Here is a 71,665-nt window from a genome sequence, read left to right on the forward strand (position 1 = left end):
ATTTAGAGAAAAATATTTAAAATGGTATGAAAGAAAGCTATGCATTTTACAGAGCGTGGAAAGGAGTAGTCCCCGTGGTACTTTTAGGGATCTTTATATTCACATGTATATAAAATAGTTTGCATATACAAATTATAATATAATCAATTTGAATTATTCTCAGATGGGGAGGGTGTAAAATATAACTTATGAAAATATTATTCACAAAAATAAAGCCCCACAGCCCTCACTACATAAATGAATTTTTTGTCATACACATGAGAAATGTCTTACTTAGTGGCTGTGAAAAATGGTTGCAATTTATCTCCATAATGTTAGATCACCACTCTTTAACTGCTTAGCATTAAATACAACTTTGATCAATATGTTTTCCATTTGGTTTTTCTTCTAGTTTCTTTTTATGAACCTCTTTGTAGAAATAATATTTCAGAGAATGTAAGTGTGCTAATCACTCCTATCAGTCTGAGTAAGATTTGCAATCCATGTAGTGAAGTCTGTGTTATATATGTACATCATGTGTATTTTTGAGGGGTGTGTGCAAAACATCTCCGATTCAAAACGGTTCTTCTGGCTACTCCACAAGGGATACAAGCTTGGAAGGTAGGTTCAACCTTCACAGCAGCATATATAAATACAGGTAGTCCTCAACTTGTGACCACAATTTATTATGAACAGAGTTTCTGTTGCTAAGTGAAACATTTGTCAAGGGAGTTTTGCCCCATTTTACGGCTTTTCTTCACACAGTTAAGTGAATCACTGCAGTTGGTAAACTAGTGCTATGGTGGTTAAGTGAGTCTGGCTTCCCCATTGACTTCACTTATCAGTGGGTCACCAAAGGTGATCACATGACCACCAGCACCACCACCCTGGACACTGCAGCCATCATAAATATGAACCACTTGCCAAGCATCTGAATTTTGATCATATCACCCTAGGAATGCTACAGTGGTCGTAAGTGTGAAAAACAAGTCACTTTTTCCCGGTGCTGTTATAACTTTGAATGGTCCCTAAATGAACTGTTGTAAGTTGAGGACTACCTATAACATAAAAATGATGCTGATTCATGCAGTTTTTGGAGAAGGAGCTATGTTTAGTAGGAGCATTGTTGGAAGGAATGAAAAGCAGACAAAGCACATCTTAAAGGTAATGGGATAAAGGGAGCATATGAAGGAATTTGACTGGCATATGTTGGACAAAGCTATTCAGATTTGTTTTCAGTTAGATCCCATCTCATGGCACGTCTGAAGGAGATGCCTAAGGAGGAGTCTTGCTCCATAAAGATAAAGGTTTCCCTCACACATATGTGCTAGTCATTCCAAACTCTAGGGGGCAATGCTCACCTCCGTTTCAAAGCTGAAGAGCCAGCGCTGTCTGGAGACGTCTCCATGGTCATGTGGCCAGCATGACTAAACTCCGAAGGCGCACAGAATGCTGTTACCTTCCCACCAAAGGTGGTTCCTATTTTTTCTACTTGCATTTTTTATGTGCTTTCGAACTGCTAGGTTGGCAAAAGTTGGGATAAGTAATGGGAGCTCACTCCATTACGTGACGCTAGGGATTCGAACTGCTGACCTTTCTGATCAACAAGCTCAGCATCTTAGCCACTGAGCCACTTTGCCCCATACCTGGGAACAATTTGAACCTGTTGGGCCTGAGGAAATGGACAGAGGCCTTAGTGCCGTGAGCTCAGTTCGATAAAGTTTTTTTTTTTGGGGGGGGTTCACAGGAAAAACTAACTTTTATCTAAATTATGACTATTTTGTAATGACAGGGATTTTAATCCTTACAACCTTCAAGGTTGGCATTTGAAAAAAAAAATACTTTTGCAATGGAATGCAAGCTATCAGGTTTTTGGTTAACAAACACTGGCCACAGTTAGAAAGTCACTGATTATTTTGGCATCATATTAGTGGCTTGGCCCAATTTCAGCCATTGTGTTGTATTTTCTGTACTAGAGCCTATCCGGCATTTAGATGGCATTGAGAAAGAAGAATACCTTCAACGTTTATTCACTTGTCATGCTTGCATTCTAGGTCCATCCCGATTTGAAAACGGGGTAATATTTCTGTGTCAAACTTTTGATGGACTCTGTCACTGATTGTGCTGTCAAGTGGTTGCCAGTTCCTAGGAATTACATGGATCTCCCCCCCCCCCATTCTCTAGCCCCAATCTGGTCTTCCATTGATGCACCAGAAGGCAGGACAAGAAACAATGGATAGAAAGTAAGCAACCTGGAATTAAGCAGAAATTTCCTAATGGTGGGAATAGTTAATCAGTGGAACAACTTGCCTTCAGACATTGTGGGTGCCTCATCGCTGGAGGTTTTTAAGAAGAGGCTGGACATTTGTCTGAAATGGCATAAGGTCTCCTTGAACAGGGGGTTAGACTAGAAGACCTTCAAGGTCCCTTCCAAATCTTATTCTGTGTTCTATGACCTCAGATCATTACTAATTTGCAACAACAACACCTCCTCTGTCATCGTCCTCCTCTTGTGCCCCAATATTTGAGGGGCTGCCACAGAGGGGAGGAGGTCAACCTATTTTCCAAAGCACCCCAAGGCCAGACAAGGAACAATGGATGGAAACTGACCAAGGAGAGATTCAACCTGGAAATAAGGAGAAAATTTCTGACATTGAGAACAATCAACCCATGGAATAGAAGTTGACTTCGTAAGTTGTGGGAGCTTCCTCACTTGAGACTTTCATGAAGAGTCTGGACTGTCACTTGTCAGAAATGGTAGATAGGGTCTCCTGCTTGGGCGGGTGGTGGGGTTGGACTAGATGACCTACAAGGTCCCTTCCAACCCTGTTCAATGGCATAGGGTCTCCTGCTTGGGGAAGGGGGAGGGTTGGACTAGATGACCTACAAGATCCCTTCAACCCTGTTCAATGGCATAGGGTCTCCTGCTTGGGGAAGTGGGGGGGTTGGACTAGATGACCTACAAGGTCCCTTCCAACCCTGTTCAATGGCATAGGGTCTCCTGCTTGGGGAAGGGGGAGGGTTGGACTAGATGACCTACAAGGTCCCTTCCAACCCTGTTCAATGGCATAGGATCTGCTTGGGGAAGGGGGAGGGTTGGACTAGATGACCTACAAGGTCCCTTCCAACCCTGTTCAATGGCATAGGATCTGCTTGGGGAAGGGGGGTTGGACTAGATGACCTACAAGGTCCCTTCCAACCCTGTTCAATGGCATAGGATCTCCTGCTTGGGGAAGGGGGAGGGTTGGACTAGATGACCTACAAGGTCCCTTCCAACCCTGCGAAGCTGTTAACATCCCCGCGCGCCTCCGGTTCTAATAACGGAGCGGCTGGTGGCGGAGCGAAGGAACGGAGCGCGCAACAGCCTCCCGCCGCTGAATGAATGGGCGCTGGAACGACCCGCCCCTAACGGCGAAGGGGAGAGTCCCCCTCCCCACCTCCAGCATCGCTCCCCGCCCCACATACACAAACACACACCCGCGCCGACAACGGGGAAGCCGCGCTCCGGGGCAGCGATGACGCCTCCAGTCCCAAGTTGTCCTCTTGGCTCTTGCGGCTGCCAAGGGAGACGCGGCCGGGATCCTCTGTCCTTGCGCTTCGCTGCGGGGCGATCGGGGCCGGCTGGGGAGATCCCCGAGCGAGTCTTCGCCTTCAAAAAATCCCGAGTTTGACGTTTCCTTTTACACCCGGTTTACGAGACTTCCTGGAAGGGGGCCCGAGCAGGAAGAGACAAAATTGACACGTGGACCTTTTTTTTTTCTTTCTTTCTTTCTTTCTTCCCCCCCTCCTTCCTTCCCCTCTTGGTCTCCCCCCCCCCTTTCCAATCCCAGGACTGACGGACGGCGGCGAAGAGATGCTGGACTGATTTTTTTTTTTGTCTCCGGGGCGAACCTGGGGTTAGGCGTCGTAGGGTCCCCCCCCTCTCCTTTTCCCAAATCAACCGACGCCCCCTGCCCCTCCGGTTGCTGCTTTTCAACCCCTACCAGCTTTGAAGTCCGGAGTAGCTGGCAAAGACTTTTAGAAAACTTTAAAAAAGTTTAGAAAACGTTTTCTCCTCCTGGCTGTTTTGGAAAAGTCTGCCACCTTCTCAACTTTCTCCCCCACCCCTTCCCCGGTAGATGGGACTTTTTGACTCTCTTGTTTGGCTTGGTGCTTTGTTCATTTGTGGATTTACACACACACACACAGAGAGACACCTTGTTAACTCAGCCGTTTGATGGCCTTGAACATCGGCAACAATGGAGCGCAGGATTTGGGGGCCAACCTGCTGGCATCCCAACCCCCCAAAGAGCATCAGCTGCCAGCCGCCAGATGCCCCCAGCAGGACGCCCTGAAAAAAGACGGAAGAATCGGGAATGTCTTTTGGTCCAGGTGAGAATCGGTGGTCCTCTTAAGCTTCCTTGGGAAGCTTTTCCCAGCCCCCAAACACTGTTGGCCGTCTGCCTGTTCATTCCAATAGGGGAAAACCTTGGTTGGGTTTGAAAGGCTGGTTCAGAGGCTGCCACAAAGAAGAGGGGGTCAAGCTATTCTCCAAGGCACCCGAGGGTAGAACAAGAAGCAATGGGTGGAAACTAATGAAGGAGAGAAGCAACCTGGAATTAAGGATAAATTCCCTGGCAGTTAGAAGAATTAATCAGTGGAACAAGTTGCCTCCAGAAGTTGTGAATGCTTCAACACTGGAGGTTTTTAAGATGATGTTGGATAGCCATTTGTCTGAAGTGGTGTAGGGTTTCCTGTCTAAGCAGGGGGTTGGACTAGAAGACCTCCAAGGTCCCTTCCAACTCTGTTGTTCTATTCTATTCTATTCCATTCCATTCCAATCCATTCTTTATTCCTTATTCTATTCTATTCTATTCTATTCTATTCTATTCTATTCTATTCTATTCTATTCTATTCTTTATTCTTTATTCTATTCCTTATTCCTTATTCCTTATTCCTTATTCTATTCTATTCCATTCCATTCTTTATTCCTTGTTCCTTATTCTATTCTATTCCATTCCATTCCTTATTCTTTATTCCTTATCCTATCCTATCCTATCCTAACCTATCCTATCCTATCCTATCCTATCCTATCCTATCCTATTCCATTCCATTCTTTATTCCTTATTCTATTCTATTCTATTCTATTCTATTCTGAAAGCAACTGCCTGTGTAAGAGGGGTCATCCTAGCTGAGCTGATGTAGAAAATGTAAGCACGGCTCAAACTGATTACAGATAGTGCTTACAACAATTTGTTTACTGACTATTCGAAATTACAATGGCAAATGTGACATGACAATTTTTCACTTTTACGACCTTTGTAGCATCTCTTGGACAAAATTGGCAACTGGTTCATATGTATGACCCTTGCAGTGTCCTCTGTGTGTGAGAGAGAGGGGGGGGAGGGAGGGAGAGAGAGAGAGAGAGAGAATCCAAATAATATTTTGGAAAAAGGCAGCAGCAAATAACTTACAGACAAGTAGTCCTCGACTTAACAACCTTCATTTAATAATCATTCAAAATTACAATGGCACTGAAAAAAAGTGATTTATGACCAGTTCTCATACTTAGGACCATTGTAGCATCCCCCAGAAAGATAACCCAAAGTTGCTTTTTTTCAAAAGGCAACTGGACTTTGTTTTTTCTTTGAAGAGGTTTCACTTCTCATCCAAGAAGCTTCTTCAGTTCTGAAGAAGAAGCTGTACTGAAGGAGAACTGAAGAAGCTTCTTGGATGAGAAGTGGAAAGTCTTCAAAGAAAGTCCAGTTGCCTCTTGAAAAAAAAAAAAAAACACCTTGCGGACAGCCGTGACCTGGGTGACCGAGACTCTCCATAGACACCCATAGTCACTTGATCAAACTTTGAACACTTGCCAATCTTTGTGCCTTTACAATGGTTTCAGCGTCCCAGGCTCACAGTGAAAGCCAACTCCAAAAGTTTCCCATGGTTACCATGTAATTAAAAAAGTTTCCCTCCCCAGGTGTCACAGGTCACATTGTCCAAACAAAGCTGTTGGCCACCTCCCACTATCACTTCTGCTCCTCCTTCTACTGCCACCTGTTGGGGTGACCTTGGTTCCCATCGGAGAGCTCTTTATTTTGTCTATTTCCCCCTCCTCCTTCCCCCACCCCCCTAAGTGCGTGGCAACTGTGAAAGAGCCCAAGATGGCTTCAGCCAGGTTTGATTCGGAGTTGACAACCTCCATGGGAAAAAAAAAAATCAGACGTGTAGCTAAATGTCAGGTTTTAGACCAGGAGTCCACAACCCCCGGTCCGTGGACTGGCAATGGGCTACGGCATGGCAGAAACCGGGCCATGTAAACAAATGAAGCCTCATCTGTGGGATGCAAGCAGGATACGAAAACACGCCCCTAGCACCACGTAATGGAATGAGCTGCCGTAGCTTGATTTCAATGGAGTTTCCATGTAGTTTTGTTAGTAATAATATGGAAAATCTTCTTAACTTCCTAATGTAACAATGTGGCCTGGGGGTTTCCTCCAAATAGATCTGAACTTCCTTAGCTTTTCAAAACAGCCCAAATTTACCAGATGCCACCCAGCTGTCACTAGCATGCCCAGACAGAGAAGAGCTACAAAGATAATTAGGGGACTGGAGGCTAAAACATATAAAGAACAGTTGCGAGGAACTGGGTATGTCTAGTTGAATGAAAAGAAGGACTAGGGGTGACATGATAGCAGTCCTTCGATATTTGAGGAGCTGCCACAAAGAACAGAACAGAACAGAACAGAACAACAGAGTCGGAAGGGATCTTGGAGGTCTTCTAGTCCAACCCCCGGCTCAGGCAGGAAAGCTTATACCATTTCAGACAAATGGTTGCCCCATCTCAACCTCAAAAATTGATTGAGGACTCCAAAAGCTTTGGTTGATGTGACCTCTGTCTATCCATCTATACCACTGGTGGTGAACCTTTTTCTTTTCGTGTGCCACAATTATGTAGGTGCGTGCCAGGGGTGGGTTCCTGACAGTTCTAAGCTCTTCTATAGAAGAGGTTCCAGAAATCTACCATGCCGTTTAGAACCGGTTCCAGCTCCCTCCCCCCACCTGTCCGCACATCAAGATGAAGAGCGAGAGGAGGAATTCTGGGAGTTGAAGTCCACAAGTCTTAAAGCTGTCAAGTTTGAACACCCCTGGGTTTCTTTTTCTAAAGGGTTAGGGATGCGAGGGTCTTGTAACTTGACAGCTTTAAGACTTGCACGCTTCAAATGCCAGAGTTTCTGAGCCAACATTTTGGTTGCTAAGCAAGAGCGTTGTTAAGTGAGATTCACCACATTTTACAAGTTGGCCACGCCCATCCAGTTCACATGGCTGGCAAGCCACTCCTACCAGGTCACATGCCCGGCACCCACTCCCACCAGGTCACATGGCTGGCAAGCCACTCCCACAAAGCAGGCCACACCTACAGAAGAGGTTCTAAAAAAATTTGAAACCCACCACTGGTGCGTGCTATTATGCCCACACCAATTCAATCCTCCCTGCCCATCTACGCATGCGTGCACGACCCCTCCCCAAGCTCTGGAGGCTGTCCTGAAGCCTAGAGAGGGAAAAATGGCCTCCCCCAGCCGCCGCCCCCCCCCCCCCGGAAGCATGAAACGAATTGTTTCCAAACTTCCAGTTGGCCCATTAGCGCCATTTTTGTCCTCTCCAGCCTCCAGAGGCTTTTGCTGAAGCCTGGGGAGGGCGAAAACGGCCTCCTCCGGCCCTCCAGAGAACTGAAAATCAGCTGGCAGGTGCGTGCATGTGCGGCAGAGCTAACGGCTGGCATGCCAGCAAATATGGCTCCGTGTGCCACCTGTGACACGCGTCTCATCGGTTCGCCATCACGGATCTATACTGTATCAGAAATGAAAACTAGGACATTTAAAAACACTTATTTATTTAACTTCAAGGACCACGCTTTGAGAACTGATGCCCTATAACTCAAGAGAGTGCAAATGCCCGTTGAAACCGAAACCTCTGCTGGCTGAGGAATTCTGGGAATTGAAGTCCACATAACTGAAAAGTTCTCTAGCTTGAGAAAATGCTGGACTTAGTCAAAGAACTGCATCAGATTGTATCCATGGGAAAATTTGCGTTGGAATAAAGCCTTCTTGAACCCAGTACAGCTAAGGATCCCTTCTGGAGGCTGGCTAGCCAAATCAGAAAACGGCAACATCATAAGATTGTGGGGGCATGTTGGGGCCACATGGGAAGTCTCTAAATAAAACTTCCAAGAGAAAACAATTAACTCAGTTGACAAACTGTAAACCCCTAGTGTTAATGGAACCACAATGGCCCTTAATTAGCCCTGCATGAGTGAATGACAGCCGATTATCTTCAAGTTTATTTCCTACCTTACTAAAGCAATTGGGCAGGTGTTTCTTAGCCTCAGCCGTGAACTCTTGCTTGAGCAGCTGGAAAATGTGAGCATTTGTTGGTTCATCCATTTCCCAACTGTTTTGTGGACATTCAATAAAAGCAGTTCATTGACACGTAGAGTGAGGTGGATTTTGCAATGATGAATCCAAATCAAAGACAGAGGGAGGAAATTTTCTGGATGGTTTTCTCTCTCTCTCTCTCTCTCTCTCCCCCCTCTTTTACACACACACACACACACACACCATATACACAAAATCACAGAGTTTGATAAGAGTTCTCGTGCCCCTAATTTTGCCTGTCTCCAAGGCAGCAGGGATAAAATCAGAATTTAACCTGGGTGTATGATTTTGGCTAGTCATTTCCCCCTCTCCCAATGCAATTTTCTACTGCTTAGTTAAAGATTATAGCGTGTTTGCTTTGAAGGCAGCAAGACAAACAAGAAAAGGTGCTTTTGTTCTAGAAGGAGTAGGAAGATGCAGGAATTTATACAGGTAGTTTTCCCTCATTTGTTTTAAAAAATGAACTTGTCTATGTGCGTTGATCTGTTTAAAAAACCAACAACAACAGAAGCGTACTTTGCAGCCACAAGGAAACATGGTGGTTTTTTTTTAGCAGTCATGCTGATCACATTTATGCGATAGTTTAAATCATGTTAAGGGTGGCTCAGTCACTAAGACCCTGAGCTTGTCAATCAGAAAGGTCAGCAGTTCAGCGGTTCGAATCCCTAGCGCCGCGTAACGGAATGAGCTCCCGTTAGTCGTCCCAGCTTCTGCCAACCTAGCAGTTCGAAAGCATGTACAAAATGCAAGTAGAAAAAATAGGGACCACCTTTGGTGGGAAGGGAACAGCATTCCGTGCGCCTTCGGCATTTAGTCATGCCAGCCACATGACCACGGAGACGTCTTCGGACAGCCCTGGCTCTTCGGCTTTGAAACGGAGATAAGCACTACCCCTAGAGTCAGGAATGACTAGCATATATGTGCAAGGGGAACCTTTACCTAAATCATGTTGTCAGCTGAGCATGGCTCAGATGAAGTCAAAGTCTGTTCCTGGTTCAGAATTGGCAGCTGTAGAGCATGCCTTTCTGGTGCAGCTTTCTACTGCATCCCAAAGGTGCTTTTTCAAAAATTGGACTTTATGTGGGTTGTGTTTTTTTTTTTTCCCCATTTCAATACGTTTCATTTCTCATCCAAGAAGCATCTTCAGTTTTTACTGAAGCTGCTTCTTCGGATGAGAAGCGAAACGTCTTCCAGAGGAAAAAACAAAGGAAGTCCAGTTGCCTCCTGAAAAAGCACCTTTGGGGACATCCATGAACTTGGATGACGGAGAATCTCTCTAGATGTTCAGCCTGATGGCTGTTGTTTTGATGAGGAGGGCAGTGTGCGATAGTGACTCCTTTGTTAATACTACAAAGAGTGGATAGGAATCACTACTTGGATTCCCTCAGATGAATTTAGGCCCTTCTCTCTCTCTCTCTCTTTCAGCCCAACCCACCTCATAAGAATTGTTGTTGTGGGCAGGGAAGTTAAACTAAGGAGAGTCCGGATTGAAAGTGCAATCAATAACACATTGATTAGTCCTCCAGGAAAATGACACCAGGAGGAATGGCCAGCAACTATTCTCCTGAGATGGTATCACTGCTTTCCTTCCTTCCTTCCCTCCTTCCTTCCATCCTTGTTACTTGCTTACTTCCTCTTTCCTTTCCTCTCCTCTCCCTTCCCTTCCCTTCCCTTCCCCTTTCCTTACTATATCTTACCTTGCCTTGCCTTATGTCTCCTTCCTTCCTTCCTTCCTTCCTTCCTTCCTTCCTTCCTTCCTTCCTTCCTTCCTTCCTTCCTTCCTTCCTTCCTTGTTCCTTGCTTACTTCCTCTTTCCTTTCTTTTCCCTTTCCTTAGTGTATCTTACCTTGCCTTGCCTTATGTCTCCTTCCTTTCTTCCTTCCTTCCTTGTTACTTGATTATTTCCTCTTTCCTTTCCTTTCCTTTCCTTTCCTTTCCTTTCCTTTCCTTTCCTTTCCTTTCCTTTCCTTTCCTTTCCTTTCCTTTCCTTTCCTTTCCTTTCCTTTCCTTTCCTTTCCTTTCCTTTCCATTCCTCTCCTCTCCTCTCCCTTCCCCTTCCCCTTCCCCTTCCCCTTCCCCTTTCCTTACTGTATCTTACCTTGCTTTGCCTTATGTCTCCTTCCTCCCTCCCTCCCAGTCTGGAAGGAGCAATGGATGGCCTCTCCTTCTTTCTCGGGTGCAATTCCTGCGCTTCACCCTCACTGGGTCACCCCAAGGCATTTGAATTCCATTTTTGCCTGTCTTGCAACCAACTGTCCTCCCGGCAAGGAGCAGGAATAACCAGCTGCCCCAAAGGATGCTGGGATAACGGACAGACTGACGGACACCCACACACCAAAGAAACTGCAGCCAGCCATGACTTGCCGTGTTAGCTGGTGTCTCTTTTCTTGGTTAGTGGTTTGATTCTGTTTAACCCAGAGAGGGGAGCTACGTGGGTTGTGCCAACATGGCTGCTATTCATAGCAGACAAATATCACTTTTGCTTTAAGGTTTTTTCTTTGTTTTTTGTTTTGTTTTTTGGAGGAGAGGCCTAATCTAAGTAGATCAGCCAGCCTTTCCTGGCCAGGTTGCTTTCTAGCAGTGTGGACTTCAAGTCCCAGAATACTTAGCGTCATCCAGGAGGGCTGGGGAATTCTGGGAGCTAAGACCACCCATGTGCCCAAGTTGGGGGAAGAATGAGTGGAACTTGGAGGGTTTGAGAGGCGCATCAAAACTGCACCAAATGGCGAATTGTTTTTGGAATCCTTAGCCTGGATGTTTCTAAGCCAGGGGTGTCCAAACTTGGGAACTTTAAGACTTGTGGACTTCAACTCCCAGAATTCCCCAGGACACCCCTGTTCTAAGCAAAAGAGGTGGTGGGAAGAGGAATAAAAGTGGATGTGTTGTTAACTTTGTAAGGTTGTGAAAGGCGATTGCAGGCAGGTTTGGTCTTTTTAGGACTATCTAGGCCTTCCCAGCTGTGCTTCCCAGCTGTTTTGTTCTAAATCTCCCAGAATTACTTGCTTGCACGGCGGCAGCCATGTTGGCTTGGAATGCCAAAAGGGCTGGAAGGCATCAGCTTGAGGAAATCTGCAATCCTTTTTTTTTTCAGACTAGGAATGGGACAGAATGGGAGCCTCTGGACTCCAGATCCCATCTTCCTTAGTTAGGGTCAGTGGTGCTGGATGATGAGAGTTATACAATACAATGGTAGAGTTGGAAGGGACCTTGGAGGTCTTCTAGTCCAACCCCCTGCCTAGGCAGGAAACCCTATACCGTTTCAGACAAATGGCTATCCATCATCTTCTTAAAGACTTCCAGTGTTGGGGCATTCACAACTTCTGGAGGCAATTTCTGTTCCACTGATTAATTGTTCTAACTGTCAGGAAGTTTCTCCTCAGTTCTAAGTTGCTTCTCTCCTTGATTAGTTTCCACCCATTGCTTCTTGTTCTACCCTCAGGTGCTTTGGAGAATAGTTTGACTCCCTCTTCTTTGTGGCAACCCCTAAGATATTGGAACAATGCTATCATGTCTCCCCTAGTCCTTCTTTCTCTTAAGCTAAACATACCCAGTTCCTGCAACCGTTCTTCATATGTTTCAGTCTCCAGTCCCCTAATCCTCTTTGTTGCTCTTCTCTGCACTCTTTCTAGAGTCTCCACATCTTTTTTACATCGTGGCGACCAGAACTGAATGCAGTATTCCAAGTGTGGCCTTACCAAGGCATTATAAAGTGGTATTGTAAAGTGGTATAAAGTTGTATCATAACGACCTCTAGTCCAGGAATCACCAACCTTTCGGACCTCAGGGACCACTAAATTCATAATTTTAAATCCCGCGGACCACTAATACAACCTGCCTAATGAATGGCTGGGTGGGCGTGGCTAGGTGGTCATGTGACTGGGTGGGCATGGCCAACTCAATGCCACTCATGTCGAGGGCCCCAGCCTCTAATCGCCAATGCTCGCCTGCCCGCCCGGGCATCCTTAGGGCCCCAACAGAAAGCAGTTGCTGGAGCTAGGCAGCCACCATGAGAAAGAGTTGGAAAAACAGCTCAGTTCAAATTGGATCTGACCGAAAAGGAGGCTCAGCAAAAGCACCTCACTGAGGACTACGAGCATGGGCTTTCCAAGCAGAGGGAAGACCTGTGGGAGTGCAAGGCCAGGGACCGGCGCCTGGAGGCTCAGTGGGCTGAGATGGTCAGCCAGTTGCAGGCCATGATGCAGTCCCACTGGAACGAGGCCCTCCGGCTCTTCACCTCCAGCGGCACTTCCCTCCAGCCTTCGCCCAAAGCCCCCAACCAGGAGGCTGAAGCAGACCCCAAGTCGGAATTCCTGCCCTCCTCTGACCCACACAAAAAGACCCCGAAGGGGGAGACTCTCTGCAGCAACACAAGCGTTCATTGCACGTATCCATCCCAGGGGCCATTGTTTGAGGACTCCTGATTAAGTGCAATATAAAAAAATGCAAATAATTTTTCTGTGGATCACCAACATTTTCTCACGGACCACCAGTTGGTGACCGCTGATCTAGACTGCCCTAGGTTACGGCTGGGGAATTCCGGGAGTTGAAGTCCACACAGTTTTAAATTGCCACGGTTGTGAAACGCTCTTGTGTGATGGATTACGCATTCTTTCAACAGTGCAAAGGAGGAAGCTAATATTTGAATTGCAATCAGGTTAAATCCTATAAAACGTATTTGCCAAGTTGATAAAACGGTATTTGCCAAGGGGAAAAAAACGTGGGGCAGTACGTTTTATTTAAGAGCTGGAATTTAGAGTAGAGTTGAATCAAAGACTTTCCTGTTAGGTTAGTCCTCGGCTTACGACCACAATTGAGCCCAAAATGTCTGTGGTTAAGTGAGACAGTCATTAAGTGAGTTTTGCCTCATTTTACAACCTTTCTTGCCACAGTGGTTAAGTGAATTGGTGCAGTTGTTATACTAGTTACCTGGTGGCTAAGTGAATCTGGCAAAAGGGGATCTTGTGACCCCTGGACACTGCGACCGTCACAAATATGAAATCAGTTGCCAAGCACCTGAATTTGGTTCATGTGGCCATGGAGATGCTGCAATGTCATAAGTGTGAAAAAAGGTCATAAGTCACATTTTTTTCAGTGCCATTGTAACTTTGATCACCAAAAGATCCGTTGTAAGTCAAGGACTACCTGTAGTATTAGCGGCATCTGGAGTGCCCTAAGTTGCAGGAACGTTTGCAGGAACTGGGCATGGCTAGTCTAGTGAAGAGAAGGACCAGGGGAGACAGGAGAGCAGTCTTCCAATATTTGAGTGGCTGCCACAGAGAGGAGGGGGTCAAGTTATTTTCCAAAGCACCTGAAGGCCAGACAAGGAATAATGGATGGAAACTGACCAAGGAGAGATTCAACCTTGAAATAAAGAGGAATTTTCTGACAGTGAGAATGATCAACCAAGGGAACAGAAGTTGCCTTCAGATGTTGTGTGAGCTTCATCACTGGAGGCTTTGAAGAAGAGACTGTCAGAAATGGTGCAAGGTTTCCTGCTTGAGCAGGGGGTTCAGGGGTGGGTTCCTGCCAGTTCTAACCTCTTCTATAGAAGAGGTTCCACAAATCTACCCTGCCGTTTAGAACCGGTTCCAGCTCCCTCGCCCTGCCCGTCCGCACCACGCTTACCCCGCCTGCCACTCACTGATTGGCTGGCTCACCAATCGCCCCGCCCGCCTCTAAGAGTCCTATCTAAATCTTAAAGTCTTAAAGCTGTCAAGTTTGAACATCCCGGGGGGGGCTGTTCTAAAAGGTCAGGGGTGCAAGGGTCTTGTAACTTGACAGCTTTAGGACTTGCACACTTCAATGCCAACATGACTGGAGGAGGAATTCTGGAGGAGGACTGGAGGAGGAATTCTGGGAGTTGAAGTCCACAAGTCTTAAAGTTGTCAACTTTGAACTCCCCTGGTTTTTTTTTTCTAAAGGGTTAGGGGTGCAAGGGTCTTGTAACTTAACAGCTTTAGGACTTGCACACTTCAATGCCACAGTTACTGAGCCAACATGACTGGAGGAGGAATTGTGGGAGTTGAAGTCCACAAGTCTTAAAGCTGTCAAATTTGAACTCCCCTGGGGGGTTTTTCCTAAAGGGTTAGGGGTGCAAGGGTCTTGTAATTTGACAGCTTTAAGACTTGCACACTTCAATGCCAGAGTTCCTGAGCCAACATGACTTGAGGAGGAATTCTGGGAGTTGAAGTCCACAAGTCTTAAAGCTGTCAAGTTTGAACTCCCCTGGGGTTTTTTTCCTAAAGGGTTAGGGGTGCAAGGGTCTTGTAACTTGACAGCTTTAAGACAACAAGAGCATTGTTAAGTGAGTTTCACCACATTTTGCAAGTTGGCCACGCCCACCCAGTCACATGACTGCCAAGCCACTCCCACCCAGTCACATGGTGGGCAAGCCACTCCCACAAAGCAGGCCACACCCACAGAAGAGGTTCTAAAAAGTTTTGAAACCCACCACTGAGGGGGTTCGACTAGAAGACTTCCAAGGTACCTTCTACTTCTATTATTCTATGTCAGTGATGGCTAATCTTTTTGCCATCATGTGCCAAAAGTGGGGGAACGCAGGGGGGCTGTGTGTCATGCGTGTGCATGCTCACACCCATAATTCTATGCGCCCTCCCACCCGCGCATGCGTGCATAATCCCGCTGCAGTCCCACCGCTTTTGGCACGTGATGGCACCGGGGACCTGTTTTTTACCCTCCCCAGGCTCCAAAGCCTTTCTAGGAGCCTGGGGAGAGCAAAAATGGCCTCCCCATCCCCTTCAGGCCTTCCATAGGCCGAAAACGGCCTGTTTGCCGAAAAAAATATGGGGCAGGGCCTTTATTACAGATAGTCCTCAACTTACAACAGTTCGTTTAATGACCATTCACATTTACAATGTAACTGAAAAAAAGTGTCTTATGAACTTTTTTTCACACTTAACAACCGTTGTAGCATTCCCATGATCACCTGATCAAAATTCCGATGCTGGGCAAGCAATTCATATTTATGACGGTTGCAGTGTCCCACGGCATGTGATCACCTTTGGCGTCTTTCTGATGTGCCAAGTCAGTGGAAGCCAGACTCACTTAGCAACCGTGACTCACTTAACCACTGAAGTGTTTCACTTAATAATCCTCACAAGAAAGGTGGTAAAATTTGGCAAAACTCACTTAACAAATGTCTCAGCTCTTATATTGGGCTGAACTGTGGTTCTAAGACGAGGAGTTCCTGTTCTTAAGAGTTGGAATTTAGAGTAGAATTGGAACAAAATCTTTCCTGTATTGTTAGATAGCGGAGTACCCTTTTGGTCTGTTGGGAGAAGATCTGAAGTGGAAAATAGTTGTGTGATTGTGATGAAAATAAATTTAATAAACAATAAAAGAAATAAAAAGATGAGTTCTGAAGCCAAGGCACTACAAATTTAGGTTGTTTCTCTGCCCATCAGCTTTTCAGGTCAGGCCTTACGGTTCCCGATGTTGACACTAACTGAATTATATGAAGAATAGTGACAATAACTAACATATGAAGAACGGTTGCAGGAACTGGGTATGTCTAGTTTAATGAAAAGAAGGACCAGAGGAGACATGATAGCAGTCTTCCAATATCTCAGGGGTTGCCACAAAGAAGAGGGAGTCAAACTATTCTCCAAGGCACCTGAGGGCAGGACAAGAAGCAATGGGTGGAAACTAATCAAGGAGAGAAGCAACTTAGAACTGAGGGGAAAGTTTCTGAGAATGAGAAAAATTAATCAGTGGAACAGCTTGCCTCCAGAAGCTGTGAATGCTCCAACACTAGAAGTCTTTAAGAAGATGTTGGATAGCCATTTGTCTGAAGCGGTGTAGAGTTTCCTGCCTAGGCAGGGGGTTGGACTAGAAGACCTCCAAGGTCCCTTCCAACTCTGTTATTCTATTCTAATGATAGATTGGTAATTAAGTGCAATTTACTAAGTGGGTCTACTTAGAAGGAAGTTGGAGTTCAGGAGTGCTTAAAGAGAGGATTTGGATTGTAAAATGAGTCACTTGTTCGCAAACAGCTCAAACCCTTCTGAACTCTTTATTGTCTTATTAAATGTGATTTACAGGTTGGGTCACAGCTCCCTCTAATCCAGGGATGGGCAGCCTTTCTGTATTCATCATTTTTTTTTTATTCTGATTGATTTTAGAAAAAGAAAGATTTTACACACACAAACACAAACTTATTTTTTTTTAAAAAAAGTATCCTAAGTCTATTTTACCACTTGTGGCAAAGTTTTCTAGTTTTCTCTTTAAAATGGAAGATAGCCGTGTCAGTGGTTTTTGGAAGCGATGTTCAGAGAGAGTTGGTGGCCGCTAAAGAAGATTTTTGTTGTTGTTGTTAGTTGTGAAGTCGTGTCTGACCCATAGCGACTCCATGGACAACGTTCCTCCAGGCCTTCCTCTCCTCTACCATCCTCTGGAGTCCTTTTATAGCTCATGCTACTTGCTCATGCTACTTGCTAGGTAAAATCATGTTTTGTTTTTAACCACAGTTTGTGAAAAGCTATGAATTCAGTAAATGAGTCTTTATTATTTTGTTTCTTTCCTTCTCGTTCTGTGTTAGAATTTGATAATTTCTGCAAATAGCTTGCAGGTAGTCCTTGACTCACAGCCATCCATTTAGCGGCCATTTGAAGTTACAGCAGCACTGAAAAAGGTGATTTATGACCAGTCCTCACATTTACGACCATTGCAGCGTCGTCCGAGTCAGCTCATCAAAATTTGGGTGCTTGGCAACAGCGTTCCAAGATTATGTGATTGCTGTTTCTGGTCTTCCCAGCTAGTTTCCGACATTTGCAGGGATTGGCAAAAAGGATCATAAAATCGGATTTAACGCCCTTAAAAGCTGCCTTGCTTAGCAATGAAAATTCTAGACTCACTTGTGGTCGCAGCTTTTCAGTGAATCACATGGTTGTTAAGCAGATCATGCTTTTCACGTTGATTTTGCTTGCTGGAAGCTGGCTGGGAAGGTTTGCAAATGGGGATCGGATGACCCTGGGATGCTGCAGCTGTTGTAAACAGCTACTGGCAATTGGCAAGTGCCTGAATGTTGAACATATGACCGTAGGAATGTTGCAATGGTCATAAGTGTGAGGAATTGTCATAAGTCACTTTTTTTTCAGTGCCATTGTAACTTTGAATAGTCAAGGACTACCTGTAGTTATTTAAGCTCATTCTGGAAAAGAGATTCCCCAGTGTTGGAAGAAATATCCAGGTCCAGTTCCAAGCTGGGAGAAAGGCACTGGAGACAAAATGGAGGCTGAAGGCTGATTGGAGAGAGGGCCCATTATTGATGAAGCAGAACCACCAAGCACGTGTCATTCTGGTGCAGCTGACCACATGGAGTTGAGAGAGAGGGGTATTTATACCTTATCTTGGGCTTTGCACTTGAGCCTCCTGTTCCTGTGCAAGGACATGTATTGTATTGGCTGTTATAGGAGTCATAGCTGGCTCTGTAGGTTGTCTGAGCTAAGTTTGGTTGAAGTTTGGAGGGTGATGCAATGTCCTTAGGAGATTGTGCAACGGGGCGAGTTCTGCTGCCTGATGGTAGTGGGTTAATCCTATTATGTCCTGAAAGATCATGTCTTAATCCCATCACCCTGGAGCTGAAGGTCTTTTGTTTTGTAGAAAGTCTTTCTTAATGACCACATAACTGCTGGGGGCTATTAAGAAAGGTGGGGGCTGCTTTCCAAGAGCATGTTTCTTTGTTCCTCCTTTAGGGAAATATCATATTCTGCCTTTTTAGTATTTCCTAAAATATTTCATTCTTCTAGGAGACAGGTGGATGCTAGCTTTCTACCCCAGTAAAAAGGATTATGAGATAATCTTAACCATAAAAAATGATCTCATTCATCTCAGGATATCAGGCATGAAAAAATCAGGACCTCACATTAAGTTGTAGGTAATATAATGTATAATGTTAATATAATCACTTGTGGGAACATAACGATTCTAAGGCAATTCCTCTCTTGACTCCACCCCAAATTCCGCCCCTTGCCTGTCCTTGTAAAGCAGGGGCGTCAAACTCGATTTCATTGAGGGCTGCATCAGGGTTGTGTTGGACCTCAGGGAGTTGGGGTGGGCGTGGCCAGGGTGGGCGTGGCTTAATGTCACTCGTGTCTGAGGCGTCTCTGGTGGCCCGAGCTCTCTGCCAGTGAAAACAGCCTCCTGAGCTCCATTTTCAGCCGCGGCGGCCTCCTGCTGCACCCCTGACCTCCGTTTTCACCGGCAGAGGGCGGCAGGAGGCTGTCGCAGCTGAAAAGGGGGCCTGGGAGGCAGAGGTGGCATTCAGCAGGTTCTGACCAGTTCTGGAGAACCGATAGCGGAAATGTTGAGTAGTTCGGAGAACCGGTAAATATCACCTCTGGCTGGCCCCGTCCCCATCTATTCACTGTCTCCTGAGTCCCAGCTGATCCGGAGGAAATGGGGATTTTGTAGTAACCTTCCCCTGGAGTGGGGAGGGAATGGAGATTTTACAGTATCCTTCCCCTGCCACGCCCACCAAGTCACACCCACGGAACTGGTGGTAAAATTTTTGAATCCCACCAATGTTGGGAGGGCCGCGTGCAACCCTCCCGAGCTCTGTTTTCACTAACAGCAGCACTGCGAGCCAGTGCTTTGCTATTTCTAGGGAAGCCCCCCCGGGTCAGAACTAAGCCTTGAGTTTGACATCTCTGTCCTACAGGATGGAGGTTTTTTTTTTTAGGACTGGACTATTTGACCGAGGTACCTAACTACATAACATGCTAATATTCTCTGTCTTCTGATATTAACAGGCCTGAATCACGATTATGGACCACGATGCTCCTGCTGGGAACCTGCCTGCTTTACTGCGCAAGGGTCCTAATGCCCATCTGCATGGTCACCATGAGCTCTCGCTTTGACTGGGACAAGAAACAATCTGGAATTGTGTTGAGCAGCTTCTTTTGGGGTTACTGCCTGACCCAAGTCGTTGGAGGACACTTGAGTGACCGGTATGGACAATATTGCATTAAATCAGGGGTGTCAAACGCGATTTCATTGAGGGCCGCATCAGGTTTGTGTCTGTTCTCCAGGAGGCACGGGGGCGTGGGGTGGCCAGAGGGCATGGCCAGCTCGACATCACTCGTGTTGAGGGCGCCTGTGGTGGCCCCAGGGCTTTGCCTGCGAAAATGGGCTCCCAAGTAACAGCTAAGGTGAAGTGTGTCAGGGAAAGTTCCACCCTGAATTAATGAGATGTGGACCATCGGCTTTCCAAGCAGCATATTTCCAATAAGCAGAAAATAAAACCCGAAAACATATTCTAATGAACAACTTTAATATAAAATAAAATAAAATACAAATCTTACTATCTAAATCTTATATTTTGGCAAGAGCTATGTTGCCCACCTCCTTCGGCAGGCGAATGGAAGATCAGAAGGGAAGTAAAGAATGTGTGACGTATTATGAGACATGCGCATTAATCATTGTCAGATAAGAAACAATTCAGTCTACTGTATAACTCAGAATATAAGCACAAGTTGGCAAACCAATTAACGCAGTGACAAAGTGCCCATTGATGTGAGTGATGTTGAGTTGGCCACGCCCACCCAGTCACATGACCACCGAGCCCCACCTACCTAGGTGGTCATTAGGGCAGAGAACTGGTTGTTAAATTATTTGAATCCCACCACTGACACACACACACACACTGAGGGGTGTTAAGGGGGACATCCCCAGAGTATTTGTTTCCAGAGAGTAAGTCACCTGTGTACCAAGTTTGGTTGAAATTGCTTGAGGCGTTCCAGAGTTATGCTGCAACACACACACACACACACACACACACACACACACACAAACAAACAACCGTTTTTATATATAGATAGATAATATCCATGCATGATGAAGAGATAAACCTGGTTTCTTAACAATAACCCTGGAGTGGGTGGGCAGATAAAATAATGCAAGCAAAATTTCTTTTTGGAGGGATTAATCCCATGCTTAAATCACGGGACGCATAGGACACATTGATTCCTTCTGAGAGGATTTTGATGCGTGCACCTTTTCTATGGAGATTCTCAGTCATCCAGGTCACGGTTGTCCCAAAGGTGCTTTTTTTTTCAAGAGGCAACGGGACTTTCTGGTTTTTCTTTGAAGACGTTTTGCTTCTCATCCAAGAAGCTTCTTCAGCCCTGCGCGCACCTTGCGTCGTGCCCAGTCGCTGTTTTTAACCTCGACACTAAACCAGGGGTCTCCCAACCTGACAACTGTGAGACTTCTAGACTTCAACTCCCAGAATTCCCTAGCCAGCCATCATGGAATTCTGGGAGTTGAAGTCCAGAAGTCTTCAAGCAGCCATGTTTGGGAGACTCCTGTCCTCAAGGAAGGGTCAACAACAGAGGTGGTATTCAGATGGTTCGGACCGGTTCCAGCGAACCGGTAGCGGGAATTTTGAGTAGTTTGAAGAACTGGCAAACACCACCTCTGGCTGGCCCTTCCCTCCCGCTCCCGCCGTTCCCTGTCCTATATTCCCTTGTTTTTTTAGCTCAGCTGATTCATGCGCCAGAGCGGATGGCTGCGCCTCAGCTGAGCTAAATAACAGCTCTGCTCACCAGCGCTGACACTGAGGGCCGTCTTTCAATGCTGTGGACACGCACTAAGCCCGCTCTCATAGACCTGGTAGGAAATGATTTGGAATCCCACTACTGGTCAACAAGCAATTTGGGTGTGCAGACAACGCTCTTGTTGACCAACATCCTAACTGTCTTTCAGGATAGGAGGGGAGAAAGTCCTTCTCCTCTCCGCCTCGGCCTGGGGAACCATCACCGCCATCACGCCCCTGCTCATTGCCTCAAGCTCCGCCCACCTGACCCTGATGACACTCACGCGCTTCCTGATGGGACTATTGCAAGGTGAGACAATCTGTTTCCAAACGCTTGACTCACCGGAGGAATTGGAACAACGGGGACTGTTATTATGAGGAGTGGTTAGAAGGCAGGATTGCAGGCTAACTCTGCCCATTGTCGGGAGTTCGATCCTGACTGGCTCAAGGTTGACTCAGCCTTCCATCCTTCCGAGGTGGGCAAAAGGAGAGCCCAGATTGTCGGGGAAAATAGGCTGTCTCTATAAACCGCTTAGAGAGGGATGGAAAGCACCGTGAAGCGGTATATAAGTCTAAGGGCTATTGCTATTTCACGCTCATAGGAATAACGCAACATTTTAAATCCACTGCATTGGCTACGGTAGAAGTTTGTTGCCACAGGAAAAGGATACAGGTAGTCCTTGACTTACGACCACAACTGAGCCCCAAATTTCCGTGGCTAAGCGAGACAGTTGTTAAGTGGGGTTTGTCCCATTTTACGACCTTTCTTGATGTAGTTGTTAAGTGAATCACCGCGCTTGCTAAGCTATTAAGCGACTCTGACTTCCCCATTGACTTTGCTTGTCAGAAGGTCGCAAAAAGTGATAGCCACAGCAATAGCACTTAAAATAATTAGTTAAAATAGGTCTCTTATTATTTCAGTTCCTTTCATTTCAGAACAAAAATAGCAATAACACTTAGACTTATATACCGCTTCATAGTGCTTTTACAGCCCTCACTAAGAGGTTTACAGAATCAGCCTATTTCCACCGACAATCCGGGTTCTCATTTTACCCATGAGATGGAAGGATGGAAGGCTGAGTCAACCTTGAGCCTGTTGAGATTCGAACTGCCAAATTGCAGTCAGCCGGCAGTCAGCAGAAGTAGCCTGCAGTACTGCACTTTGACCACTGCACCACCGTGGCTCATGAATTGTGCAAGTTGAGGAATACCTGTAATGGGATTTCTTTCTGTTTCCTGTTCCTCTGTCCACTTTATTAGGAGTTTATTTTCCCGCCTTGGCTAGTCTGCTTTCCCAGAAAGTACAAGAGAGTGAACGAGCATTGACCTACAGCACAGTTGGAACTGGATCTCAGTTTGGGTGAGTTTCTCACACACTATAAAAAGGATGCTGAGACTCTAGAAAAGAGTGCAGAGAAGAGCAACAAAGATGATTAGGGGACTGGAGGCTAAAACATATGAAGAACGGTTGCAGGAACTGGGTATGTCTAGTTTAATGAAAAGGAGGACTAGGGGAGACATGATAGCAGTCTTCCAATATCTCAGGGGTTACCACAAAGAAGAGGGAGTCAAACTATTCTCCAAAGCACTTTAAGGCCAGACAGGGAATAATGGATGGAAACTGATCAAGGAGAAATTCAACCTAGAAATTAGGAGAAATTTTCTGACAGTGAGAACAATCAACAGCTTGCCTTCAGAAGTTTTGGGAGCTTCATCACTGGAGGCTTTCAAGAAGAGACTGAACTCCCTCTTCTTATATACCTTACACCTATACTTATATATGGCTTCACAGTACTTCACAGCCCTCTGTAAGCGGTTTACAGAGTCAGCCTATTGCCCCCAACCATCTGGCTCCTCATTTTACCAATCTCAGAAGGAGGGAAGGCTGAGTCAACTTTGAGCCGGTCAGGATCGAACTGCTGAAGTGCAGGCAGCTGGCAGTCAGCAGAAGTAGCTTGCAGTAGTAGCGCATACTAACCACTGCGCCATCACGGCTCTTGATAATAGTCAAAACAAATTGGCGGCAGATAAGAGTCATTGAAATTCAAGGTGGGCAGGACTTAGATCTCTTGTGGGCATGAAGGGAGATACGAGACTCATAGTGCGTTTGACCCCTCCCTTGGGCTCAGCCTGGCCACTTGCCACATAGATTCTGGTCTGCCAATTCTGTGTGCCGTCCTAATTCTCTCTCTCCCTTTTAGGACATTGGTGATGGGGGCGGCTGGCTCCCTCCTGCTTGACTGGTATGGATGGGAAAGCGTCTTCTATCTTTCAGGCCTGCTTACCTTGCTCTGGGTCTACTGCATGTGTAAATTCATCCTGCCACAAAAGGGTAAGTATTTTTCCCCCCTATCTATAGGACAGCACTCAATCCAGAATAGCTGGAAGGGACTTTGGAGGTCTTCTAATCCAGCCCCCTGCTCAAGCAGGAGATCCTATACCAGTGATGGCGAACCTATGGCACGCGTGACGCTGCCCTGTCAGCTGGCCAGTGCACATGCTCGCGCTGGCCAGCTGAGTTCACCCTTTTTTAAAGCCATTTTTTGCCCTCCCCAGGCTCCAGAGGCTTTAAAGGAGCCCGGGGAGGGCGAAAAGAGCCTTCCCCCCCCCCTGGACGCCCTCCGAAGGAGTTAGGGAAGCCTCCGGACAGCCCCTGAAGCCTTCGGAGCGCTCAAAACGATCCTCCGAGCAAACCGCTCGGAGGGTCGTTTTGAGCGCTCCGAAGGCGTTTTGAGCGCTCTGAAGGCTTCAGGGGCTGTCCGGAAGCTTCCCTGACACCTCCAGAGGGCTTCCGGGGGGGCGGGGGAGGCTGTTTGTGAGTGTCTGACGGAGATGGAGCGCACCCTGGCTCTCCTTGCTTTTGATAATCCAGAGGAATCCCCTTTTGGAGATTTGCTCAACATGATGCAGCGACAGAAAGTAATTACTAGTTATGGAACTAAAATTAAAAGATTGCAGGACTCTTAACTGCTGGTGCATTTACACTGATCTCCTAGTGTGTTGTAGGAAATCGGTGGCTTTATGTCTTTTTCATAGTCAGTTAAGGCTTTATTTTAAGTTGCTTGCTCAACCAGCTAAATTGCTTAGTTATGTTGGAAGAAAGGCCCATCTGGGTTCAGTTCCAAGTGGGGAGAAAGACCCTGGAAATATGGCAGTTGTTTGGAAAGATGGTTTTTAATGGTGGACAGGATGACATGGTTTGAGGTCTTGGCGGAAAGGGGATCACATGCCTTGAAGATCTTGAAGAAAAATGGGCAGAGTGCCTGAGTTTCATACCCTCTCTTAGGCCCCGCCTTAGAGCTTCCTGTTCCTGTGTAAGAAATGTATTCTGATTGGTGGTCAGACTCCCAAGGGGCGGGGGTCTTAGCTAACTTTGTAGGCTGTCTGTCTTTTGAGTCCCAAGCTTGGTTGAGCTGTTGCTGGGTGATGATATAATGAAAGGGTTTTGGGCAATTCCTGTTATGGCTCTGCCTGAAGGAGGTAGATCTTTGTTATATAGAATAGACTGGCTCAAGCCTTAATGGCCCATTGACAAAGGCGGGGGGGGGGGTCAGTTTCTGCCTCCCTTTTAGGGGGAAATTTCTGTCCTTTTAATATTTCCTAAAATATTTCATTTTTCTAGTTGAGGGGTGGATGCTAACTTCCTATAACAGGATGTGCAAAAATCTCTCCTCCCAAATTCCTGGGTTTTGTACTTTCCTACGGTATTTATAACCACATACTTGTTTATATTTTGCAGAAATAATAGTCTCACTACACGACTTGGCAAAGGGTCTTTCCTTATCCCCCAAACCCACCAAAGTGTCTTGGAGGAAAATATTTAGAAAGCCTCCCGTTTGGTAAGTTTCTGTCCTGTTAGCATTTCCAACTTGTTCAACTGTCACAGTTCAGGGATTTTATAATCAGATTCCTTAAACTGCTTTGTCTCCCTTGAAAATGAAGAAATCCCTAATGGAAATTTTGAGTCCCCTCTTTTGGATGGCTGTGGTGATATCAGAATGAGGTCTTGATGGCTGTATTCCCCTGCTTATTCGTCCCTTCTGGAGAAGAGAGGAAGGAAGGAGATAGGAGAAAGGAAGGAAGGAGGAAGGAAGGAAGGAAGGAAGGAAGGAAGGAAGGAAGGAAGGAAGGAAGGAAGGAAGGAAGGAAGGAAGGAAAGAGAGAGATAGGAAAAGGGAAGAAGACAAAAGGAAGAAAGGAAGGGAGGGAGGAAGGAGGGAGATAGGAAAAGGGAGAAAGATGAAAGAAAGCAAGGAAAGGAGGAAGAAAAGAAGGAAGGAGGGAGGAAGGGAAGAAGGAAGGAAGGAGGGAGATAGGAAAAGGGAGAAAGATGAAAGAAAGCAAGGAAGGGAGGAAGAAAAGAAGGAAGGGGTAGGAAGGAAGGAGGGAGGAAGAACAGATGGGTGTGAGGGAGGAAGGAAGGGAAGAAGGAAGGAAGGAAGGAAGGAAGGAAGGAAGGAAGGAAGGAGGGAGGGAGATAGGAAAAGGGAGAAAGATGAAAGGAAACAAGGAAGGAGGAAGGGAGGGAGGAGGGAGATAGGAAAAAGGGGGAAGACAAAAGAAAGGAAGGAAGGAAGGAGGGAGGAAGGACAGAAGAAAGTGAGGGAGGAAGGAAGGGAAGAAGGAAGGAAGGAGGGAAAAAGGAAAGAAGATGGAAAGAAGCAAGAAAGGAGGGAGGGAGGAAAGAAGGATGGAAGTAAGCGGATAGGAAAAAAAGAAGGAGTACAAAGGAAAGCAAGGAAGGAGGGTGGAAGGGAGGGAACATCACATACAGGTAGTCCTTCACTTACAACCATTCATGGAGCAGCTGTTCGAAGCTACAACACTGCTATACAAAGGGACTCCCAAGCTCTCCTCATGCTTACAGCCATTACAGCAGGGGTGTCCAAACTTGGCAACTTTAAGACTTGTGGACTTCAACTTTCAGAATTCCCCAGCCAGCTCTGCTGGCTGGGGAATTCTGGGAGTTGAAGTCCACAAGTCTTAAAGTTGCCAAGTTTGGACACCCCTGCATTACAGCAACGACTGCACGGTCCACTTAATTGATGCCGCAATTTGCGTAAAAGCGACCGGCAGGAAAGACCATAAAATTCAGCACCTCTCGCTTACACGCCTCATGAGCAAGAGGCATTTGGGGCCCAGTCATGGTTATGAATCGAGGGCCACCTCTATGCTCTCCCTGGGCCTTTCACAGCGCTTGAGAAAATGTTGCCCCGTCCTCCTCTGAACCTGCTGATGGATTTCCACAGGGCGGTGATCGTGGCGCAGTTGTGTGCAGCGAGCACTTTCTTCACTCTGCTCTCCTGGCTACCCACCTACTTCAGTGAAAACTTTCCCGATTCCAAGGTAAGCGCATCTCCTTCATGAGACACGGGGAAAGAGGGTTTCCTCGACACCCCCTCCCCGGAGTCAACCTTGCCTTCTTCAAGAGAATCAATCAATCAGGATAGAGCTGGAAGGAACCTTGGAGATCTTCTAGTCCAACCTCCTGCAAAAAAATGGGCAGGAAATGGACCGTTTTTCACAAAAACAGAGGCATTTTTGCCTTCCCCAGCCCCCAGGAGCACTCTGCAGGCTTCAGCAGGGCTGGGGGAGGGCAAAAATGCCTCTGTTTGTGTGAAAAACGGCCCATTTTCTGCCTTTTTTTTTTTTTTTTTGCAAAAGTGGGGCCGTTTTCGGCTTCCCCCGGCCCTCCTGAAACCTGCAGAGTGCTCCTGGGGGCAGACAAAACCTTTTCTTCTTTTTCTTTTTTCTTTTTGTAAAAAGGTTTTTTTATTTTTCCTTCCAAATTCATTCTTAAAGATACATTCTTATCATTGCTATTTAACATTTGTCAATTCGTGTCATTTTTCCGCTTCTATGTTTACATTTTCATATTTTCTTATTTCCCCTCCCCCTGATTTAATAATGTGTCATCCGAGTTATTTGTTTTATACTTTATTCCTTTCTCTTTCTCTTTGTATTTTTTTTCAAGCCAATCATAAAATCGCCCCCCCCCCATCTCCTGTGGTACACTGATTTCTCTTTGTCCTTTATTCTCAATGTCAACCTGTTCATTTCTGCCCAATTTTCTTTTTTTTAATAAAAGTTTTTTTTATTTTTAATTTTCAAAACAAAGACAACAGATCCTTCTTTACATACTGTAGAAAAAGTGTATCAGTTGGTTACAAAAAGGCTTTCGTGCATCTCTTCCACAGTCAACAAACATAATTCATATGAACTCAAGTATTTTAACTCAGATATTTATACATGTTACGATCATCATAGCTCCATTTTCATTTGACGATAATTGTTTAAAAGTCCTTCATCACAAAATATACCAAGATTTAATACATAACCACATACTGGCATTTCATTTACTATTTCTAAAACCCTCCAATAACACTGAATCCTTATGTCCTATTCTAGCTAAACATCCATAATATTTAATAACAAAGTTTTCTAATCCTTCTTTCTAAATCACTGTTTACAATTTAATCCCATTTCCTTATGTTGTACCCATACATATATATATATATATATATATACGTTATTATCATTATCCTTCCTTTATTTAACTATATCCTGTATCATAACATTTCCCCCCTAATATTCAAGACTTAACTGTATCCAATTTAGTTCTTTTTTATTAACCTTTATATATAATCCAAAAGGATTTCTAATCTTCCTTTCATGGGTACCATTCAATATTCATACCCAATTATTACTTATCAAAACACTACACATTGTATACATTATTATCATTGCCCAATCGTCTTTATTACCTCCCCTTCCGATGGGATTTTGTCTGCTTTCCAATTTTGTGCAAATTCAGTTCTAGCTGCTGTTATGATTTGTACAATCAAATATGAATGTTCTTTGCTATATTTCTCTGGTAGAATCCCCAATAAGAATACCTCTGGCTTAAACTCTAAGGGCTGATGTATCATTTTGTTTAACCATATTTGTATTTTAACCCAATAGCTTTTTGCTTCCCTACACGTCCACCACATATGATAATATATTCCTGGCAAAAAATTCTTACTGGGTAGTTTGCAGTCGCTCCCTTAGCTTAGGCCCTGTCAAAACCTTTCACCACCGTTTGGGTGGGCATGGCTTGATGAGGGGGTCATGTGACTGAGTGTGCATGAGTGATATCAAGTTAGCCACACCCACTCAGTCCCATGCGCCCATCTAGCCACGCCCACCAAACAGGTAGTAAAAAAATTTGAAACCCACCCCTGAGTGAGGGCAATTAACCAGTGGAACAGCTTGCCTTCAGAAGTTGTAGCCTCTTCATCACTGGAGGTTTTTAAAGGAAAAACTGGACAGTCACTTGTTGAAATGGTAGAGTCTCCTGCTTGAGCAAGGGGCTGGACTAGAAGACCTCCAAGGTCCCTTCCAGCTTTATTCCGATCGATTAAAAGCATCTTGTGTTCAGAGTTGCCTTCCTTTTTATGGCACCCTGGGCACCCTGACATAAATGTCAGTGGTGAAAACTGGGCAAATGATTTTCAGGAGTTTGCCTCTACTTTGCCTCTACTTAAGATTAGTAAAGCATGAAGACACTGTAAATTGAAATTTGGATAGCAAGCCTTGTTGTGGTGGAGTAGCACCCCCTAGTGGTCAGACTGGCAAATGACATGACCTTTTTTGTCATACGGTATGAATACATGTGCCACTTTTCAGCAATTCAGGTTCTTCTAGATTAGAATAATGACTTTTAGCGCTCCTGGTCAAAAAAAGCTATCACAATTTGCCCTCTGTCACTGATTTGTGCATGTATTTTAATTATTTCATTTACAAGCCCTTGACTTACCAACAGTTCATTAAGGGACCAAAATTACAAGGGCACTGGAAAAAAGTGACTTATGACCATTTTTCACACTTACGACCATTGCAGCATTCTCCCATGGCCGTGTGATGAAAATTGGGGCACTTGGCAACTGACTCCTCTTTAGGATGGCTGCAATGTCCCTGGCTGATGTGATTTCCCTTTTGCGACCATCTCACAAGCAAAGTCAAGGGGGAAGCCAGATTCACTTAACAACCGCAAAGGAATGGATCAGTGGTGAGTTCCGGATCCTGTTCCAACCAGTACGGTTGGAACGGACCTGGCGGTATCGAAGTAGACGTGAGCAACACGCACAGGCGTCTTAGCGCCTCTGTGGGCCTCTGCGATGCTCCAGCTGCTCCGCAGAGCGTCGCACAGGTGCTGTATGTGCCATGCACATGCGCGGAAGCGCAGAAGCCTTAAAAGATAGGTATGGAGCTCTGCCGGGCGGGCAGGGTCTCTGGAGCACCGTGCCGGAATGGTATCCAGTGCTCCACGCAAGCTCCAGTATGCCCATACCACGGCGTACCACCTGCAACCCACCGCTGTAATGGATACAATAATACAATAGCAGAGTTGGAAAGGACCTTGGAGGTCTTCTAGTCCAACCCCCTGCCTAGGCAGGAAACCCTATACCATTTCAGACAAATGGCTATCCAACATCATCTTAAAGTCTTCCAGTGTTGGGGCATTCACAACTTCTGGAGGCAACTTCTGTTCCACTGATTAATTGTTCTCACTGTCAGGAAATTCTTCGTTAATTCTAAGTTGCTTCTCTCCTTGATTAGTTTCCACCCATTGCTTCTTGTTCTACCCTCAACGAATAAATCAACAGAATTCATAATTGAGGCACAAATGACCAAAATCAAATTGTCCTACCGGTACTTTGGCCCAAGGGTGGGTTGCTGCCGGTTTTACTAACGGCTTGCAACCCCTGCGTTCGTGCGCTGTTCAATGTAAATTGTTCTTCATGCATGCGTAGAACAATTTACAGTAAACTGTGCACGTGCAGTTACTAGAAAACAAAATGGCGGCGAGAGAACGGGTTCGGGGGCATGGCAGGCCTGGGTTGCTGCCGGTTCTGCGACCCAATTCCACTACCGGTTCGGCTGAACCGGGAGCAACCCACTTCTGCTTTGGACACATTATGTAAAGACCCGACTCTCTGGAGGAAGTTCTGATGTTGAGAAAAGTGGAAGAGAAGAGAAGAGGACAAACCAACAGCAAAGTGAATGGACTCCATTAGAGGAGCGATGAGTGTGTTGGAAGAAATGTCCTTCTGGGTTCGGCTCCAAGTGGGGAAAAAGACACTGGAGACATGGAGGCTGCTTGGAAAGATGGTTTTAATGGTGGACAGGACCGCATGGCTTGAGTCCTGAACAGAAAAGGTGATCACATGCTTCAATGTTGGTGGAGAAGAAGAGAAGGAAGGGCTGAGATGCTGAGTCCCTGGTTTTATGCCCTCTCTGGCCTTTGATCTTGAGCTTGTCTTCTAATTGGTTGTCAGACTCCCATGGGACCATGCAGGGGCAATTCTCTAGGCTGCGTTTTGAATCCTGGTTTGGTTGAGTTCTCAGATGCCATGTGGTGAGTTGGGTAAAGGGCCAATATTATCATGCCTTAATCCCATCCCCCTGGAGCTGAAGGGGAAAACTCTTTATTATGTAAAGTGAACTAGCTCAGGCTTTAATGGCTCATTGACAAAGGGGGATGGACAGGAAGCAACAGGGAGCTATTCTGTCTTTATAATATGTTTCTTCCTTTTTTACATCCAGAGAAATTTTCTGCCTTTTCAGTATTTCCTAGGATATATATAAATCTACGAAAACAAATATATATATATATATATATATATATATATATATATATATATATATATATATATATATATATATATATATATATATATATATATATATATATATATATATTATGTGTGTGTTTGTGTGTGTGTGTGTGTGTTGTATTTGTACTGATAAATAAATAAAGGGAGACTAGTATAGATCTATTTCGAGCTAATTAGCTCTCATCAGCTAGCCATACCCTTACTGGGATTTGTAATTTATTTATTTATTTATTTATGGGAGAGGGCTGGGTGATAACTGCCTACAAGTGCACCATTAGAAGACCTTAACCAGGTTAAGGGATAGGGGCTCAGGAAGAAAATCCACGATCCATAGGAATTAGAAACGATTTGGTGTTACTTTATATCAACCCAGTTAATGCTTTAAAGGAGGAGTGTCCAACCTTGGCAACTGTAAGATTTGCGGACTTCAATTCCCAGAATTGGGAATTGAGACAGCCACAAGTCTTAAAAGTTGCCAAGGTTGGACATCCCTGACACTGGTAGGATGTTTAACAAGTGGTTCGGTGAGTGCACCCTTTGCGCGCACCTGTGCCTAAAGCCATTGCCTGCAGGGCTGAAAATGGAGAATTTGGAAGCTCAGCTGCTTAACTTCCAAGTCAGCAACGTTAAGTAGAACAGTGAGGTGGGGGGGGGGGGCATCAGCTGAGCCGCATGATTGAGATGAGCTAGAAAGCAGGAAATGATTAGGGGACTGATGATTAGGGGACTGGAGACTAAAATATATGAAGAACGGTTGCAGGAACTGGGTATGTTTAGCTTAAGAGAAAGAAGGACTAGGGGAGACATGATTGCAGTGTTCCAATATCTCAGGGGTTGCCACAAAGAAGAGGGAGTCAAACTATTCTCCAAGGCACCTGAGGACAGAACAAGAAGCAATGGGTGGAAACTAATCAAGGAGAGAAGCAACTTAGAACTTAGGAGAAATTTCCTGACATTTAGAACAATGAATCAGTGGAACAGAAATTGCCTCCAGAAGTCGTGAATGCCCCAACACTGGAAGTCTTTAAGAAGATGTTGGATAGCCATCTGTCTGAAACGGTATAGGGTTTCCTGCCTAGGCAGGGGGTTGGACTAGAAGACCTCCAAGGTCCCTTCCAACTCTACTATTGTATTATTGTATAAATAAAGGACAGGATAGGGCGGATACGGGTGGGAGGGGCCAACCGATTGCCAGAGCTACCGGTTCGCCCAAACTTGTCCAAATCAGCTGAATACCATCTCTGACCCCTGCTTTAAACCCTTATAGCTGATTCTTTTCTTAGCATGCACCTCTACAGATACTTATTTCTGTGGTATCTTTTTTTTTCCAGGGCTGGATTTTTAATGTAATTCCTTGGCTGGTGGCAATTCCAACCAGTTTGTTTGCTGGATTCCTCTCCGATCAATGTATCAGTCAAGGTATTTTATCCTTGGTTCCTTTAATTCTGTGTTGTCCAATTCACGACACAACAGCGACATGCTGTTCCTGTTCAGGGTTGGGGGAAAATATGGTTGGTTTGCGGTGGTTTAAGGTTTCTCTCCTTAATATTTACTTTTTGGGTGCTTCAAAGTGTGCCAAGTGTTGCTTCTTACTGGGGTGAGGAAGGGTAGATTCAAGGTAGGATATGACATATACTAAAGGCAAAGGAGAATTAGACATGGGTTTCACTAAAGCTTTGCAACACTTCCCATGCAGTTCCACAATTGCTCCATCAAAATATGCAGCGGGTATAAATCTGGCAAAGCTCAAGAGTTCTTTAAGCAACCACATCTCTAAAAAGGATACACAGCCCTAGTTATTGCACCTGCCAGAATTATTTTCCTTTTTTGTTTTTAAATCAATCCGGAGAGAAAGTCTATCTATATGGTAGCTAAGAATCAACACGGATTTAGCGGCACATGATCAATCCATTGGTTTCCCCCCCCCCCCCAAAAAAAACGGAATAGAAATACTGAAGTTTTTATGTTTTTAACCCAACTTTAAACATAGGTGCTTTATTTCTTTTTTTAAAAAAGCCGGTTGCAAATTGTGTGGCCAACCAAAATTGCTGGCAATCTATCCTCCTCCCTCTAGTAAAGAAAAATGGGTCTGTCCTGATTGGCTGATGGTTTCTCTTTCTGTTTTCAGGATGCAAACCGATCATTGCTCGCAAATGTATGCAGGTAAGGGGGAGAAAATATTTCAATATTGTTACAGAGAACGAATGAAAGGCCTACATCTCCATGGGTGCCAATGATACGGAGCCCTTGGGATATTTTGGTATTCTTAGTTATTTAACTCATAGGGCATTCTTGGGTCAGGAAAGGTTGTAAAATGGGGCAAATGCACTTAACAACTGTCCCACTTTGCAGCAGAAATTTTGGGCTCAAGCTACCTGTTTTAATCTCTTCTGCATTATACTGTGCTGGATGCTTTGGTGCTTGGGAAGTTATTTACCGGTATTAGATTGTTAGATTTAACTTATGTTCAGTCTTTAAGATTATTCCTATTTGTGTTGTATTTGTGCTGATAAATAAATAAAGGGAGACTAGTATAGATCTATTTCAAGCTATTTAGCTCTCATCAGCTAGCCATACCCTTACTGGGATTTGAAGCTGATGAGAGCTAAATAGCTTGAAATAGATCTATACTAGTCTTCCTTTATTTATTTATCAGCACAAATACAACACAAATATAAAAAGGCAACATTAAAAATAAAAATATGGTTTTCTGCCTGGATGGTCCTCTGTAATGAGCCGAAGGACAGAAAGGGGGAGTAGTGAGCTCCCTCCCATATTTGGGCATACCAGGGGTTGTAACACAAATACATACCTATTTCCCTGGCCTAGCTGATAAGGAAGAGAGCCTGTGGCTTAGTGGCAATTACATTGGCCTAATATGCAATACAGCCCTGGTTCGATTCCCAGTAAGGGTATGGCTAGCTGATGAGACCTAAATAGGTTGAAATAGATCTATACTCTCTCTACATATATATAGTAAGTAATAACCTGTATATTAACCAAAATTCTGTCTTTTGATTTCCTTTGAGGTCATCGGATCCGGGGTATCCAGTCTTTTCGCCTTAGGGATAGGTTACTCCACCACCTTTTGCCAAGCAGTAGCCTTCGCCTCAGCCAGCATTGGACTTCAGACTTTCAACCACAGGTAAACACCACAACTTCTAAATCTAAAGCATGTTTGCTGGGGAATTCTGGGAGTTGAAGTCCATGCGTGTTAAAATTTCCAAGTTTGAAAAACATAGGTATATTGTTGTGGCCAGTGTTGGGATTCAAATTTTTCACTACCAGTTCTGTGGGTGTGGCTTGGTAGGCGTGGCAGGGGAAGGTTACTGCAAAATCCCCATTTCCTCCCGATCAGCTGGGTCTCGGGAGGAAGAGAATAGATGGGAGTAGGGCCAGCCAGAGGTGGTATTTGCTGATTCTTCAAACTACTCAAAATTTCCACTAGTGGTTCGTGAGAACCGGTCAGAACTGGCTGAATACTACTGTCCCAGATGTATTATCAGCACTTCTGCATCAGTGGTAGAAATCAAATTTTTTTACTACCAGTTCTGTGGGCGTGGCTTGGTGGGCGTGGCAGGGGAAGGATACTGTAAAATCCCAATTTCCTCCCCACTCCAGGGGAAGGTTACTGCAAAATCCCCATTTCCTCCCGATCTGCTGGGACTCGGGAGGAAGAGAATAGATGGGGGCAGGGACAGCCAGAGGTAGTATTTACCGGTTCTCCGAACTACTAAAATTTCCATTACTGGTTCTCCAGAACTGGTCAGAACCTGCTGAATACCACCTCTGGTTGTAGCCTGTTGACCACCGCCCCCTCCAGCAGCTGAATCAGAGGAGGGGGCAGTGTGGGAATCAGGGTCAGCATCAAGGTAATTTGAGAGGTCTGCGGGGAAGAGGGAATGGAACTGGCAGAGAGAGGGGGGGGGGAAGAGCAGAGCCTTGGTCATCCGTCAGCCCTCAGATGGAGAGTCAACAGCCTCCAGGTCTGGAGGTGGCTGTTGAGGAAGAGGAACTGAGTCCAGTGCCTGATGTGTGGATGTGCATAAGGCAGAGGAAAGGAGAGCAGTGGAAATCCATGGGCCGGTCCTTGGGACAGAAGAGCCACCACTGCTAGTGAAGCTAGTGAGATGAATAGATGTGTCAGACAACTATTCATCTCCCTGACTTGTTGGGACATCATTTCAGAGATATATCCTTACCTTAAACCGAAGATCTTTCTGATCTTGAACGGACATAAAAGCATTGGCAGCAGGAGCGAGCTCCGACTTCCTGCTGGCTTCCCCATTGTGTTTCTTTGTGGAAAGCCAGCAGGAAGTGGCACAAATCACGACCACATGACTGCAGCTGACTGCAACTTTGCTGCATTGGCTACAATGTTCTCAATACAAGTGGTCTGGAGATCCTTGAAAATCCCAAGGGAGCAATGGATTTTGGATCCTTTAAAGTAGCCCATTTGAGATACTTTGATTCAAAAATTGTTGGCCTATCATGCATCATTTCACCCAATTGAAGGTGACAAAGAGAGAAACAAGAGGCGTATTAGTAGTATAAATTATCAGTGATAATTAGAAATAGCAAAAGGTCTCAGGGCCATTGGTAGCACGATAATTAAGATTAAACTTCTTTTGAGTTAAGGAAAGCTACATACTTCCTGCTACAAAGGTACTCAACCCAGAGGCCTACAAACACAACAATCAAATGTTTAAACTCATTCCAAAATGCTGCCAATTTAACCGCTAATTGAGTTTTGGTTGTAAAACATCTTTATTTATTTTTTTCTGCAGTGGCATCTCAGTCAATATTCAGGATCTGGCTCCTTCGTGTGCGGGTTTATTGTTCGGTGAGCAAAAATTATATATTTCAAGTCAAGGAGGGGACTCTGAGGACTTTACGGTTGTGTCCATATAGTTTTCCTGGCCACAATTATGGAATTGGCTTTCCGTTTTCGGCATGTTTTTTCCAATTTCCCAGTAAAGATTATGCCTTGGGATTCCTGATTAGGCTCCCATCCAGGAGTGGATTTCTTCCGGGCATTATTTCCAGTTTGGTGTGTGTGCAATTTTGCCTATAAATAGGTCTGCGCATGTGCAGAACATTTATTTTTTTATTTATTTTATTTTTTTAATATACATTTATATCGTCTTTGCAACACTTCTACATCTTTTAAATATCCATTATGTTTCTTTTATCTATACATATATACCTTATACCTCTATATCTATCTACCGTATTTTTCAGAGTATAAGATGCACCGGAGGATAAGATGCACCAAGGTTTTGAAGAGGCAAATTAAGAAAAAAAAGTTTTTGCACTCTGCAAACTTTCCAAAAAGGGCCAGTTTTTCATGAAAACGGGCCGATTTTTTTTTTAAAAAAAGGGCATGAATAGCCTTTAGGAGGCTTGTAGAGTGCTCCTGAGGGGGTGGGCGTGGGGCCAAAAACGAGCAAGAAATGGCCCGTTTTTTGCAAAAATGGGCCCGTTTTTTTGTCAAAAAAAAGGGTATGGATAGCTTTTGGAGGCTTTCAGAGTGCTCTTGGGCATCGGTGGGGGAAAATGTGAGCAAAAAACAGGTTGTTTTTCGCTCATTTCTGTCCTCCTCAGCCTCCAGGAGCACTCTGAAAACACCTAAAAGCTCTGCATGGCCATTTTGGTGAAGGAAGCAGGGTTTTGGGAGGCAAAAAATGCTGTATTCGGTGTATAAGACACACCCAGATTTTCAGCCTATTTTTTGAGGGAAAAAGGTGTGTCTTATACTCTGAAAAATACTGTATCTGTCTATATATTTACATATCTTTTATCTCTACTGGTTCCTTACAATACAAGTGGTATTAACACTTTATAATGCCTTGGAATACTGCATTCAGTTTTGGTCACTATGATGTAGAAAAGATGTGGAGACTCTAGAAAGAGTGCAGAGAAGAGCAACAAAGAGATTAGGGGACTGGAGACTAAAACATACGAGGAACGGTTGCAGGAACTGGGTAGGTCTAGTTTAATGAAAAGAAGGACTAGGGGAGACATGATAGCAGTGTTCCAATATCTCAGGGGTTGCAACAAAGAAGAGGGAGTCAAACTATTCTCCAAGGCACCTGAGGGTAGAACAAGAAGCAATGGGTGGAAACTAATCAAAGAGAGAAGCAATTTAGAACTGAGGAGAAATTTCCTGACAGAACAATTAATCAGTGGAACAACTTGCGTCCAGAAGTTGTGAAAGCCCCAACACTGGAAGTCTTTAAGAAGATGTTGGATGGCCATTTGTCTGAAGTGGTGTAGGGTTTCCTGCCTAGGCAGGGGGTTGGACTAGAAGACCTCCAAGGTCCCTTACAACTCTGCTATTGTATTGTATTGTATTCCGTTAGCTGTTTCTGAGATCCTTGGTTTGGACCCAGTCAGGAAAAATCACCATAATGATATCACCACAAAACACCATCTGAAGGCAAAATTGCCAGAAAGGGATCATCATTTAGCCTTGAAACCATTTTTTTTTTGTAATTGCAAAGGTTATGACTTTCTTTGAAAATCCGGATTAGCACAGATTATTGGAACCATTAAAACAATCCTTTAGACATCTTGGTCGGTAATTATCATGGGCCGAGAATAATTAGGGGGCATGAATAAGTTAACTACTCTGTGTGAAGCCACAAAAGGAATACACACCTGCCTTCCTTATATTATGCCTTAAGATCTGAATGACACACATTTTCCTTCAGAGTGTGAATGAACGAATGAATGAATGGAAACAATGAAACAATGAGCCAGAGATCACTGTAACAGCATTGCCAAAAAGGCATTAAGAGTTGTTAACCTAATCTTGTGAAGCTTCTTCTCCAGTAATATTGTACTGCAAATTAGGGCATACAAAACCTTTGCTAGACCAATTCTCGAATACAGCTCTTCTGTCTGGAATCCGCACTGTATATCGGACATTAACACAAGTCCAGGGGTATTTCACAAGAAGAGTCCTCCACTCCTCTGCTCATCACAGAATACCTTAGGTCACCAGGCTCTAAATTTTAGGCTTGGACAACCTAGAACTACGCCGCCTATGGTCTGACCTAAGCGTAGTACACAAAATTATCTGCTACAATGTCCTACCTGTCAGTGACTACTTCAGCTTCAACTGCAATAATACACAGGCCAACAATAGATATAAACTCAAGGTAAATCGCTCCAAACTCGATTGCAGAAAATGAAAAGAGTAAGGTTCTACATTTAGGGAACAAAAAGCAAAATGCACAGGTACAGTATAGGTGGTACCTTGCTCAACAGTAGTAACCGTGAAAGGGATCTTGGAGTCTGAGTGGACAACCATTTAAATAGGAGCCAACTGTGTGCAGCAGCTGCCAAAAAAGCCAACACAGTTCTAGGCTACATCAACAGAGGGATAGAATCAAGATCACGTGAAGTGTTAATGTCACTTTATAATGCCTTGGTAAGGCCACACTTGGAATACGGCATCCAGTTTTGGTCACCATGTAGAAAAGATGTAGAAAAGTTGTGGAGACTCTAGAAAGAGTGCAGAGTAGAGCAACAAAGAGGATTAGGGAACTGGAGGCTAAAACAAATGAAGAACGGTTGCAGGAAGTTTAATGAAAAGAAGGACTAGGGGAGACATGATAGCAGTCTTCCAATATCTCAGGGGTTGCCACAAAGAAGAGGGAGTCAAGCTCTTCTCCAAAGCACCTGAAGATGCAATGGGTGGAAACTAATCAAGGAGAGAAGCAACTTAGAACTGAGGAGAAATTTCCTGACAGAACAATTAATCAGTGGAACAGCTTGCCTCCAGAAGTTGTGAATGCCCCAACACTGGAAGTCTTTAAGAAGATGTTGGATAGCCATTTGTCTGAAACGGAATAGGGTTTCCTGCCTAGGAAGGGGGTTGGACTAGAAGACCTCCAAGGTCCCTTCCAACTCTGCTATTGTATTAAATACGACTTCAGCAGCTGAGTGGTCAATGCCTGGAATGCGCTACCTGACTCCATTGTTACATCCTCAAACCCCCACAGCTTCAATCTCAAACTGTCTCCTGTTGACCTTACCCCTTTCCTAAGAGGTCAATAGGGGTGTGCGTAAGCGCTTCAGCGTGTCTAATGTCCCTGTCCTACTGTCCCCATTTATTTGTACCCATTTCCTGTGTTCTTATTTATGTTTATTCTTATTTCCGTTATCTTGTACATGAGTGGCAAACTAAATAAAGGAATAAACTAAATAAATAAATACATCATAGAGAAACATCCTTTCTCATCTGATGATTTTAATCAGAGGGATTTGAGTGAAAAGAGCTGGCGAAACACAATTCTTTTTGTGTTGGCCAAACAATGGATTCAAAAATTGCTGCTCTTGTGATACACCTTATCCCTCAATTGAAGGTCACAAGCAGACAAGAGAGTTTTAACAGTGTATAGATTACCAGGGATGGCTTGAGGGCAGCAAAAAAGATTCAGGACTATTTGTAGGGCCAAAAGGAGAGGAATTATAACCATTCGAGGAAACGCCCTGATAAAAAAGGGGAAGAGAAGTAATTCCCAGAAGAAGTAGAAGGATAAATTTTCCTTTTGATTGAGAGGAAGAAACTATTCAAAGTCTCAGGGAGATGGCGGTGTCCTTGATGGAGGCAGAGATGAGAGAAAAGATATGAGTGGAAGGACATCAAATACTTTTTGAATTTACACATCACCTTCTTTCTTCATCTTTCCTTAGGTGTGGCAAACACAGGTGGAGCTTTACTGGGTATGTTATGGTGTTTCAGGCAATTCATCATTCCCCTAATGGCTTCTCAGCTATATTTGTATCCTTAGGACCAACTGGATGGACTATGGAATTAGTTTAGGAAATAACAAGCTGACTACTAAGGGAATCCCCCCCCCCAAGTGTAGGTATATCAGGGGTGTCAAACTCAAATTCATTAAGGGCCACATCGGGGCTATGGTTGACCTCGGGGGGCTGAGTGGGTGTAGCTGACTGGGAGGGCGTGGCCATCTTGACATCACGCACTGAACATGGCCAGCTGGGTGGGCGTGGTCAGCTGGGTGGGCATGGCCAGCTTGCTCCCCAAACTGCTAGCATGTTTCCTCTTCTCATTGGGCAGCTGGGCCGAAGATTCGCTGGTCCGATGTTTCCTCTTCGCATTGGGTAGACATGGGTAGACGTTTTCCAGGATGGCCCCATTGGTCGGATCCGAAGTGGACACCTGATGTATATTAACCCATAGGGTGTGGCTGCAATATTATTATTCACCCCTTTAATCTTTTTCCCTTCCTTTTATTAGCTGTACAACTTATTATTAGTATGCTGGCTGGGGAATTCTGGGAGTTGAAGTCCACAGGTCTTAAAATGGCCAAGGTTGGGAAACCCTGTTCTAGGTGGAGTAAATGTTCTTGAAGATAACCGAACCCCCAAGCTGTATCGGCTCTAACCAACCCCCTGAATTGTACCCAGAAACCAACCGCCCAATCCTGCAACTCTTGTGGTACCGCTGTGACAATGGGACAATATTAGACTGCTCCCATTAATGGATAAGCAACTATATTCTGCACTTATTGCAGTTTCTGGGTAGTCTCCAAGGGCAGCCCCAGGTGGGGTGAGTTGTAGTAATCTAAACCTGTTGGTTGTCAACGGAATAGCCCAAAATAAGAATCTCTGGGTTGAAACAAGATTGTTTAAAAGAAAAGAGAGAGAGAGTGCACTCACTTTTGTGTTTTCCCTCTGCACCCAGGTGTCATTTGTGTGTACCTAGCTGGACACCTCATCGAAAACACAGGCTCCTGGGTGTCTGTTTTCAATCTTGTGGCCGTCGTGAATGCCCTTGGTCTTTGCACGTTCCTCATCTTTGGAGAAGCTCATAGGATGGACCTGGATCCAGCCTACACCGATTTATAAACACATCAGCAGACTTGGAGGGAAACGTCAAGATTTTGGAATGGAGAATGAAAAGCAGAATTCCAGGAAAAACATACTAGCTATGGAATGACGAAAGTCCAAGCGTTCACTGGTTAACTCCAGATTTGCTAGCCATCTCCTAACCTTTTCCTCCCACGTGGTTGGTGTGTGTTTCACCTCTTTGATTGGGTGCTATTCCTCCATTATCCCACAGGGGGGTAATCCCCACCCCCATGTATCGGTGTTCTAACCAACATTGGACCCATATTGGCTATTCTAGTTGGCAATGATAGAAATCCAGTATACCTGGAGAGACCGGGGTCCCTTGTGTGAGATGACCTTAGGAGAGGGGTGAAATCCACTCACCTTTGCTACCGGTTCGGTAGCAGTGTGAGCTCGCCTGCAAAGGTAAGCGAACAGCGAGGGTGGGGAATGGCGTGTCACAGCTGATCATCGGAAAAACCAGTTCACCTGAACGGGTAGCATTTTTTTTACTACCGATTTGGGCGAACAAGTAACATTTTTACTACCAGTTCGGGCGAACCGGTAGCATTTCACCCCTGCCTTAGGAGCAGTTTAAATATGCTGACTCTGGCTGCAGTGTCTTTTGCAGCAAAACATCGTTACATCGCAGGCACACTCCCAAAATATGCAACTAGGGGTAGAGCTTACTCCTGGTTATCTTCCTGCGTGATAGGAAATGCAAAGATTCTCCCATCCTCTCTCCCACCACACACACACACACACACACAAATTATTTTTTCCAACGTTCATGGTGATCCCCTGGACTGCAACAAAAACATCTGGAATTCTAACGTATGTTTTGAAGCAGTCATTGTGAGGGACCCAGGGACACAGAAAATCCCAGACTTAGTCTGAGCTGCACTGTTCTATAATTTTAGGACTCCTTGATGATGGGTTTCCTTTCTTTTCTTTTCTTTGGATGTATAGATAGATCTCATCATTATTTAGCTGTGCATTTCAGGCGATGTACACATGTCAAAGTTTGGCAGAGTTCTGGTTGTAGACTCCTTACACAATGAACAAAAGAACGGCAAGGAACTCATCAGATTTCCATTGAGACCAGCAAGGTCTCCTCCTTCCCTTGAGGCCTCCTGTGAAATTGTGCAAACCCATGAATTATTGGCATATCGTTCTAGTGTATCTCCATACAGGTGAACATCCATACCCATGTTACAATTATGGACACCTGTACGATAATGTTGGACCAGTTCTCTTAAAAAACAATGGGATGGAGGATTGGCCAGTTACCAACAATATAGCTCATCGGTTTTTCATAGCCCGAAGTCATTCAGATGTTTTAAGTTACAAATCTTGTCACCTCAGTGGCCAACGCCATTGTCAACAATGGTGGCCTTCTAAACCACTAGAATGATATGCCAGAACAAAATACAACCTAATGGAGAGTGAGTGAGCAGATTATGCAAAGTCCTACGGTTTTAGGATTGTAATCCATATCCTATCCATTAAAGCAACTCCATGTTCTCATCTTCCTCTGATATCATGAATGAGACATGAAGCAGCTATCTTGGGCTTCCTCCTGGGAAGTCTAATAGATCTGGACAGCATAAAAAGTCCAGAGTATGCCCACCAGAATCGTCATTCTGATTGCCGGAAGAACAGCTTCATCCAGATTCAAAGTTCGTATGAAAGAGAAGGTTGGAAGACATCAAGAGATGAGAACCTTGGATCTGTCAGTTGCATCTCTAGGTCAACCTTCTGCAACCGTTGCCCCGCAGATCTGTTAGATTTGAAGTATGGGCAGACGTTATCCGATACATCTACAAAGCTGCTTTAGCTTAAGCTTTACATTCTCACGGGAATTCCGTTTCTTATCCGTGCTTATATTCGTTCGGGATGAAAAATTAGCACAGTATTAAAAATTCACCCTCTTGTGTGTTTATTAATGGTTGGAAAAAGAGGAAGAAAGGTTATAGATATTTGGAAGCTAGGTTCCATGAGTGGGGGTGAGCTTCTCATATTGCTAAACACCGAGAGATGCTATTGCGATGATCTTGGGTCTTCCAGACATAGGACGGTCCTATCGATCTCTCTGTACTCGAAAACTAAAAATGGCATCTACGTATTTGGTTCCAAACCAGCTTGCTCTATTTGAGGTTCCCGATTCCAATACCATTCTGTGTTTCTCCAGCTGACTCTACCAGCAGTGGTCAGTGATGTTGTTGCAGTCAGTGGGAAAAAAAATGTGACTCGACAAGAGTTAAAAGTTGTATTATCTGTTATAAAGAGGAAAGATATATTAATCCAGTGTCTTTTCATCATTGAACTGTTTGCAGGATTCATTCCAGCAGGGGTGGGCAGCCGATGGTCCTATAGATATCAACAGACTACATTTTCCAGCATGTCTCATCATGTGGGCAAAAGCTGCTAAGAGCACAGGTTTCTCACTCCTGCCTTGGTTGTGCTTTTTGCAGCTATTGAATACCGTATTTTTCTAAGACGCACCTTCCCCCCCCCCCAAAAAAAGAGAGTGGAAATGAACCTCCAGAAGTTGTGAATGCCCAACACTGGAAGTCTTTAAGAAGATGTTGGATAGCTATTTGTCTGAAACGGTATAGGGTTTCCTGCCTAGGCAGGGGGTTGGACTAGAAGACCTCCAAGGTCCCTTCCAACTCTACTATTGTATTGTATTACATTGTATTGTATTGTATGTTGGTGCGTCTTATACACCGAATACAGCCATTTTTTGGCCTCCCAAAGCTCTGTTCCCGCATCCCATTTTTGCAAAAAATGGGCTGTTTTTTTGCAAACATGGAGGCATTTTTGCCTTCCCTCAGCCCCCAGGAGCACTCTGCAGGCTTCAGCAGGGCTGGAGGAAGGCAAAAATGCCCCTGTTTTTGCACAAAATGGCCCGTTTTCTGCCCTTTTTTCACAAAAACAGAGGAGGTTTTGCCTCCCCCCAGCCCTGCTGAAGCCTGCAGAGTCTTCCTGGGGGCCGGGGAGGACAAAACATTTTTTCCTTCAAAAACTTGGTGCGTATTATACACCAGTGCGTCTTATAGTCTGAAAAATATGGTAATTATCTCCTTCAAGCCCCCTTTTAGTGTCCCCTACGGACACACGGATTTCGCCTTATGAAAACGGGAGGTTTCAGTGTCAGGACATGGAACATTTTTTCAGTTCTTGCTGAATTTCATCTGCCCGAAGAATGGAGACAAATCTTAGCAAAGCCAAGTGTTACTTAAATAAAAAGTTGAGATGTTTTTTTCCCCATCAAATGTGAAATATTGTGAATGGTAATTACTGTTTATGTTACTGGAATCTTTTCAGAGAACATAGAATAATAGAGCTGGAAGGGGCCTTGGAGGTCTTCTAGTCCAACCCCCTGCTCAAGCAGGAGACCCTGTACCATTTCAGACAAATGGTTGTCCAGTCTCTTTTATAACTTAGATTATTAAGAAATTATAATCAATAATTTATTTATTAATAAATCAATGTGTTCATTCATAGTTAAATTATTATTAATAAATTATTAATAAATAAGTAATTTTTAAGAATCTATTAATAAGATGCTCAATAGCTAAATGCAACAAATCTTTCGGGGTTGTATTTTGCTCAAAGAATGGAAAAATCTGGGTTGAAAATGGGGTTCAGAAGGACAGCTTCTGATTGATTGATTGATGTTTAGGTGTCCCATGAGAAGATCTGAAGGAACAGGTTGGGGACAGAGTATCCTGGAGAAAATCTATGTAGTCACTAAGAGTTGATTGTGACTTGATGACATGATTGCTCAATCAACATTAGAGTTAACCGAAAGCAGAATAACAGCGTGGAAGAGACCTTGGAGATCTTCTATTCCAAGGGGGTCAAATTCAAGGCCTCTAGGAAGAGGATGTAATTAAAAAAAAAAGATTTTGCAGATATGGACAGATTGACACTAAAAATAAAAGAAAAAGAAGCTACAGAGTATTTTTGAACATGGGACTTGTTTTATAAATGGTTGTATAGCAGAGGTAGAAATTAGGAGTGGGAAAAGTATTAATATATATACATACATACATACATATATACATACATACATACATAAAATTGATCTAGACAATATGCTGTTCACTAAGCATTTATGTGTCAGGGTTCCAAACAGCATCCCAAAGTAAATCAGAGTCCAAGGCAAAAGTCTCCTCAAAGTTCCAATTGATTAAGAGAGCCATGTTGGCACATCTGGGAAAACCCAAATCTGAAAGCTTCCTGGTTTTCCCCACCCAATTGAAAGTTCAAGGTCCTGCCCCACACCCACAAATCCATCGCATAGTCCAATCTTCCACTGCCACACTGGCAGCTTCCACCCATCCAGTTCCGGCCAGGTGCAGAGACAAAGGATGACCTTGAGTTTCTAAGAAGAATGTTATTATGGCTACATATCACCCAACTCCATATAATCCCCCCTCCCATTTTCCTACCATAAAATATGAACAATAGAAAGTGTGGCAGGCCCCAAGTCCAAAAGAAAAGATGGTTTGCGGGCCTGACATTATGTATATAATGTGAAAATATATAAATAAACAGTTAATAATACAATAATACAATAGTAGAGTTGGAAGGGACCTTGGAGGTCTTCTAGTCCAACCCCGTGCCTAGGCAGGAAACCCTATACCGTTTCAGACAAATAGCTATCCAACATCTTCTTAAAGACTTCCACTGTTGGGGCATTCACAACTTCTGGAGGCAACTTCTGTTCCACTGATTAATTGTTCTCACTGTCAGGAAATTTCTCCTCAGTTCTACGTTGCTTCTCTCCTTGATTAGTTTCCACCCATTGCTTCTTGTTCTGTCCTCAGGTGCCTTGGAGAATAGCTTGCCTCCCTCTTCTTTGTGGCAACCCCTGAGATATGTCTCCCCTAGTACTTCTTTCTCTTAAAAAGTTAAAAAGAAAAGACCAGGCTACCCTGGAAACAGCAAAGGACTGGTGCGCGGTGCGTCTGCCAGTGAAAATGGAGCTGGGGAGGGCTGCATGCAGCCTTCCTAGGCTCTGTTTCCAGCTGCGATGGCCTCCTGCAGCCCTCTGCTAGCGAAAAAGGAGCTTGGGAGAAGGGGGAGAGGAAGAAAGATTATAATGAGAGGGAGGGAAGGAGGGAGGGTTTGAAGAAAGTTCTGCCTTAGCACTTGGCCATCACAGGTGTCCCCAACACGAGTGATGTCGAGGTGGCCAAGCACACCCCAGCTGCGGAAACCCCTCCGACATACATGCACGCTCCATCCCCTGAGGTCAGACATAACGCTCATGCAGCCCTCAATGAAATCAAGTTTGACACCCCTGTTCTAATCCAACCCACTGCTCAAGAAACTCTATATTCCTCTGAATGCAAGAGATTTGTCTGTTACTTTGAGGTAATGTCAAGATAGATGCTTAGTTTGCTTCGGAAGTCTGCTAAACAGGGATCCGTTAAATCGTGGTTTCCTTTTTACTAAAATAACTCCTCCCATTATAATCAATCAATTAATGTTGCTTTGAATCACGGATGAAATTCAGCAGGTTCTGACATGTTCTGGAGAACCGGGAGCGGAAATTTTGAGTAGTTCGGAGAACCGGCAAATACCACCTCTGGCTGGCCTCAGGAGTGGGATAGAAATGGAGATTTTGCAATATCCTTCCGCCAGGCACTGATGTGCAGTCAGGGGTGGCAGGGGAGGCAGAGCCTCACCGCTCTCATCATGAAAAGAAAAAAAAGAAAAAAATTTCTCCCCTTTACTCTTTCATCTCTTTCTTATGCGTGCAAGCAAAATACCCCAGGATCACGGTGGAGGGGACAGCAACTCCTTCTGCTGCGCTGCAGAGAAGAGCCACGCTGTGCTCCTCAGCGCTAGCCTCAGATCAGCGTGAGCCGCGGTCCCCTTCATGTTGGCTGAGGAAGGAGGGGAATGGGACCGCGTGTGCAGGGGAAGGGGACTGTGGCTCGCCCTGGTCTGAGGCTGGCGCTGAGGAGCCTCCTGCACACGTGGTCCCATTCCCCTCCTTCCTGAGCCAACATGAAGGGGACCGCGGCTCACGCTGATCTGAGGCTAGCGCTGAGGAGCATAGCATGGCTCTTCTCCACAACGCAGCAGAAGGAGTTGCTGTCCCTGCCACCGTGATCCTGGGGTATTTTGCTTGAACGCTTGAAAAGATCAAAGTTGTCACAGTCCTCCCTTCATGATGATTATTTGATGACGTCACTAGCCTCAGCAGCCATAAACCTCACTGCACGTCACTGCCGCCAGGAGTGGGGTGGGAAGGGAGATTTTGCAGTCTCCTTCCCCCTGCCACGCCCACCAAGCCACGCCCACAGAACCAGTAGTAAAACAAATTGAATTTCACCACTGCTTTGAATGCAAAACCACAATCATTTGCAGATTTCAAACAGAATTATATCTGGGCGTCAGTGGTCAGTTACAACACATTTAAGTGAGCAGAAGCAAATCTGTTTGCAAATGCCAGCAGAGGGAGCTGTAAGATGTGAATTGTTCCAAGAGGCTTGTCTTTATGCTGAAAAGGCTGTTTAAAAGCAGCTCCTTACAAAATTCAGGTCCATTTATGCTTCTTTTTATACTTGTGCATTTATACTTGTTTTTTAATTGTGTTGGATAGGTTGGGTTGTTGCGCATTTTGTTAAAAGCGAAGTTTCGCAAACATTCATCGGTTCCCAGGTATAAACGTAAAGATTCATTACTTCTACGGATCAGTTGAACTACTTTCTCACAGATTTGAATCCAGCTGTTAGCGGTCAAGCAGGGTTTGGCCATGCTTTCTTTTCAAACTCAGGAAAAAAAAGCTCTTATTTTGAGTATTGGTTGTGTCTTAACTCCTTTTTGTGCCTTTCCTTTGATGTTCTTCCTTCCTTCCTTCCTTCCTTCCTTCCTTCCTTCCTTCCTTCCTTCCTTCCTTCCTTCCTTCCTTCCTTCCTTTCTTATTATTTTTCATTCTTGTTCTGATCTGGGATCATAGTAGTAAAAGAACGGACTTCTGTGCATGCGCAGAAGCAAAAAACAAGATATAGAACTGGTTTGGGGGCATGGCAGGCCGAATTACTACCTACTCGGCTGAACCAGTACAAACCAGTAGGAATCCACCTCTGATTCCGCGCATGTGTGCGGCCTTCTGCGCATGCACTTTGCTCATGCACGTGGCTTGCACACATGCACACAGCTTCGAAAACGTAGCTAAATAGAACAGCATAGAACCTGGGCATGTGGGAGGGCACACACACAGGTCACCACTACTGGTTCGCCCGAACCAGTCCAAACCGGCTGAATACCACCTCTGGTAGTAATATACTTGTTTGTTTTGGGGGCATGTAGTGATGATTCAAAGTTACACAGACTCCCCCCCCCAAAAAAAGGTATTTACAATCTGAGGAGAAGAAATGGCAATACCTGGGGGTGGCGTTAAAAGAGGGTTCAGTCTAGAATCCCTACGTAGCCACAAGCGAAAGTCCGTAGTCTGTAGTTAACTCCACCCCCAAGTTCTGTGATTTCTTCTCCTATTGGCTTTGAAAGACTCTTCCTGTGGTCAGGTAATTGCATTTTGGGGCACTTGGCAACCAGCCTGCATTGTTGCCATTTGCCATGTCATTTGAGTTACAGAACCACAATTGACAACTTTTATTTTGCCAGATACTGGCATTCTACATTTATTTTGCCAGATACTGGCATTCTACATTTAGGCAACAAAAACGAAATGCACAGGTACAGTATAGGTGGTACCTTGCTCAGTAGTAGCAACTGTGAAAGGGATCTTGGAGTCCTAGTGGACAACCATTTAAATAGGAGCCAGCCGTGTGCAGCAGCTGCCAAAAAAGCCAACACAGTTCTAGGCTGCATCAACAGAGGGATAGAATCAAGATCACGTGAAGTGTTAATACCACTTTATAATGCCTTGGTAAGGCCACACTTGGAATACTGCATTCAGTTCTGGTCGCCACGATGTAGAAAAGATGTGGAGACTCTAGAAAGAGTGCAGAGAAGAGCAACAAAGATGATTAGGGGACTGGAGACTAAAACGGTTGAAGAACAGTTGCAGGAACAGGGTATGTTTAGCTTAAGAGAAAGAAGGACTAGGGGAGACATGATAGCAGTGTTCCAATATCTCAGGGGTTGCCACAAAGAAGAGGGAGTCAAACTATTCTCCAAAGCACCTGAGGGTAGAACAAGAAGCAATGGGTGGAAACTAATCAAGGAGAGAAGCAACTTAGAACTGAGGAGAAATTTCCTGACAGTTAGAACAATTAATTGCCTCCAGAAGTTGTGAATGCTCCAACACTGGAAGTCTTTAAGAAGATGTTGGATAGCTATCTGTCTGAAACGGTATAGGTTTCCTGCCTAGGCAGGGGGTTGGACTAGAAGACCTCCAAGGTCACTTCCAACCCTACTATTGTATTGTATTGTATTGTATTTACTTTCAGTTTCTGGTAAAACCGTCTATTGGCTAAAATGGGTTCAGTTTTATGACTGCTGCACTTAATGATCCTGTATTTGGTGGGCATCCACAGCATTCACATATCAACGATTGCAAATAAAGTCATAATTCGGGTGTGGTCATAGGATGACCCACTTAACAACTGGCCCAATTTATGACCATAATTCCAGGCTCAATTATAGTCATAAATCAAGGACTACCTGCAGATGAGATATAGTGTGCTATCCACCATGTTGTTAGGACTGAAACTTTCTGTTCTGGCCCTCTTCTAGTTGATTATGACAGTCCAAACTTTTCATCAACATTGTCCCTTTATGCCAATTGACTTATTTTTTCTTACATGATTATGGTTTTTAATATTATGTTTTGTTGTTAGCTGCCCAGGGTTGTTTTGATTTGCATTGGTTTATAAATGCTGTCAAAACCTCCTCCTCCTCTTCTTTTTCCTCCTCCTCCTTTCTGCAATTAAAAAAAAATCAAGATATGTAAAGAGAGATATGTAAAAGAGAGAAAGAAAGAGAAAGGGAGGAAAGGAGGAGGAAAGGAAAGAAGAAAGAGAAAGAAAGAAAAAGGAAGATCAGGAAGGAATGATGAAGGGAGGGATGGGGGAGGGAGAAAGGAAGGATAATAGAAAGAAAAGTAAAAAGAATGAAAGGGAAAGAAAGAAAAGAAAAAAGAGAAAAGACCAGGAAGGAAGGAAGGAAGGAAGGAGGGAGGAAGGATAATAGAAAGGAAGAAAAGTAAAAAAAGAAAGAGAAAGAAAAGAAAGAGAAAAAAAGGAAGAAAGAAAAAGAAAGAAAGAAATGGGGAGGGAGGGAGGAAAGAAGGATAATAAAGAGAAAGAAGAAAGAAAGAGAGAAATAAAAGGAAGGAAGGAAGGAAAATGATACCATCGTTTATGTATTTATCATTAGCATTAATAATACATTAAAAGCATTAATGTTTCAATTCCTAGGTGCTCTAAACATGCATAACTTAATTGGATCGTTTCAAAACAGAGAATGTCTACGGTGGTTCCTTACTTCAGTTATTTCAAGGACAAGTGTTCAGTTCCTTACCCTAAATACACGCAAGTATAGACATTTCTAGGCAGACACATCTTGTGCTATTTTAAGGATGCTCAGATGAGTTAACAAGGGTCGCCTTCGGGGATACCTGTCCAAGACCATTAAGACAGGATGTTTCACTTGAAGACAGCCAATTTTCTACCACGAGAGCTTTGCCTGTTGATCAGGAGTTCCAAGACTTCCTTTTAACTAAAAGGTTTTGCCCTCTGGAAAATTTGAACACCCCTCCCCCCACAGCGTTAAGACACCAAGAAGACATAGAGACATTCTTAGTATTAACATCAATACAATATTGTATTGTATTGTATTGTATTGTATTGTATTATATTTATTATACTATATTTATTATATTATATTATATTATATTATATTATATTATATTATATTATATTATATTATATTATATTATATTATATTATATTATATTATATTATATTATATTATATTATATTATATTATATTATATTATATTATATTATATTATATTATATTATATTATATTATACTATACTATACTATATTATATTATATTATATTATTATATTATATTATATTTATTATATTTATTATATTTATTATATACTTTATTCATTAAACATGAAACTCAGCCAACTGAACATTCAAAAGTGCATCACAAATACCAGTGACAGGTTCTAATGGTTGATACGGTTTGCGGCCAGCGTCCTAGGTATCAACCAAGGACCTTATTAAAATATAAGATGTTCCGAGTAGCACAGTTTTTTGCAGTTCCACTGGTGTTATTGCAGGAAGCTGCAATTTGTGGATGTATCTTGTAAAATTCTTGGACATGGTGCCAAGTTCCCCGATGACAATGGGTATCACTGTTACGTGCTTCATCCATAGCCGTGTAGTTTCAATGGCCAGGTCATGATATTTTGTGATTTTTTCTAATTCTTTTTCTTCGACTCTGGCATCTCCAGGAACAGTGATATCAATAAACTGTACACTTCGGCCCTCTACACCCGTGATATCTGGCGTGTTGTGCTCCAAATGACGATCCGTTTGTATTTGAAAATCCCACAAGATTTTCACCTTCTCATTTTCAATAACTTTTTCCACTTTATGTTCCCATGACTTTCTGGATACAGGTAAATCATATTTTTTACATAATGACCAGTGGGTTAATTTAGCAACTCGATCATGTCTAGCTTTGTAATCAGTTTGTGCGATTTTGCTGCATTCACATATTAAATGTGAAACAGTTTTGACTTTGTTATTGCAAAGTTGGCAGTTTGGGTTGTCAGTGGATTTTTGTATCTTCGCTTTCATGGCATTAGTTTGTAGTGCTTGTTCTTGAGCAGCCAGTATTAAACCTTCCGTTTCTTTCTTGATAGTTCCCTTCTTAAGCCATGTCCATGTCAAGTTGTCATCACATTTTCCTTCAATGTTTTTCAGCTGCTGTCCATGCAAAGCTTTGGTTTTCCATCTATGTAATCTGTCATCCAGCTGATTTTCTTTATATTCTGCCTTTTTTCTGTTGTTTTTATGCTGTTCTCCGTTTTCACAGCCTGCAGCAATTTTTCTGTACTTTGGTTCACATAATCACTCAAACTTTGTTTTTCTTCTTCTACAGTTTGATGGATTTGCAATAGCCCCCTGCCCCCTATTTTCCTTGGCATTTACAACCTGTCGATGTCACTTTGTGGATGTAAAGCATGGTACATATTCAAAAGTTTGCGTGCTTTCCAGTCCAAGTCTTCCAGTTCAGCCAGAGTCCACTTGGTGATTCCAGCTGAGTAGCATATCACTGGAACTGCCCATGTATTAATGGCTTTAATTATGTTTCCAGCATTCAGCTTTGATTTTAATATTTTGCGGACCCTCCTGATGTATTCCTTTTGCATTGACTCTTTGACTTTTCTATTCAAGATGTTATCTGCTTCCAATATGCCTAGGTACTTGTAACCATCATCCTTTGCTAATGCTTTCACTATATTTCCATTTCCCAGTTCTATTCCTTCTGTTTTTTCCATTTTTCCTCGCCGCATGGATAATATAGCACATTTTTCAAGCCCAAAGTTCATTTTGATGTCACTGCTGAACAGTTGAACTGTGTTGAGTATTGATTTAAGTTCAATGGGGCTTTTTGCATACATTTTAAAGTCATCCATGTATAGTAGATGGTTTATCTTGCCATGTTGGCTTGAGAGTTGGTATCCCAGTTTTGTGTTTCATAGGATTATTGTCAGTGGAATTAATGCAATTTTGAACAGTAGTGGTGAAAGTGAATCACCTTGGAAGATTCCTCATCTGATGTTGACTTCACCAATGTTTTCCCCGTTTGTTGTTAGAACTGTTTTCCATTTTTGCATATTTGCTTTAAAAAATGTACAGATATTTCTGCTGATTCCAAAGTTTTCCAGACAGGTGTTAATCCAGCTGTGGGGTAATGAGTCAAATGCCTTCTTGTAATCAATCCATGTCATATTTAAATTTGTTTTTCTTCGTTTTGCATTTTTTAATACCATTTTGTCTATGAGCAGCTGATTTTTTGTTCCTCTTGATTTTTTTATAATTTCCTTTTTGTTTTACTGAATGCAAACTGTTTTCCATCAGATGATTGAATACTGAATTTGCCAGTATCCTTGTAAAAAGTTTGAACATTGTTGGCAGACAAGTAATTGGGCGATAGTTGCTTGGTTCTGTGCCTTTTTCTGGATCTTTCATTATCAAGTATGTTCAGCCAGCTGTTAACCATTCTTCACTTGTTGCATTTTGAAGCATTTGATCAAATTGAGCGGCCATGCGATGATGGAGGCTTGTCAGGTGTTTTAGCCAGTATCCATGCAGTTCACCCAGGCCAGGTGCACTCCAGTTCTTGACCTTCTTTGCATTATTATTATTATTATTATTATTATTATTATTATTACTATACTATACTATACTATACTATACTATACTATACTATACTATACTATACTATACTATACTATACTATTCTATACATCATTACATTACATTATATTATATTAATGGTTGTTTGTATGTGTGTTCCAGCATAACTCTGGAACGCCTTGAGCAATTTCAACCAAACATGGTACACTTGGAACACTGCTATCAAGGACTAGGGGAGACATGATAGCAGTGTTCCAATATCTCAGGGGTTGCCACAAAGAAGAGGGAGTCAAACTATTCTCCAAGGCACCCAAGGGTAGAACAAGAAGCAATGGGTGGAAACTAATCAAGGAGAGAAGCAGACCCACCTGTTCCAATTAGCTGGCCTGACCCAATCGCAATCATGATCTAATCCCTTGACTCTCCTGACTGGTTATTTTAAATTTTGGGGTATTTTAATTTGGTTTTAATCATTAATTAATCTATGCACTATTGTACAGACTTGTGTTTAATTTGTTTTTATGGGGTTTTGTAATTGCTGTATATAATGTTTTTATAATGTTTTATTCTGTCTGTACACCGCCCCGAGTCCCCTAGGCCAGTGGTCGGCAAGCCGCGGCTCGCGAGCCACATGCGGCTCTTTACACATTTTAATGCGGCTCTTCTGTGTGCCGGGCGCCCGCTCCCCTCCCTCCTCTTGGGCACTTCAAAACAAGCACCCCTTTCCCTTTTTTCTTTTCGACCCACAATGATTAGGGAGGATCCTGAAGTCGGGCGGGGACGAGAAGCGAGGAGGCAGAAAAAGAAACGGAGGCTAAGGAGCTTCCCCCCCGCCCCCTCCCAGCAAAAATCTAACCGGGGAGCCGATCGGCTAATTTGCTACTGCCCGCCCAGTTCCCCGGTTAGATTTTTGCTGGGAGGGGGCGGGGGGGGGGAAAGCTCCTTAGCCTCCGTTTCTTTTTCTGCCTCCTCGCTTCTCGTCCCCGCCCGACTTCAGGATCCTCCCTAATCATTGTGGGTCGAAAAGAAAAAAGGGAAAGGGGCGCTTAAAGGTTCAAACAGTAGAGCAAACGCTTCAGAGGCAACAGTTTTCACGGGGAATTAGAACAGAGAGCCCTGGGGTTTCGCTGCCCACCCGGTCAGACCTCGCTTTCCTCGCATGATTGGCTAATTTGCTACTGCCCAGCTCCCCGGTTAGATTTTTGCTGGGGGGGGGGGGGAAGCTCCTTGGCCTCCGTCTCTTTTTCTCCCTCCTCGCTTCTTGGGGCTCCAACAATGGGGGAGCAAGGCCCAGCACCAGGCTTTGGGCTAACACAGGGGTCTGCAAAGTTAGCTGTTTTAAGACTGGTGGACTTCAATTCTCAGAATTCTGGGAGTTGAAGTCCACAAGTCTTCAAGCTGTCAGGTTTGAAGACCCCTGGGGTTTTTTTCTAAAGGGTTAGGGGTGCAAGGGTCTTGCAACTTGACAGCTTTAAGACTTGCACACTTCAATGCCAGAGTTCCTGAGCCAATATGACTGGAGGAGGAATTCTGGGAGTTGAAGTCCACAAGTCTTCAAGCTGTCAGGTTTGAAGACCCCTGGGTTTTCTTTTTTCTAAAGGGTTAGGGGTGCAAGGATCTTGTAACTTGACAGCTTTAAGACTCGCGTGCTTCAAATGCCAGAGTTTATTGAAACTAAAAACAGTGTACCATCCTATGTATTTTCGGTTTTAAAAATGTGGCTCTCAAAATAAATTTCAATCGTCATTTTGGCGAGATTTGGCTCAGTTGAAAAAAAAGGTAACCTTTTTTTTCAACTGAGCCAAATCTCGCCAAAACCACGATTGAAAAGGTAACCTTTTTTTTCAACTGAGCCAAATCTCGCCAAAACCACGATTGAAATTTATTTTGAGAGCCACATTTTTAAAACCGAAAATACATAGGATGGTACACTGTTTTTAGTTTCAATAAACTCTGGCATTTGAAGCACGTAAGTCTTAAAGCTGTCAAGTTACAAGATCCTTGCATCCCTAACCCTTTAGGAAAAAAACCCCAAGGGGTCTTCAAACCTGACAGCTTGAAGACTTGTGGACTTCAACTCCCAGAATTCCTTCTCCAGTCATGTTGGCTCAGGAACTCTGGCATTGAAGCATGCAAGTCTTAAAGCTGTCAAGTTGCAAGACCCTTGCACCCCTAACCCTTTAGAAAAAAAAACCCAGGGTCTTCAAACCTGACAGCTTGAAGACTTGTGGACTTCAACTCCCAGAATTCTGAGAGTTGAAGTCCACCAAGGGCATCAATCATATTAGCCCAGGCAGGGATCCACAAAATTGGCTCTTAAGACTGGTGGACTTCAACTCCCAGAATTCTGAGAATTGGTCCACCAGTCTTAAAACAGCCAACTTTGCAGACCTCTGTGTTAGCCCAAAGCCTGGCGCTGGGCGGGCCTTGCTCCCCCATTGGTGGAGCCCCAAGAAGCGAGGAGGGAGAAAAAGAGACGGAGGCCAAGGAGCTTCTCCCTCCCCCCGCAAAAATCTTATCAGGGAGCCGGCGGGCAGTAGCAAATTAGCTGATCACGCGGCGTGATCGGCTAATTTGCTACTGCCCGCCCGGCTCCCCGGTTAGATTTTTGCTGGGAGGAGGTGGGGGGAAGCTCCTTAGCCTCCGTTTCTTTTTCTCCCTCCTCGCTTTAGGATCCTCCCTAATCATTGTGGGTGGAAAAGAAAAAAGGGAAAGGGGCGCTTGAAAAGAAAATAATAATAATAATAATAATAATAATAATAATAATAATAATAATAATAATAATAATAATAACTTTTATTTCTAGACCGCACCCTTTCCTAGGGAGGACTCGGGGCGGTGTACAGTCATGTTAAAACCATATACAAATACATAGACATGAACATAGACATAGACATAGACATAGACGTGGACGTAGACGGAGGAGGTAAAAATATACTGTACAATTCTTAGTTAAAATACAAATATTAAAATTCCCTTAAAAATTCCCCAATAAAATGTTTGCCAGGAGGTGGAAGATGGAACTGTCAATCAGCTAAGCCAGCTAGTCGGAACAGGTGAGTCTTGAGCTTCTGTCGGAAGGAGCGGAGGTCATTGGTAATTCTAATATCGGGAGGGAGGTCATTCCAGAGGGTTGGGCCCATCACAGAGAAGGCTCTACTCCTAGGTGTCACCCGCTGGCACTGCTTGGCGGATGGCACCTGGAGGAGTCCCTCCCTGTGAGAGCGGATAGGTCGTAGGGATGTATGAGGTGAGATGCGGTCCCGCAGGTAACTAGGTCCCATGCCATGGAGCGCTTTGAAGATAGTAACCAACACCTTGAAACGCACCCGAAAAACCACAGGCAGCCAGTGCAGCTCACGCAGGAATGGTGTTATGTGGGAGTATCTTGATCCTCCCATGATAACCCGTGCGGCCGCATTCTGAACTAGCTGCAGTCTTCGGGTGCATCTCAAGGGGAGCCCCATGTAGAGAGCATTGCAGTAGTCCAGGCGAGACGTCACCAGCGCATGAGTGACTGTGCGTAGGGCGTCCCGATCCAATAGGGGGCGCAATTGACGCACCAGGCGAACCTGGTGGAACGCCCCCCTCGCCACGGCTGTCAGATGGTCATCCATCGACAGCCGGGCATCAAGGAGGATGCCCAGATTGCGCGCCCGTTCCACGGGGAGCAATAATTCGCCCCCTATGGCCAGTGATGGCGTCAACTGGTTAAATCGGGGCGCCGGTAGCCACAGCCACTCAGTCTTGGAAGGGTTGAGTTTAAGTCTGTTGTCCCCCATCCAGACCCGCACGGCTTCCAAACACCGGGACAACATTTCGACGGCCTCGTTGGGGTGGTTTGGGGTGGAAATGTACAGCTGTGTATCATCAGCGTACAGATGGTATCCAACCCCAAAACCACGGATGATCTCACCCAGCGGCTTCATGTATGTGTTGAACAGGAGGGGTGAGAGGACCGAACCCTGAGGCACCCCACAAGTGAGTGGCCTCAGGGTCGACCTCTGCTCCCCTGCCAACACACACTGCGTCCAGTCGGAGAGATAGGAGCGGAACCACCGCAAAACGGTGCCCCCCACGCCCATCTCTTCCAGCCGGCACAATAAGATACCATGGTCGATGGTATCGAAAGCCGCTGATAGATCTAATAGGACCAGGATAGAGGAACAACCCCTATCTCTGGCCCTCCATAGATCATCTACCAACGCAACCAAGGCCGTCTCCGTGCTGTGACCGGGTCGAAAGCCGGACTGGCGCGGGTCAAGATAGACTACTTCCTCCAGGTGACGTGGGAACTGCTGCGCCACCACACTCTCTACAACCTTCGCTAAAAAGGGAAGGTTGGAGACAGGACGGTAATTAGCTAGTTCCTCCGGATCCAGGGAAGGCCTCTTGAGCAGGGGCCTCACCACCGCCTCTTTCAAGGCGGCCGGCAAGGACCCCTCCTCCAGTGAAGCGTTCACCAGACCCAGGAGCCAGCCTCGTGTAACCTCCCAGGATGCCAGTACAAGCCAGGAGGAACACGGGTCCAGTAAACATGAGGTGGCTCGCAGCCGCCCACGTAACCTGTCCAAGACCTCGGGGGCAACAGAGTCAAACTCCTCCCAGCATGGTGTCTCAAGACTTGCTTCCGACGTCTCTCCTGGTCCACTGAAGGGGGCCCATCCACTCCGGATCTGATCGATTTTGCCCTGCAGATATTCCCCAAACTCCTCTGCTCTACCCTGCAAAGGGGCTTCCCGCGACCTCTGAAATAAGAGAGAGCGGGTCACCCGAAACAGGGCGGCAGGGCGGTTATCCGCGGACGCAATAAGAGCGGCACAGTGTCTATGTTTGGCCGCTCTTAGAGCCACAAGGTAGGTCCGTAAATAGGCTCTTACCTGTGTTCGGTCAGATTCGGAGCATGAGGACCTCCACCTGCTTTCTAGACATCTCTTGTGGCGTTTCATCACCCTCAGCTCCTCGGTAAACCAAGGAGCCAGGGTGGTTCGTTGCCGCAAGAGAGGCCACAAAGGCGCTACCCGGTCCAAGGCCCCCGCAGCTGCCTTATTCCAAGCGGCCACTAGGTCCTCCATCCGGGAGCGGGTCAGGGCTACAGGAAATGGCCCAAGCTCCGTCTGGAACCCATCCGGTTCCATCAGTCGCTTGGGGCGGAACCATCTGGGACAATCAGGTTCCGCCTCCCCGCGGTGGGGGGTAGCGCCGGGGAAGTCGAGCCGGAGAGAAGAGTGGTCTGACCATGACAGGGGAGTGATAACTAGATCCCCTATTCCCAGATCACTCGTCCACTGTCCAGATACAAAAACAAGGTCCAGTGAGTGTCCACCCCCGTGTGTGGGGCCCTGAATTAATTGGGACAGGTCCATGGCTGTCATGGAAGCCATGAACTCCCGAGCCACCTCGGATGCTTCACCCGTCGACGGCAGATTGAAATCCCCCATAACCACAAGTTAAGGAAAAGGAGGCAGAAAAAGAAACGGAGGCCAAGGAGCTTCTCCCCCCCCCCCGCAAAAATCTTATCAGGGAGCCGGCGGGCAGTAGCAAATTAGCTGATCACGCAGCGTGATCGGCTAATTTGCTACTGCCCGCCTGGCTCCCCGGTTAGATTTTTGCTGGGAGGAGGCGGGGGGGAAGCTCCTTAGCCTCCATTTCTTTTTCTGCCTCCTTTCCCTTTTTTCTTTTCAAGCGCGCCTTTCCCTTTTTTCTTTTCGACCCACAATGATTAGGGAGGATCCTGAAGCGAAGAGGGAGAAAAAGAAACGGAGGCTAAGGAGCTTCCCGCCCCCGCCTCCTCCCAGCAAAAATCTAACCGGGGAGCCGGGCGGGCAGTAGCAAATTAGCCGATCACGCCGCGTGATCAGCTAATTTGCTACTGCCCGCCGGCTCCCTGATAAGATTTTTGCGGGGGGGGGGGGAGAAGCTCCTTGGCCTCCGTCTCTTTTTCTCCCTCCTCGCTTCAGGATCCTCCCTAATCATTGTGGGTCGAAAAGAAAAAAGGGAAATGGGCGCTTGTTTTGAAGTGCCCGAGAGGAGGGAGGGGAGCGGGCGCCCAGCACACAGAAGAGCCACATTAAAGTGTGTAAAGAGCCGCATATGGCTCGCGAGCCGTGGCTTGCCGACCACTGCCCTAGGGGGAGAGGGAGCGGTTGACAAATCCAATAAATAAAATAAGCAACTTAGAACTGAGGAGAAATTTCCTGACAGTTAGAACAATGAATCAGTGGAACAACTTGCCTCCAGAAGTTGTGAATGCCCCAACACTGGAAGTCTTTAAGAAGATGTTGGGTAGCCATCTGTCTGAAACGGTATAGGGTTTCCTGCCTAGGCAGGGCGTTGGACTAGAAGACCTTGGAGGCTTTCTAGTCCAGCCCCCTGTTCAAGCAGGAGATCCTATACCATTTCAAATGGCTGTCCAGTCTCTTCTTAAAAACCTCCAGTGATGAAGTACCTACAACTTGTGAAGGCAACTTCTGTTCCACTGGTTAATTGTCCTCACCGTTAGGAAGTTCCTCCTCAATTCCAGGTTGCTTCTTTTCTTGATTAGTTTCCATCCATTGCTACTTCTCGCCTTCTGATGCTTTGGAAAATAAATTGACCCCCCCCTCCTCTTTGTGGCAGCCTCACAAATAATGGAATACTGCTATCATGTCCCCCCTCCAGTCCTTCTTTTCTCTAAACCCAAATCCTGCAACTGTTCTTCGTATGTTTTGGTCTACAGGCCTTTCGTTATGCAATAGCAGAGTTGGAAGGGACCTTGGAGGTCTTCTAGTCCAACCCCCTGCCTAGGCAGGAAACCCTATACTATTTTAGTTGCCATTTTATAATTGTTTTAGTTGCTCTTCTTTCCACTTTTTTTCCAAAGTCTCAACATCTTTCTTGTAATGTGGTTACCAAAACTGGATGCCGTATTCCAGGTGTAGCCTTACCTAGGCTTTATAAAGTGGTAGTAATACTTCACGTGATTTTGATTCTATGCCTCTATTTATACAACCAAGCATTATATTAGCTTTCTTGGCTGCTGCTCATACTGCTGGAAAATGTTTAAGTGATCATCCACTAGGACCAGAGGTGGGATTCAGCAGGTTCTGACCCGTTCTGGAGAACCAGTAGCAGAAATTTTGAGTAGTTCGGAGAACCGGTAAATACCACCTCTGCCTGGCCCCGCCCCCATCTATTCTCTGCCTCCTGAGTCCCAGCTGATTGGGGGAAATTGGGATTTTGCAGTAACCTTCCCCTGTCAAGCCCACCAAGCCATGCCCATAGAACCGGTAGTAAAAAAAAATGAATCCCACTACTGACTAGGACTCCATGGTCCCTCTCACAGTTACTGCTTTGGAGGCAAGCTTTACCTAATCTGGACTTGTACCTTTGGTTTTTCCTGCCCAGGTGTAAAACTTTGCTCTTCTCCACATTAGAAAATGTTAGGACGGGTCGGTTTGGTACAGGGGTGGGATTCTACCAGTTCAGACCAATTTGGGCAAACCGGTACCTCTGACGATCAGCTGGGAGCGAACCTGTTCACTCCGATGATCAGCTGGGCCCATCCACCCGCCCCTGCTCTATCCTGTCCTTTATTTCCTGCTTTGTAGCTCATCTCAATCACCCGGCACATCTGATTTCCCCCAGCCCAGCTGTTTTATTTACCGCTAACTTGGAAGGTAAGCAACTGAGCTAATAAATGCTCCATTTTCAGAGCTGCGCGCATGCAAAAAACCCCACATGTGCACGCGCTCACCGAACCAGTTGTTAACACGTCAGCATCCCACCACTAGATTGGTACCCTACCCTACAGTGGGTAGCCCAGGGGAGAAAAAAGGGGTTTTTTTTGTGTGTGAAAACATCTGATCCGGCTTTTCTTCTTCTGTGCCTATAAGGAATTATCAGTAAAGTTATACTTTTGGTAAAATAATATCCCAGGAGTTTCTGTTGCTGTATATGCCAATGGAGCAGTTGACAGGCTAAGTAGCAACAGGATCTGATTTAATGTGAAGTATGATTCATTTACAGAATACAGACTAGCAGAGCTGAAAAGGACCTTGGAGGTCTTCTAGTCCAACCCCCTGCTCAAGCAGGAGGTCTTATACCATTTCAGACAAGTTACTTATAAAGTAATAAAGGCAGGATAAAAATCTAATCTACAGTATCTATCTATATAAAAATGGCTCTGTGTGTGTGTCTATGTTCCAGCATAATTCTGGAATCCCTCGAGCAATTTGAACCAAACTTGGTACACAGATTACTTACCTCTGGAAACAAATATTGTGGGAGTAAGCCACCCCTAAAACCCTTCGGGTGGGGAGGAGTTCTGTTAAGATACAGCCTGTTGGGCCTTACAATGACTTCTACCGTACTGCCATAAAATGGCTTCTACTGTGCAGCGCAGTGGAGTTGCCATAGTAACAGCTTCACAGTACTCCACAAGGGGGCTCCCTCTACTAAGGGGGAAAATCCAACATTAGAAATTAAGGTGGTATCACTTTTCTTGACACTTCTGGGAGCACAGGGAAAACATTTGTAACTAATTTAATTGTCACCGAAATCGGGGATTTTCCTGTCTAATACAGGATTAGGATAAATAAATATCCGGGAAACACTGGGCTATATCAACTAGTCACAAATAACCAAGAAGAGGCATGGCAGAATACATGAACCTTGATAGAAAGTATGTGATTCCTGTGATTTAGGCTAAGCCTGATGGGTGAACCTACTCTTTAGGGTTTGTAAACCATATCCCAAAGCTACTTTGTCAAAAGGAAACTGGACTTGGTTTTTCCTTGAAGATGTTTTGCTTCTTCTCAGCCAAGAAGCTTCTACAGAACCGATGAGAAACAAAACATCTTCAAAAGAAAAAAACAATAAAAGTTGCCTCTTGAAAAAGCACCTTTGGGACAAGCAGAGATGGTATTCAGCTGGTTCGGACAGGTTTGTCCAAACTAATAGTGAAAATCGTGGGTGGGGAGGGGTGGGGTGGGGTGGGGTGGGGTGGGGTGGGCCCGCCCCCGGCCCCGCCTCTGCCCCATCCCAGCCACCCTGCTGCCCTGCCACCCCGGTTCTATGCCACCCTATTTAGGCACGTTTTCAAGCCGTGTGCACGAGGAAAACACATGTGCAACTGGCTATGCACATGTATGCACATACATTTGCGAACCGGTAGGGAAAGTAAGTGAATACCACCCCTGGGGATAACCATGACCTGGATGATTGAGAATCTCCACAGACATTTGTAAACCATAATTTATGGCTTGGCATTATACCCGAACGCAGCCTCTATGGGTGAACAAACTCTGATTAAAATAAACCCCACTCTAGTACAAAACTAAACAAGCATCTTTGCAACCTCCTGTCTCCGTGTTTATGTGATCGTAGCTGGTGGCGCCTCACGCCACAACGGCTTTCATTCTCCTTTTTATAGTCTTCAACCTTTCCTCCACCCTTCCTCTTATTTTGGCTTTTGTTCCCGAAAGTTAGATCCCTCTTTTGTAGTATAAAAGGCCAAAGGGCCAAAGTTTTCCTTTTAATTAAAATGCATATTCTGTAATTAAAGGCCCCGTAACACATGAAGGGCATTCATTGAAATACGATGGGTGACATAGTCATTACCCCACTGTTAATTACTAATTAATGAAGCTATTTCAATTAATAGCCTCCCCACTGTCACTCTCGCTTTGACAGGGCCGCGTGCCGCGAACTGCTACAAAAATCAGAGGCCCTCATAATTCTGGCACATCACCAAAAGGCCTCCACTAAATATTCATGTCGGAGGACTTTAACACTTTTCAATTAAACATAATAAAGGAAAATCTCTGTCAAAAGTGTATATCAAACATGTGTCAGCAGCTTTCCCCCCTGTTACACTGGGTAATGGATAGGCACACACAGGCTTAACGGTAACAACAGCTCTTTATTAAGTACAACAAGTGAGAACAATCCAGCGAAGGTTGAGTCTGACAGCAGCCTTTTTATCCCTTCGACCAATAGGATTAAATCTCTGTTCCCGCCGGAAGAGAGGACCTTGGTGGAAACCACTGTAGTTAGAACAAGTATCTAACACGCCTCCCCTCTTGGATGGAACAAACCTACTAGTTACGTAGTCACACAGGTAGGCGGCTTTTGGGTAGCTCTGCCTGACCTGCGCAGTTCAGTAGGAGGGGTTTCCTTGGACAGGTCGGACGGACCTGTTTACTCCACAGCTCCACTTGGTGGAAGCTCCTGAAACCTTTCACAGGCCATGGCTGGAGCTTCTAGAGATGGTTCGCTCGGAGCTCGCTGCAACAAAACCAGATAATTTTCCCGGTACCCTCGGGCTTGAGCTGGTTATGGAAGGAGTGAATGTTTGCTCCATTTGGGCAGGGCTTTGGCTAACTCGTGCAGAAGTTACCTCTGGTTGTCTAAGAGTGGAGTTGGACAGGCGGCCATGGAGTTGGTCAATATGCCTTCTTCAATTCCTACCGTCTTCAAGCTCTAGGAGGTAAGAGTGAGGGCCGGTGATGCCTTTCACTGTGGCAGGAATCCACAGAATTCCCCTGGCGTAGTTGTGGGCATATATTGAATCCCCTAAGCTAAAAGTCCAAATCTTGCTTGTGGAGTCTGGGGGCGATGAGGCAGAATAATTGGGGTGTAGCCGGTCTAAGTGGGACCTTAGCCGGCGACCCATGAGAAGCTCGGAGGGGCTTCTCCCTGTAGTGGCACTGGGTGTGATGTGCTGACAGTGACGTGCAGGCAGGGGAGGCAGGGGAGGCACAGCCTCACTGCTCTCATCATGAAAAGAAAAAAATGTAAAAGGGAAAAGGTGAGTGTGAGGTGAGGCTTAAAAAAGCCTCTAAAAAAGCGCCCTCTACTATGAGGCAAGAGAACTGCATGTCTCATCTAGTCTGACTTTGTAGGTGTTTTATGATTGCTTGAGCAGAGTTAAGCGAGGGTTAAAAGTGTAAAAAATCCCGAGGTAGGGGAGGCATGCAGTTCTCCTGCCTCATAGAAGAGGGCGCTCGTTCTTCCTGTGACTCAACTTTTCCCTTTTTCTTCCCTTCTCGCTTGCCATACAGTGACAATAAAGGAGGAGCGCAGAGATGTACCTTCATCTCTTCATTGATTTCCCTTTTTACAGGATGAGCCAGCTTCCTGCTTCTTTTATTTTCTGGAGGTCTCACTTCTTTCTCCATTTTTGCCACTTTTTATTTTATTTTATTTTTTTGTTCAGTGTGCATGCGTGTGTGTGTATGTGTGGCGCGCACGCGTGTGCGTATGTATCTACTTTGGTGGAGATGAAAATGCTGGTATTATTTGAGAAAAAGCTTTCGGGGGAGAAGGTTGTGGAGAGGAAGGGAGGTGGCTTTTAGCGCTGATTTGTTTCCCTCTCTTTTCCCTCTCTCCCATTCTCTCCTTCCAGCTCTCTTTCATTTCTCTCTATCTATCTCTCTTTCTCCCCTTCTCTCTTTCATCTCTTTCTTGCGCGTGCAAGCAAAATACACCAGGATCACGGTAGCAGGGACAGCAACTCCTTCCGCTGTGCTGCGGAGAAGAGCCACACTGTGCAGGAGACTCCACAGCACTAGCCTCAGGTCAGCGGAGACGCCGTCCCCTTCATGTTGCCTCAGGAAGTAGGGGAATGGGACAACGTGTGCAGGAGACTCCTCAGCGCTAGCCTCAGGTCAGCAGAGCCGCTGTCCCCTTCATGTTGCCTCAGGAAGTAGGGGAATGGGACAGCGTGTGCAGGAGACTCCTCAGCGCTAGCCTCAGGTCAGCGCGAGCCATGGTCCCCTTCATGTTGCCTCAGGAAGTAGGGGAATGGGACAGCGTGTGCAGGAGACTCCTCAGCACTAGCCTCAGGTCAGCGCGAGCCATGGTCCCCTTCATGTTGCCTCAGGAAGTAGGGGAATGGGACAGCGTGTGCAGGAGACTCCTCAGCACTAGCCTCAGGTCAGCGCGAGCCATGGTCCCCTTCATGTTGCCTCAGGAAGTAGGGGAATGGGACAGCGTGTGCAGGAGACTCCTCAGCGCTAGCCTCAGGTCAGCGCGAGCCACGGTCCCATTCCCCTCCTTCCTGAGCCAACAAGGGAGGACAGTCCCTTCGAGGGGGGGAGGAGAGAGAGAGAGAGAGATGATGATGATGATTATGATTATGATGATGATGATGATGATGATGATGATGACAATTAAGTATCAAAAACCTTTTGAGTTTGACAATATAATACGTTATCCAAAATTATAAGTAATCTTATTTTCAGATGCACTTTTTTGCCATCTGCTATTTTCTTTTTAAAAAATCAGACTTGCTTCCAATTTGTGCCTTCTGGCAAACTGCAGTTTTCTTGGCAAGAGATCTAGCTTGCCATTGCTTTCGTCATAGGTCTGAGAAAGTTAGTTTCTTTCTTTCTTTCTTTTCTCTTCCTTTCTTTCCCCCTGATTTGTTTCCCTCTCTTTTCTCTTTCTCTCATTCTCTCCCTTCAGCTCTCTTTCATTTCTCTCTCCCTCTCCCCCTTCTCTCTCTAATTTGTTTCCCTCTCTTTTCCCTCTCTCCCATTCCGTGGCTCGCATCACCTTTTATAAGGAGCTATCAGACCCTTCGACCAATAAGATTAAACCTCTGGAACAGAGGAACTTGGTGGAAACCACTATAGTTAGAACAAGTATCTAACACCCCTCCTCTCACGAACCCCGTCCAGCTTTCCCTCTTCTATTTTCTCCAGACTTTTAAAAAATTACTAGATTTGTGGGGGGTGGGGGATAAGAAGAAGGAGTTTGATGCATCTCTCTTCTCCATTTTGGGCACTGACGGTGAAATCATTTACGTGGTTTAACAGATTTAACCGATTAACAGAGTTGGAAGGGACCTTGTAGGTCATCTAGTCCAACCCCCTGCCCAAGCAGAAGACCCTGCACCATCTATGACAGACGGCAGTCCAGTTTTTTCTTGAAAGCTTCCAGGGATGAAGCTCCCACAACTTCTGAAGGCAACTTCTGTTCCATGGCTTGATTTCTCTCACTGTCAGGAAATTTCTCCTTATTTCTAGGTTGTTCAGTTTCCATCCATTATTCCTTGTCTGGCCTTTGGGTGCTTTGGAGAATAGCTTAACCCCTTCCTCTCTGTGGCAGCCTCTCAAGTATTGGAAGACTGCTATTCAGTGGTGGGTTGCTAACCAGTTTACTACCGGTTTGCTCATTTCGTGTGCGCACTCACGCATGCAACACTTCTGCACATGCAGAGAAGTGTCTAGGTGGGTGGGCAGAGCCCTCACCCCCGCCACTACCGGTTCAGCCGAACTGGGCCAAACTGGGAGCAACCCACCTCTGCTGCTATTATGTCTCTCCTGCTCCTTCTCTTCACTAGACTTACCATGCCCAATTCCTGCAACCATTCATCGTTATATTTTAGCTTCCAGTCCCCTCATCATCCTGGTTGCTCTTCTCTGCACTCCTTCTAGAGTTCACCATTTCACAGATTAGGGTTAAGCTATGAATGATGTTTATAATTAAGAGTTGGAGTACTTGCACCCATAATGAGAAGTCCCCATTTGTCTGAAATAATGCTCCCACTTTTTAAATCTAGGGTGCACAAAATGGTACCCCTCAAACTTTTAAATATGCCCCCTTGAGAGAATCACAAGGTAATACCAAATGAATGCTTTAAGGCGACCAATAGAGGAATATTTGAAAAATATAGAAAGTAACCGCAGTACCGTAAGTGTATCTGATTAGTTTAATTGAATGTTCATTCACTTGATTTAAATTAAATTAATTCATATTTCATTTTGTCTGGGGACCCACTCCCTTTCAAGAAAAAAATCCACCTGCCATTCAGGTACCCATACGGCCCTTAATCTCAAAAGCGGTTGGACACGCCTGATTTAAATGGTACTAATTATTTCTAAATTTGCGCCAATTGTTTTGCATTAGCAGGTGCAAAGGCTGTGTAACCCTGGGGTTTTTATTCTTCGTCTTGTTTTTAGCAGTAGTGCCTACCTTTCTCTTTTTCATTCACACAGAACTTAAAAGAGAATATGCATGTAAATTATAGGGAGTTCAACAGAAAAGGAAGCCATAACTATTCACCTAACCTTGTCCTGTCTTCATTATTCTAAAATTACTCTTTGGTTGGAATGAGGGCAAGGTCTGGGTTGAACTGAACTCTCATTTCCTATTGAGTGCACAGTGTTGTTTTCTTGGTGTAAACTAGGGGTGTCAAACTCAAGGCCCGGGGACCAGATTGACTTCACGGGGTGCTGTTTTCCAAAGCACCTGTAGGCCAGACAAGAAACAATGGATAGAAACTGATCAAGGAGAGATTCAACCTGGCAATAAGAAGAAATTTTCTGACAGTGAGAATGATCAACCAATGGAACAGAAATTCCCTTCAGGAGTTGTGGGAGCTTCATCACTGCAGGCTTTCAAGAAAAGATTGGGCAGCCGTCTGTCAGAAATGGTGTAGGGTCTCCTGCTTGAGCAGGGGGTTGGACTAGATGACCTACACCAGGCATGTCCAAAATGCGGCCCTTTTTCAAATTGCAAGCGGCCCGCAGCCTCTTCTCCCCACGGGAGTTATTTGTTTATCTTTCATAAAATACCGTATTTTTCGAAGTATAAAGATGCATCTTTTTCCCCTCAAAAAAGAGGCAAAAAATCTGGGTGCATCTTATACACTGAATACAGCATTTTTTGCCTCCCAAAACTCTGCCCCCTTCACCAAAATGGCTGTGCATAGCCTTTAGGAGGTTTTCAGAGTGCTCCTGGGGGCTGTGGAGGGCATAAATGAGCAAAAAACGGGCCATTTTTTTTTGCTCAACTTTGCCCCCCCCCCCAGCCGCCAGGAGCACTCTAGAAGCCTCTTAAAGGCTATTCATGCCCTTTAAAAAAAAGGCCCATTTTCGTGAAAAATGGGCCATTTTTGGGAGAGTGCAAAAACTTTTTTTTTAATTTGCCTCTTCAAAATCTTGGTGCGTCTTATACTCTGAAAAATACGGTAGTTAATTCGCATTTAATGTTAAGGGTTCAAAGAATGTCAGGCTGAATGATCGGCCCCACACATTTTCACATCACCAAATCTGGCCCTCCTTGCAAAAGGTTTGGACACCCCTGACCTACACGGTCGCTTCCAACTCTGTTATTCTAAACTCCTTCTACTTGGAGATGCTAACGTAAAAACTATTTCACTTTAAAGTTTGCTGATAATAGCTCTAACATTTCTGCAGGGATACATTTTTAGGGAGATCATTTAGTTCCAAACTTTCAAACATTATTTATTTGAAAGCCCTGGTAGACGCTTTCCATGACAGAGTTCTTGTCCACCTACCGTACCTTCTGATAACAGCCACACACTAGAGAGTTGATAAATTAACATTTTTAGAGGGAGATAGGATGTCAGAAAGGAGTGGAAATGAAAGGAAGTTAACAGCTGCAGTGAGCTTAGAAGGTAACCATGAAAAATCCCATATCAATGCTTTCCTGTTTTCTATTAATGAGAATGCAAGACAGGCTGTTAGTAGCTTTATAAATATCTAGTACATAGAAAGTCATAACATAGTTAATTGTTACACATGCATTTTTCCACCGTCTCCTGTGGTTTCTTTTTCGTTTTTTCCTCTCCACCGGCTTTCTATCCGACTTCAGAGCTGTGAATGACAAAAAGTTGACCATGCAAATCCTGTTAAAAACATTTTTATTGGTGCATTTGTTTATATGCATCCTGCCTTTATTATTTTTACAAATAACTCGATGCAGCAGACATATCCAACACACTTTCCTCCTCCTGTTTTCTCCACAACAACCCTGTGAGGTGGGATGAGTGAGAGTGACGGGCCTGACGGACCTCATGCTTAAGATGGGACTAGAATTCACAGTCTCCTGGTGACTGGCCAAAGCCACCAGCTGGCTTTCATGCTTAAGGCGGGAGTAGAACTCACAATCTCCGGGTGATTGGCCCAAAATCACCCAGTCAGCTTTCATGCTTAAGGCTAGGCTAGAATTCACTGTCTCCTGGTGATTGGCCCAAAGTCAACCAGCTGGCTTTCATGCCTAAGGTGGGACTAGAATTCATGATCTCCCACTTTCTAGCCTGATGCCTTGACTATTAGATCAAACTGGTTCTCAATTATTATGTACTAATTGATAACCCGCATTGCCTACTACATGCCCCTCGTCTCTGCCTTCTCCCTTCCCCCTCCCATGCGCTCCTCTTTCCCACCCTATGTATGACCCTGGCACTTTTTCCCCAAATCCATCATGCACTTCCCCATTGGTCCAATGGAGGGCGAACATTATGGCTGGCTTTCCAGAGGAAGCTGAGAAGGAACTGACATCACAAACAATTGCCACTCTAGGACCCCACACTCACTTCCCTTAACGGCCCAGGTGTTCCAGAGTTGTGCTGGAACACACACACACACAGGCACACTGACACCCCAGGGGTGTCCCCCCCCCAGTATTTTTTTCCAGGGGGTACGTCATTTACAATACAATACAATAGTAGAGTTGGAAGGTCCCTTCTAGCTCTATTCTGATTCCAATTCTGATGATACCCCTCTCCCTTACACAGCACCAGATACTGTAACCTCCAGTGGTGGGTTTCCAATTTTTTTAGAACCTCTTCTGTAGGTGTGGCCTGCTTTGTGGGAGTGGTTTGCCAGCCATGTGACTGGGTGGGAGTGGTTTGCTGGCCATGTGACCGGGTGGGAGTGGCTTGCCGGCCATGTGACTGAGTGGGCATGACCAACTTGTAAAATGTGGTGAAACTCACTTAACAACGCTTTTGCTTAGCAACCAAAATGTTGGCTCAGGAACTCTGGCATTGAAGTGTGCAAGTCTTAAAGCTGTCAAGTTACAAGACCCTTTCACCCCTAACCCTTTAGAAAAAAAAAGCTTTAAGACTTGTGGACTTCAACTCCCAGAATTCCTCCTCTCGCTCTTCATCTTGATGATGTGCGGACGGGCAGGGAGAGAGGAGCTGGAACTGGTTCTAAACGGCACTGTAGATTTGGGGAACCTCTCCTATAGAAGAGGTTAGAACTGGCAGGAAGCCACCCCTGGTAACCTCCCTCTATGGTACCACTTCTCCCCCTGCATTATAACAGGAGGGTGAGGCTACTCAGTGGCTGGTCTCAATGGCGAACTATGCAAGGATTTAAAACAAACAGCAATGAAATGCTGGATGAATGTGTCTGAGTATAAAACTTTACTGTAAACAAAACATACCTCATGTTAAATTAGATCCCATGTCAGGGTTCCAAGTAACACCCCCAACAAAAGAAGACTCCAAGGCTTGAGGTTCCTCAAAGTTCCATTTTATTAGAGATGTCCTATTGGCACACCTGGGAAAACCCAAATCTGAAAGCTTCCCGGTTTTCCCCACCCAAAAGAAAGTTCAAGTCCCTGCTCAGCACCCACATGTCCGTCACATGGTCCAATCAGGCACCGTCCCAACTGGAGATGCCTCCCAGTCACACCATCGCAGCTGCAGGGCCAGTTGACCTTGACTCTCTGAGAAAGGAATGTTACGATGCCTTCCTAGCACACTCTGTATAATCCCCCCTCCTATTTTCCCACAGCATTGAATGTGGCAGAATGTGGCCTGAAGGCCCAATGCGAAAGATGGCTTCTAGGCCTGACATCCCATTCCTAATAACCTATGGCAGTGTGGCCCATGTCGTTCTCTTTATCATTCCACGAGAGCCTGCGTTAAAAGAGAGAGAGGGGGGTAGGTTACACCCACCTGCATTTCCCCTTTCTAGGGAAAGGGAAGAGAACAGCATTTTGTTTAAAGTTCAACTTTGCCTGCCGAAGCTGTGGGAGGGAGGAAAATGAATCAGGGGCCCGCAATTCATGCTAATAATATTAAGTAATTTAAGCCGACAGGCAGTATTTTATGTTATATTTCCTTGGCATTTTTAACTGGGCAGCAGTAGGTGTTTCCTCCTATAAAAGAGTCGTTCAGATGCAAGGGGTGATATTTATTGCAAAAAGAAAAGAAAAGAAAAGAGAAGAAGCTGGGAGTAGCACAATTCGGCTTGGACGAGATAAGAATTTCCTATGTTGGTATTGTTGTTCCCAAAAAATGGATCTTAGCCTGGGGCTGAAGCCAATAAATTCACCAGACATGAGGAATGGCTTTTAGCTTCTCTTATTGGAGTCCTCCAGCAAAAGGGTCCCAGCTTCAAAGGAGCCGAGATCCCGAGCAATGATATTTAGTTACTTTTATACAGTTCAAAGCAAGAGGAGTAGAATAGAATAGAATAGAATAGAATAGAATAGAATAGAATAGAATAGAATAGAATAGAATAGAACAGAACAGACCAGACCAGACCAGACCAGACCAGAATAGAATAGAATAACAGAGTTGGAAGGGATCTTGGAGGTCTTCTAGTCCAACCCCCTGCTCAGGCAGGAAACCCTAATGTCAACTCCTAAAGTTGTCATGGCGAGGAAAGGGGGGAGCCCGTTCCATGCATACCTTCGGCTAGAGTTGGATCTCAGATTACTGTATCAGACTTGGGAGGGGTACACTTCATTGGGGAATGTGATTTGTGACACAGACTGAGGGGAGGGAAGGAACAGGGCTAAAGTTCAGCTATATTTCAAATAAGGCTAAGATCTGACTGCAGAAAAAAAGGTATTGCCAAAATGCTTCTAATAACTGCTCCTAACTGGTTTTCTTTTGAAATTTGACTCCCGGCTCATGAATCAATTAGGGCATTTTTTTGGAAACCTGACGCCTATACCATTGAAAACAAATGTTTGTCCAATCTCTTCTTAAAAACCTCCTGTGTTGGAGCATTCACAACTTCTGGAGGCAAGTTGTTCCACTGATTAATTGTTCTAACTGTCAGGAAATT

The 71,665-nt window shown here is 44.9% G+C and overlaps 2 protein-coding genes across 4 annotated transcripts in view; both read left to right on the forward strand.

Annotated features, from left to right (window-relative positions):
• Window positions 1–363, forward strand: part of GID8 (GID complex subunit 8 homolog) — a 13,156-nt gene extending 12,793 nt beyond the window's left edge. For all 3 annotated transcript variants that reach the window (XM_081949804.1, XM_081949805.1, XM_081949806.1), the window contains exon 5: window positions 1–363. This exon is cut by the window's left edge and continues 2,443 nt beyond it. The gene's annotated coding sequence lies outside the window, so the exon portion shown is untranslated.
• A 3,084-nt stretch (window positions 364–3,447) lies between these two features.
• SLC17A9 (solute carrier family 17 member 9) lies at window positions 3,448–43,023 on the forward strand. Its single transcript, XM_081946212.1, has 13 exons — window positions 3,448–4,350; window positions 19,163–19,360; window positions 21,117–21,256; window positions 22,207–22,306; window positions 23,148–23,278; window positions 24,686–24,785; window positions 26,196–26,292; window positions 31,937–32,024; window positions 32,734–32,768; window positions 33,635–33,750; window positions 35,393–35,448; window positions 39,309–39,338; window positions 40,324–43,023. Exons 1-13 carry the CDS (start codon window positions 4,196–4,198, stop codon window positions 40,485–40,487), a joined length of 1,410 nt encoding a protein of 469 aa, XP_081802338.1. The 5' UTR covers window positions 3,448–4,195; the 3' UTR covers window positions 40,488–43,023.
• Window positions 43,024–71,665: the final 28,642 nt, after the last annotated feature.

This window comes from Natrix helvetica (genome assembly GCF_964273705.1).
Source record: "Natrix helvetica genome assembly, chromosome: 3".
NCBI classification, from domain to species: domain Eukaryota; kingdom Metazoa; phylum Chordata; class Lepidosauria; order Squamata; family Natricidae; genus Natrix; species Natrix helvetica.

Bases quoted from the DNA above. Each gene is read 5' to 3' on its own strand.
- SLC17A9 (XM_081946212.1), top strand. From the start codon at position 4,196: ATGGCCTTGAACATCGGCAACAATGGAGCGCAGGATTTGGGGGCCAAC. The intron at 21,257-22,206 runs GTGAGACAATCT...CCACTTTATTAG, and splicing joins CCTGATGGGACTATTGCAAG to GAGTTTATTTTCCCGCCTTG. The intron at 23,279-24,685 runs GTAAGTATTTTT...TATATTTTGCAG, and splicing joins ATTCATCCTGCCACAAAAGG to AAATAATAGTCTCACTACAC.